Genomic DNA, 72,089 nt, shown 5'->3' on the forward strand with positions numbered 1-72,089 from the left:
TTAATCTTTAATATGTTTAAATAAAATTGATTTCATATTGTCCAGATAAAGCGCATTTGTTTAACCGAATTGTGTTTTGACATCACCAATGGATATATTTCTTGCAGACGTCTCCATCGCCCTTTGTTGTGTTGTCGTTGAGACCTTTAATTAGAAAACAATGAGAAATAAAATTAATTTTTAATCCCCCCACTCCCCGGCCCCGTCCCTCACTGATCTCGAAAAAGAGTCGCACGGGAAAGTTTCGATGAGACCTTTCATTAGAATACTATGAAGAGTAGAACATGGATCCCCCCCCCCCAAAGTTTAACTTGGCACCGCTAAAAGCATGCGTATGCAAAATCTGAAACCAATTGGTTGTCGTATGTAACAGTTATGCACGTTTTACTTTCAAAAACAGCATCTCAGGAAATAATTCGTGGGGGGCCCCCCTTTTAGACAACGAAATTTCATGGCCGTCTGGCACACCTTCAGGATATAGGCTCAATACAGTGGCAAAAGCAGGTCTGTAATTATCGGAAAAATATAAGATGGACATCGGATTTCCTGTTTTTTAAGCGCGCTCATTGCGAGATAACTTCGAATGCCGTCTGTCGGTTCTTTTACAACTCATTAAAACTAGCATTAAAACGTCACTCATTAACCATGCTTACCCAATTAGGTGCATTCAAACTTCAATATTCATTAATCCAATTAACCCCTAGGCCTGATTGTAATTTCCCGGCGCAACAACTGTTGTCGTTAGTAGTCATCTACGTTAGTATGCAGGATACTTATGCGCCGACCTTGTCCTGCTAGTTTAATTGTTTTGCTTCCTCGTAGTGTACATCTATATTAGTTTCCATTTCTTTGTTATTCTTCCTTAATTTTGGTAGTCATTTTAAACCTGTTTTAATTGAACATTTTAGTCCGCCAGATGGAAAAGAGATCGTTGGGAATATGTTTTAAAATCAACAATTTCAGTAAAAAAATACTAAAGTTAGCAGACTATTGGATTTAAAACAGAAGCTATTAATGGCATTAGGTACGGGATTCGTGACAAACATGTAACGAATTTTGTGAAATCGAAAGTTAAGGTGAAGATAAAATGAACATTTAAATGTAACACTTCCTTTTAGAAAAAAAGGCTCTTTTGCCTTGGACGATTCTGAAGCAAATCAGTCCCTAGAGAGCGAATGAGGAAAAACTAAAACTACATATGCGATCAGCAACTTTTTTGTTGTTTCATTTCCATGTAAATTTATGTCGGTAACACGATAGTTTAACTTAGTAGTGTTTGTACCTACCACCATTGTTTCGTACCTAAGCAATTCCTATGCTCTATGTTTCTATCGTAACTGCATAAGGTGTAAGTACCTAGTTACAAAACCACTAAAGCAAAACGGCCACAAAATGTCAATTGAAAACATTAGGTACCTTCCTAGTGCACTTACCGTGACTAAATTTACAACGTTACCTACATTCATTAGGATGAAGTCGTCAGCTCTTCGTGACCTAATTGCGAACTAATCTGATAGGTAGATGTAAGGGTTCCTTTAAAACGAGCCAAAGAATAAAACCTACTTGAATTAGTGGAATTAGTACCTAACTATGTATCACACAAGACAATAAATCGCTGAGTCTCTATAACTTAATGGGTATAGTGCAAAATGGAAATTATTATCGATCCATTCGATGTGTGCTTAGAAAGCCAAACATGATTGAGAGAGAATAACGCAATTTGCCTTAGTAATTGTATTATTAAACCCAAATCGACGTGTAATCCCATGGAGATGTTAAGTAGGTATAGATATTAACATGAAATGCTTGATTTTCACTAATGTAGCAATGCATATAAAAACGAAAAGTGTACCTCATACGTGGATAAAGTGACTGCGAAGGGTTGTAGATAGTTCTCCTGCATGCCAAAACGAGCACATTACACAAACAATGCTAAATTAATCTATGAAAAAAATCTTTTCTTTTAGGAACGTACCTAGGTATCACGTTTTATAATTCCTGAATGTCCCAAGACTGTTGCGGGAAGTTCCAAAGACGTAACTGGTACAAAAACAGGATGAAAATGCTTACTCGTATGGTAGATAATAATTCTAATTTTAAAGTAGTGTTACCTTCTTGCAAAAAAAAATGAAAACAATAAACTATTTCGGTTTATTAAACCGGTGAGGAGAAAATTGAGAAATTGATTGAATGTATTTCGTTAGTTATGTAAGTATATCCTGACATCTCTCTAGAAAGCTGTCCCTGCCTCTTTATTTTGCGATTACAACGTAACAACAAAGTGATAAGAGCTAATTCGTTATTGAATAAGCAAGCGAGTTCCGCTCAAAACTAGACGTCATTGCATAAGTTAGGGGTGAAAACTTTGTACACGAACTGTACCTAATTCTACGTCAATTTCAATTTAGGGACAAAGCTCAGCGCTGATATCGAACCTGAAAACTTAATACTGACCTTTGACCTACGAGTAATTTTGATTTAAGGAAATTTAGCAGAGTAAGGAAACAAAGAAGTGTTGAATTGATTTAGTACACTGTACTAAGTTTAACACAATATGCCGGCAGCCACACCGTTAAATCAATTGGTAACTGTTCAGGCTGGAGTAAATCAAACTGCATCAATCAAACGTTATTGCTTTTGGGAGACTAGGAAAGCCGCTTAAGTAAACGACTAACCAATTCCCTTAAACAAACAAATTGACTGATACATGCGGATGTCTTATTTGGAATAACTTGTAACTTGCGTGAGAATTTTTGTTTAAAAAAGTTCTGAAGTTTTCATCTCCAAGAATGTTTGTGTATTCCGATTAAATATTAATAGTCCAGTGTTTGGTGACATTAACAACTGACGTGATCGACAACAGTAGGTAAGTACTAGGATTTCAATAAAAAATAAATGTGCTATATATTAAAAATAGAGCGAGCTACGCTGTTTGGGAGTTGTTGCGAGGAGTGAGTATTAAATTTTGCATATGAACACAAGCAACACCGCGGTCGATGTTTTAGTGCAAAATTCCACCTTTTTGCGTACTACTTTTGCAGAGACATACATATATAAATAAATTAAACAAATATAGCAAACGAGCTCCTGGGTATGGCTATAGCATGTGCAAACCCAATTTTAAACCTGATGTTAGTTTTGCTTTTATTTAAAGTGTATATGTATGAAATTTCATTTGAATGCCTCCATAAATAAGCTGCGCATGCGCAAAACCAAATTTTGAAACTGGCGTTAAATTTACTTTTATTCCAAGTGGCTATGTATCAAATTTTATTTAAATCCCTCCATCAATAAGAAAGTTGGCACTGCGCATGCGCAAAACGAAATTTTTAAACTGGGCTAAAATTTGGTTTTATTCCAAGTGCCTATGTATCAAATTTTATTTAATTGCCTCCACAAATAAGGAAGTTGGCACTGCGCATGCGCAAAACCAAATTTTGAAACTGGCGTTAAAATTAATACTTTTATTCCAAGTGGCTATGTATCAAATTTCATTTAAATACCTTCATAAATAAGAAAGTTTGCAATTCGGTCTGTAAATGGTCGAGATGCGCAAAGGGCACTGTGAATGCTGATCGATTAGGTTCAACTTTTGGAATTGTGTTTTATATGGCTAAAGCTATGCGCATATTGAATTTCATGCAATTCGGTTCATAACTAATGGAGATGTCAAAAGGGCCTACTTTATTTTTTGGGCTACATTGCCTATTCACGAACTCCGATCTACAAATTTGATAAAGAATCCACCTGCAAAATTTCATCGTAATCGTAATTCGTTTATGAGTTATCGTGCTAACGGACGGACGGACGGACAGACACAACAAAATTATAAACTCGCTAGGAGCTCGTTAATAAAAGAAAAATCGGAAACGTTGGGACTTTAGTCACTAGTCGAAATGGATGTACATTTCACTCGAAGTAGTAGTCGTAAGTCGAAGTACTCTAAGTAGTCGTTGAAGTATTCGAAGTACCTTTCGAAGTAGTCGAAGTGTAGTTCGAAAATGAAAATCAATGGTGATCGCGCATGCGCACATCACATGACTTTTGTCCGCGCCGGTGCAATAGAACTGCGAGAACAGAGTTGAACTACTTCTCAAATACGTCGAAGTACTCGACGTACTTTTCGAAGTACTAGGAGTACTTCGAAGAAGTCGAAGTAGGTGTACATATTTTGCTGGGTTACCAGTTTGACGTACATAGATCGTCACTTGCTTCACTGGGACGATACCATTCATTTTTTACATGTAGTATAACGACAATTTACGATATCTGTCTGTGCGTCCGTGAACGCGATAACCGCCAAACTCTTGGGCCGATTCGGTTCAATCTTTGTACAGGTGACCTATAATACCACATGTAACAAGTCTATTGAAAATTGATCAAATCCAATGACCCCGTCAGAGAGAGCACAGAGGTGCTCTGTCGTTTTTTAGAGCCGATTTAGTGGTTTATTCTTCCTGCAGCCCATTCTTTTTAGCGCATTTCCACAAAAATAAAAAAAAATGCGCTATTGTGGCCACTTTGTCCGTCCGTGCGTCCGTCCGTCCGTCCGTCCGCTAACTTTGCGACGCTACTAGTTTTTTATCTTAAGAGCTATTGTTCTACTTTTTTCGCTATTTGTTATTTCGTTATGGTGTCGAGTCTTGTACCAAGGAAGGAATTTTTTCTGTACCGCTTACAAAAAAAGTTATTGTAAAAAAAACAAAAAACCGTTTTTTTTACATGTTCCATAATTTTACACTTTTGCCGTTTATTAACGATCCTAGAGATCGTTTATAATTTTGCATTGCTATCTGTCGCCTGCCGGTTGGTCTGTCCGTCTGTTTCTTTGTCTGTCTGTCCATCTATCTGTCCGTGTGAACGATAACTTTGTTTAGAAATGTTCGATCGCTTTTACATCTCCGTTAGTTATTAACTGAATTGCATGAAATTCAATATGGGCATAGCTTTAACCATATAATACGCAATGCCAAAAGTTGAATCGAATCGATTCAAAATTCACAGTGCCCTTTTCGCATCTCGACCATTTATAAACCGAATTGCACACTTTTTTACTTATAAAAGTATTTGAATGAAATTTGATACATAGGCACTTGGAATAAAGGAAAATCAAACGCCAATTTCAAAATTTGGTTTTGCGCATGGGCAGTGCCAACTTTTTTATTTATGGAAGAATTTAAACGAAATTTGATACATAGGCACTTGGGATAAAGGAAAATCAAACGCAAATTTCAAAATTTGGTTTTGCGCATGCGCAGTGCCAACTTTTTTATTTATGGAAGAATTTAAACGAAATTTGATACATAGGCACTTGGGATAAAGGGAAATCAAACGCCAATTTCAAAATTTGGTTTTGCGCATGCGCAGTGCCAACTTTTTTATTTATGGAAGAATTTAAACGAAATTTGATACAGAAGCACTTCGAATAAAGGAAAATCAAACGCCAATTTCAAAAATGGTTTTGCGCATGCGCAGTGCCAACTTTTTTATTTATGGAAGAATTTAAACGAAATTTGATACATAGGCACTTGAGATAAAGGAAAATCAAACGCCAATTTCAAAATTTGGTTTTGCGCATGCGCAGTGCCAACTTTTTTATTTATGGAAGAATTTAAAACGAAATTTGATACATAGGCACTTGGGATAAAGGAAAATCAAACGCCAATTTCAAAATTTGGTTTTGCGCATGCGCAGTGCCAACTTTTTTTTATTTATGGAAGAATTTAAACGAAATTTGATACATAGGCACTTGGGATAAAGGAAAATCAAACGCCAATTTCAAAATTTGGTTTTGCGCATGCGCAGTCCCAACTTTTTTATTTATGGAAGAATTTAAACGAAATTTGATACATAGGCACTTGGGATAAAGGAAAATCAAACGCCAATTTCAAAATTTGGTTTTGCGCATGCGCAGTGCCACCTTTTTTATTTATGGAAGAATTTAAACGAAATTTGATACATAGGCACTTGGGATAAAGGAAAATCAAACGCCAATTTCAAAATTTTATTTTGCGCATGCGCCGTGCCAACTTTTTTATCTATGGAACTATTTAAGTGAAATTTGATACTTAGGCGCTTGGAACAAAGGAAAATCTAACATTAGTTTTAAAATTTAGGTTTAGGTCCGATCCTAAAATTCTTTTCGGTGCATTTGATACTATACTGTATCTAGGGGATTTGCTTCGCTTTACTCATTAGCGCAACTTGACCAGAGACATGGAGAGAGGAGATAACGCATGAACCTGCGCGAAGTTACAAAACAAGGGGGCTGCCATTTTGACACCCATTGAAGCGCGAAATTTGAACAGGACTATAAAGGTTTACTGACGCAACCCAGAGACATCTAACGCAATCTTCATACACTACACTCTATTCGGCAGCAGCTCCGTAGGAAGAAACTAATATCTCAATCCAAATGAACAAAAGAAAATGCCAGTGACTTTGACGTTACAAAATAAACACTTAAACCTCGAAAAAAGCTCTCCTAAACACGAACACACGCTAAAATAACATTAAACACAACATGACACAACGGGTGTAAAAATGGCAGCGCCCATGAGGTCGCACCCTTTCTTGGATGCGCACTCGTCGATCACCGATCTCCTCTCTCCATGTCTCTGAACTTGACCGACTGTCCGTTACATTCTTACTTTTATATCTGAAAGACGGTGTAGTACGAGGCTGTGTTACATTTTTTTCCCATTTTGCCACGTTCATATACAGGTGAATTCACGAAAAGTGAGTCCTTATCTTTATCGGTATGGTTTTCTTATTGTTGACTTAAGACGGTACTGTATAACTAAAACAGTTTATTAACTTCACAAAACTAGGACGATGCAAACTTCAAAAGCTCTGCAAAAACATCAAACAACGGTGACCTAACAGAATTTCCCTAAAAAAGTAGAAATTTCTATTAGCGTCTCTGAAGCTGAACGTAACGGAGCAATGTGTTTAAACGTTGCAAGTACTTTAAAGACCAATTATACACGTGTTTCTTATAGTATTTTTTTTATTATACTGCAATTTAATTTTAAAATAAGGGAAATACAATGAAATCATATTAACGTTATATCCGAATATAATGTCTAATTAAGTGGGCTGTGTGTTCGTAGTTCCATGATTGCCATGGACATGTCACTTGACGTTTGCTTATAAAAATCACTCTTTTGGTGCATTCATTCACAACCTAAAACAATGCTGCGATTAAAATGTGGAACAGATTGGGCAGCATACCCTAAATTACGCGCGTTTGTGAAAACTTCAAACAGAAGATAGATAAGATAGCCAAAGAAATGTTCTACATTTACAGAAAGCGACTTAGGAAGATTTTTTATTTCAGCCCCAGATGACATATTCAAAAGTCATATTTGAAGTATCGTTACTTAGCAACTTTAAAGCACGTGTATTTTAAAGTCCTTATTTCGCACGCATTTGAGTGTTTAAAACGGAGATTGTCATGCAAGTATAATAAAAAATATAAATTATTGTCTTCAACCGGAGGGTAAATATACACTAAAACTCCCTCATATAAATTGAAAAATAATTGTAAGTAAATATTTTAAGTAAAAGGCGACTTGTTTCGGCTAAAAAACAATCATCAGATCCTAAAATATTAATTGGTACAAAATTGCTTTAACCTAAGACGATGAAACGTACATACAAAGAATCGACCGCAAACGATAAAAAGTCGATAAAAAAACCAGAGGAGGTAAAGATCAATTGCCCAAAAGGGGATAAGATTTATCTGTTGTCAATTGTAAATGCTTAATTTAATTGACAGGTGGATGTGATTTCCTAGTATTAATGTCTGATAAGCATTTGTTTAGTAAAATTATTCGACCTCTATTATTTTGGTCTTTTAACGTAAATTGAAATTTTCTGTTGTCAACTGTGTATGATTGGTTGTTATAATTTTGATTTTCGGAAGAAGGCTTTCGACTGAAATAGGATTTAGCGTCGCTTTTTGCTTCAGTCAACGCAAAACCACGTTTCTTTGAAAATTTAACTTTAATCCAAGTTCTAGGCCCAAGTGCGATCAATTTAAAATTCGCTGTCTTGTTTAAAGATTTAAGTCAGTTTTTTTTGCTACGTGTAGCATCGAACTACGATCCGTTGAGGAATTTATTTCGCTTCGTGCCGTTTCCATCGTGGATTTTATGTATTGAAGCGACGGCCAACTAGTTTGAAATCAGGGCAGTATTATGTTTTTTTGAAGTTTGAAGATAGAGGAAGTTCCGTTTGCGTAGCCGGAAGCCGAACGCGGCTAATCATTATTCTACGTTTCACGTTTGTTTGTGCTGGAGGAGTGTCGTAAAGTTTCGATCATCTAATAAGGTGCTTCAAAGAAAAGAGGTTGTCGGCGTCCCATGAGTGTGTTTTCAACGTGTGTTCAAAGTGTAATTGTTGAATTGAAATTTGTAATTTTGTGTTTTGTGTACGGATTTCTGTTATTTGGATTACAGTTCTCGGACATGTAATGTAAATAATTAAATTTTAATTTTAGTCTTTGTATAATACTTGTTTGTTTTTGTATCATTTTCTTTGCGTGTGTGTGTTACGATTAAATCGCACTTTTGTAATTTTCACTTAATATCCGTGTGTTTCGATCTAACGACTTCATTTCTAATTCACCTGTGTTTGGATTGGATGCTTGCCCAACGTCCATTTAAATTATTCAAAATGTTGCAGTTCAGTTTGGAGTTTAAGGCATTTGGTTTGACCAACCTATCTGATAGAAGTTAACAGGTTAACTGAGAGCAGAGTCGAATCTCTCCTCTGTGCTGGAGAGAAGACTTGTCCCGTGTTAAATAACAAAAGTAAAGAGCTAGGTAGGGTTTTGTTTAAGTGTTTTGTGTACGGTCTTTCTGACCTACGGACCAGTGTACACAGCATTTTTTTGTGGCGCCCAACGCGGGGCACACAGCATTATTATTTGGCGCTCAACGTGGGACACGCAGCAATATATCTTTCATTTTTAGCACACACTGATAATAATTTGTTCCCAAATTTAACTTCATTCACAAGCTAAAACCTTTAGCAACCATCTTTTTACCTCGAAACAAAGTTATTGAGGAAATCGCAAGGTAACTTTTGCACTTAGTAGACAAGCCTGGTAGATACAAAATTTGGACATAGTTTAGGTCTGAGGTAATAAATATATGGTGTAGGTAACTGTTCATTTAAAAAAAGAGCTGGAGACATTCACTCGGATAGGTCAAAACATTAAATTTCAGAATAGTTTTAGACTTACGTAGGTAAGCGCTTTGTACGAAAAAAAGCATGCAAGTCGGCTTTAAGAAGCCACAGGTATATAAAAGAAATAAATGTCTTGCTGCACGGCAAGTTGTGTATGTCTCTCTCTTTTTTTGCAATGCAGTTTTATCTAAAATAACCTATCTGAGAAGGTGTAACTCATTCAAATTGTTTTATATCTGTAAATTGATATATTTACTGCCTTTTGCTGTATTTAAATTTCAGCGATTCTTTTTTGTACTCTTAACCAATTAAATTTCATTTCAACGTTTCCTTTTCGAACAAGTGCCATGTAATAATAATAACATGAAAGCAGAATTTCAATTAAGCTACAGGTCTGAAATCGGGAATGCGTCCGAGTATCCTGCATACTGCGACCATGTGCGTCGTCCTTTATGAAGAAAGCAGAGACGTCAGAAGAAGAAGCGATGTGAAAATTTAGATGTTATATTTTGAGAATATGACGGAAAAGCTAGTCGTATATATAGAACAGAATCAATTTCGACTTCAATCATACGTCTTAAAAGCGCTGCGGAGAATATTGATTTTATTTCAACGTAGTTCAAATGAAATTTTAGGACGTTAAGATGAGCAGTTCTTTACTCTCAATTCTAAAAAGCCCATTCTCGCCTCGTTCTTTAGAGACGAACGGCATTTTTGTGCGTATCGTTATTTTTATTAATTGTGGCTCGCATTGTTCCAATCTCCTTTAGATTGGACACTAAATCCTAAAAAAAATCCTTAAAAATAATTTACATTGATACAATTAAATCATGTTTGAAGAGATGTGCTTTCATTATTGTGCATTCTTTTAAACTTTTATCATACCTACCAGTCTTGTAAAACCGTTCACTTGTGATATGTACTCGTACATTACCTACATGTGTGACGAAAGACTAGCGACCCGTTTACATTTTTCGCTTTTTGTATAAGTACATCAGGATTTCACGCAAACCGTTACCTAAAAGTATTCAGATTCCATTAATAATTTAAATCTGAAAACTTGCATACCAGCATAGTTTTTCATGATCTATCGAAAGAAAATATTATCATGATTGACTGCGTAGTGTGTAGCCGGAGGTCGGATGTTCGAACCTGTGCGTAGGTAAGAATTTTTCATCTATGGCTAAAATGGGAATTACCTTAGATGAGTTTCGAGGCTACTCCAAATTAGGTTTTTTTGCAGTTTTCCTAATTCGTAATGTAAATACCGGAGTAGTATGGAACAACTGAAGACCTTCTGCATGGGCACGTCTAAAAAGCATTATGCGGGACACTCTGCAATTGGGCGAAAGCCTGTTGAGGGCTCAGAACAAGAGGGGGACAATATATAAATAAATAAATAAACAAACAAATTGATTAATAAATCAATAAATAAATAAATAAATAATCGTTTCATTTCTGGTTTTACCGGATATGGATAGCAATTACACCCTATATTTTATTAAATTTTCGAAATCTACGTCGTTTGACACCCCATTTCTCTATACCCAACATCTAAGGTTTTCAAGTTATTCATTTTTCAAAATTGTTACACTTATGAAAGATAAAAGATTTTCTAAAGTTATGGCCGTTATGCTTAATTCCCTTAGGAGGGCCTTGAAATAAACGTGTAAACATATCTAAAACAAACATTTTTCCCTTTTTTAGCGCATTTCCACAAAAATAAAAAAAATGCGCTATTGTGGCCACTTTGTCCGTCCGGCTGTCCGTCCGTCCGTCCGTCCGTCCGTCCGCTCGTTTTGCGACGCTACTAGTTCTTTATCTTAAGAGCTATTGTTCTACATTTTTCGCTATTTGGTTCGTTATGGTGTCGAGTCTTGTACCAAGGAAGGAATTTTTTCTGTACCGCTTACAAAAAAAGTTATTGTAAAAAAAACAAAAAACCGTTTTTTACATGTTCCATAATTTTACACTTTTGCCGTTTATTAACGATCCTAGAGATCGTTTATAATTTTGCATTGCTATCTGTCGTCTGCCTGTTGGTCTGTCCGTCTGTTCCTTTGTCTGTCTGTCCATCTATCTGTCCGTGTGAACGATAACTTTGTTTAGAAATGTTCGATCGCTTTTACATCTCCGTTAGTTATGAACTGAATTGCATGAAATTCAATATGGACATAGCTTTAGCCATATAATACGCAATGCCAAAAGTTGAATCGAATCGATTCAAAATTCACAGTGCCCTTTTCGCATCTCGACCATTTATAAACCGAATTGCAAACTTTTTTACTTATAAAAGTATTTGAATGAAATTTGATACATAGGCACTTGGAATAAAGGAAAATCAACCGCCAATTTCAAAATTTGGTTTTGCGCATGCGCAGTGCCAACTTTTTTATTTATGGAAGAATTTAAACGAAATTTGATACATACGCACATGGAATAAAGGAAAATCAAACGCCAATTTCAAAATTTGGTTTTGCGCATGCGTAGTGCCAACTTTTTTTATTTATGGAAGGATTTAAACGAAATTTGATACATAGGCACTTGGGATAAAGGAAAATCAAACGCCAATTTCAAAATTTGGTTTTGCGCATGCGCAGTGCCAACTGTTTTATTTATGGAAGAATTTAAATGAAATTTGATACATAGGCACTTGGAATAAAGGAAAATCTAGCGCCAGTTTCAAAATTTTATTTTGCGCATGCGCAGTGCCAACTTTTTTATCTATGGAAGCATTTAAGTGAAATTTGATACTTAGGCGCTTGGAACAAAGGAAAATCTAACATTAGTTTCAAAATTTAGGTTTGCGCATGCGCAGTTCCAACTTTCTTATTTAGAAAAGCATTGAAATGAAATTCTTCTCATAAACTGAAATTGAAGTAGCACGTCAAAAATGGATTGCCCATGTGCAACGCTATCTTTCATATTTGTGGCCGGATTTTTACGATTTTAATAGAAGTTGCATCTTACAAATAGGAAATGAATGCAAGTGGAAATGCGCTTTATGTAAATCGTTTACGATTACTTTTTAACTTGTTCTATCTTATATGGGTAGTAAGATATGATAACATCCCAAAATGTCAACCTTGTCGTATTCAGTCTGTATCTCAGAGGCAAACGGAGCTAGATTGATTCTGTTTGTGCGTTTAAAAGTTTGACAAAAAAGTAGCACAAGGCCTAAAAACCGCAAGTCATCTTTATAAACAGTTGAGGTACACTGCAGTCTCAACCAAAATGGGACACACGGTACGGTACGGCCGCCTGTCAATGTGACAGTCGTACTTAGGTGTCAATCCAAGGTGAATTCAAGTATTTTAGAAATACTTGACAAATGCTTGACATCTGTTGTCAATGATATATAGATTTTATGTCTTACTAACATATCATAGCACATTTTATATCTGTGATACGCGGGCATAAAGTACCACTTTATGCCCTAGGGCATTAAGTATCACCATAGTAACTCATTTATACTTAATGACAAAACAAACAAATATTTGCAGGTCATTGACAATTAGAAACGTCAATTATTAATTGTCAATACCTATACTAAATCACAAGATTGGCCTTATTTCGAATAGTTTCTGGAACTTCTTCCTCATTCACGATTAAATGAATTATTTAAAATTACGTTTAACGTTTGAATGGTTTTAATCACATTAACAAATTCGAACCACCCATACTTGATCAAACATAATGAATTATTTTGTAAACGAAGATTTACTTCGAGGAAGAAAACGATTTGTAAGACATAAAATTTTGTATGTACCACGGGCACAAACTGATGTTTATATTCTCGGGCGACTAAAAAGCTCTCGGGCCTATCGGCCCTCGAGCTTTTTAACTCGTTGCCCTCGAGAATATAAACATCACCATTATGCCCTTAATACATAAATAACTATTATCGTTTATTGAATTCCATGAAATTTTCATTTTTAAGGGTTGTTGCAGTCGTACATAAAGCTTTGTATATATTGCGTCCATAAATAGGCTTTATGGGAACACGCCTTGTTTATTTGTGCCTCGCTCGCAAGCTCGCTCGGCTAAATAAACGGCTCGTCCATAAAGACCCAGTTTATGTACTAGCTATTAGTTATTATACGCGATTGCGAATTGCGCGAAATGTATTTTTCATTTTTCACCATGTTTATAATGTTCTTAATAATATAAATACGAACTTCAATCGAATACGACTCCATGGCTAAATTTGTCCGACATTCAACTAAAAAAATGACCATATAGCTGTCAATTAGAAACAACGCGTCCAATATCGTAGGCCCCTCTAATTAACTGTGTCTCTATTGGCAAACCCGTTGTATGTGTGTTGTGTGGGGCTCGCGTTTCGCGCACCCGCTGGTATAATAAATATAAGTAAATTATAAGTTTGCAAGTGTTTGTTAAAGAGGAACCGGATATTACATTTCTATTTTGAAGTCGACGATTGATCAAAATTTCAATACATAACCATATTGTGATGCAGATGGTCGAAAGCGGAAGGGATCAATTTTTTTTATTTACAGATAGGAAACCAAGTCAGTTAGATTTTACTGAGCATAGTGAATCCAGGTAAATGATTAAAGAGAACCAGCTTATAACGGGTGTTGAGTTGGCGCTGCGTTTTCCCAAACCCGCCGCATAAACGGCCAACCAGCTCAGGGTTAAACACAAAATAAAAGTTTGAGAAACTTGCACAGCTGTAGTTCGTTCTGGGTGGTTCTGTGTAAAATGACACTTGGAAAAAGTTGAGCGCCACTCAATTTCAAACTTAACTCTTTTCGCATGAAATTGAGAAGATATGAGGGGATTAACAAGAGTCAGTTCAGATACCAAAATAAATGCTGGTTTTTAGATCTCGTAAAATAAACACCGTCTTCCCAATGGGATCGCGTACACAAAAAATATTCAAATGTTCCAAAATTACAAGTTACATTTCACATACAAATCTTAATAACTTGAATTGACAATTTGAATCTTCCACTTTAACAACGCTTTAATCAAGAATGATCGATCCTATTGACGATGTTACTTCAGAACAAGTCTCCACAAAGAAATTAAATTCGGGCAGCAATTTGCACGTGTGTATCAAATACAAGCAAACATAAAAAGCAGCGCTTACCTTGCTGTAAATTGATTTCATCTAGAGATATGAGCTTAGATCCTGGACTTTTCCATAAATCTGCAAACAAAAGAAAACTCCCAAGCCGCAGAGCTCGGAATACCATGAAATGTTTGAAGGGTCTCGCTGACTTGTAGAGTGTGCTCTACGGTACGTACGATCATTAAACGATCACCCCGCTTCAGAAGGAAAAGGGTATACTATCATCACAACCGCGTACCAACTTCGACCATAATTCAATAGAGTTCGCATAAATAATAAATACGTACTGAACATATACGAGATGGCGCGTCATTTTTACATTATATTACTACAGCTTCCATTGTAAGGTTGTTCTATGCACAAATACTAAAATGTCCACAATCATCAGAAACGTACGAGGCGCAGTTTGCAGTTAGCATCACCCGCCCTCTTGAACGCAGCACACTCATGAACGTGAGTATTTAATTTCTCATTTTTGTTGAGGTTGAATAAAGTTTATTAAACATTTTATATTGCGGTATGAGTGTGAGTCGTCCACTATGACCCACACAGAAACACACAATACTGAAACTTCACCCAGAACTTACAAGGCAATCAGTTTTCTTTCAGGGTGTCAATCACGGCATTCTTCTCTCTATTCTGGAAAGCATTGGATTGTCATGTCAAGCAGTGAAATTGTTTGATAGTTACTTAACTGGACGGTGTCAGTCTGTAAAAATTAAAGCTACTCAATCAGATTTTTCATCAACTTCAAAAGGTGTGCCACAGGGGTCTATTTTGGGCCCACTGCTGTTTATTATATATACTCACAAGTTTGACAAATGTATTAAGCATTGCAAATTGAAGAAGTTTGCCGATGATACACAAATGTTGTATTCATTTCGCGTAGAGGAGTATTTCACTGCTACTCGTAAAATAAATGAAGACCTTCACTCCATTGAATCAGTTTCACACATGCACCCATTATTCATAAACCCATCAAAATCTTCAATCATAGTTTTTGGGAATGAAGACAAAAAGACAAAATCAATTCAATAAAAGACAAACTCAACTTCACTTTGCACGAGACGACCATACCTCTCCAATCTGAAGTAAAAAACTTAGGCCTCTCTATTGATAACTCTTTCAGATATAGTACACAAATTAACACTTACATAAAGAGAAGCATTATGAATTTGAAATTGTTATTCCCGCACAGAAAAACCTTACCAATTCATATAAAAGCTATGCTTTGTAACTCCCTTGTACTGTCCCACTTTAACTATTGTTTCGAAATTTATTGGTCGTCTATAACGCAAGACGTGGCAAAGCGTATCCAACGGGTACAAAATAGCTGCATGTGTATGATATTCGGCATACGCAAGTTTGAGCACATCTCCCATAAGTTGAGTGATCTGAACTGGCTAGACATGAATAACAGGAGAAAACTACTATTTGCAACACTATGCCATAAGGTGCTTTCATATAAGAAACCACCGTATCTTTATAACAAAATCCGCTTTCGAACGGACGTTCACAATTTAAATTTAAGATTTTGTGGTTTAATTTCTCCTCCTAAACACTCCACTGCTTTATTTGAAAGAACCTTTCAGTATCTATCAAATTTATAAAATTTACAATAACATACCACCTGAGTTTAAAACGTTATCAGTGTCCTTGTTTAAAAGAAAAATGTTCCTATATTTGTTAAAACCTAATTATAATTAATTGTGCAAAATACGATAGTAATAGTAATCGTCAGAACTAATCTTAACTTCGGCCGACATCCCAGAATTTAATCCTAGGCAACAAATTAGCACAACTCTGTTATTGACTTCACGGTCCCAATGGAAGACCGAGGTAGCTGACTACCAATTTGAATTGGCACCGTGTGATTTCTCCGCATCTTTGGAAACTTGTATTGTTCTCTTCATGGTATATTTTATATACAAGATGTGGAGAAATAAAGGCTATTATTATTATTATTATTATTATTATTATTAAATGAAAACAACGTAAAGATCTAGGGTCCTATCATCATTATCATCTAGGAAGTCTAAGTGAGTGGTATATTAGTCAGCGTACGACTCGCCATAGCATCTTTCATGTGTGTAACTGTGTAAGTATGTGTTTTTGAAGATATAGCCTTTCGAAACGCAAGTATCTTTTATGCTAACCCTATACCGCTCTATCTTGCATTGCACTGAACGTTAACAATAACGTGAAGTAAAAAGTTCCTAATCGACTAACTACTAAGAATGACCTGATCAATTCTATGCAGGGCACTTTCCACATGGAATATTTCCTTTTGACTTGGTCTTCTACCTTACGAAGCTGGTGGAAGTGAACAACACTGAAAATACATAATTAAAGTAATGATCGTCGTTATCGTTGTTATATCTACTGCTATCCATTAATTAAAAATTCTTGTAATGTCAATATTATTATAATTATTTACATTCATTAACCCTTTGTTGTTTTGTAGCATCTCAATTGGCTGGCTTCATCTTTTTTTCCATTCCCTAATTTCTATTTGCATTTCAAGGATGCAAAAATGTTAGGAAACGTGACACTTTCTCAACCACCAATTATAATAATAAGGCACAAATGTGGAATTTGTCATATACTCGTAATTAAATAAACCTGTCGAGGGCCTAGAAACAAGAGGGAGAAATAAAATATAAATAAAAATAAAATTTAACTGAAACGTTTCGGATTTTGAGGGTAGATCCATTAAATAATAAATATCTTTATTCAATGGTAGAACCTTTTCTGTTTGTTTTGTTAGGTAAGTAGGGATGTAGTAGAACAATTGTACAACTAATAAGTTTTGTATCCTCAAACTAACCAAAATTAAACCTATTACAAAACTGAAAAAAACCTTCCGATGATAAACGTTCGACATTCTTTACAAGATGTTCGGCAGCAGTTTGAAATACATACAAGAACGGATGATTAGTATAAGAAAATGTGAATGTGACAATACAAAAACCGCGAGCTATCTATCTCAATTTTTTTCTCCGCATCCGATTATGAAAAAAAAGCGTGCCAGAAAGCGTCAGTCATATATCTTCTGCAATATAATGCCGTTTCATAAACAACATAGTTTCCTATTTGGTTCAGGAACGCAGATCAAATAAATCTTTGTTTTACAGTGTTAGGGAGTACAAGCCCGAGTAGCTAGGTTTGTATTTCTTACAAATGATGTTTCCTATTCCTTAATTTGTTTCCTTTCTGAGAGGATGTTTTTTATTCAATCTTTTTTTTTCGTTGATCGTTTATTATTCCACCTATTACTGAACTCTTTTTAATCTTTCGTAACGATTATAAAATCCATGTAGGTATAGTTATTAATGATACAAGTTCGTTTATGGTCATAATGAAACGCGTGTAACGTTAAATTCACGAGGCGTAGCCGAGTGATTTTAGTTACACAAGTTTCATTATAATAACGTTCATATAGAACGTTTATCATTCGAAATGTAATCTACGACGGCTCAAATAGATTTCATTCACATTTTTGTGTTATCTAAACCTTTTCGTAAATTATAATGCAAAATAATCAAGTGTCCATACGAGTGGATGTCATGGTAATCACGTTTGTCAAATTTGGCAATGTCGATCATGGCAAAAGATACGCCACCCAAAAGAAACGAATCGGTTGAGGAAAGAAAATTTATGGGTCTGGTCAAGCTGGTGCCGTGTTCTCTGGACAGTTCCAGAATTGTTCTTTTTACTTCAAAGAATAGCAGATAATGCGACATCAACACATCTTTTTATTTAGTTGTTGAAAATAACCACTATTACTAAAATCTGTCTTATGAGAGTTGGCAGTTGTGGACTGGTCTGGGCAAGCCTGTCATCAACTCTCGATCGACTAAGTTATTATTGAAATTTATTATTTGAATATAGTAGGTATATTATTTGTTGTACTCAGTTATTCAAGTTGGTATAGATTCATTATTCCATATTTATAGGAATAAATAATAAATAACGCCCGTTGCTATGCATAATTGCAGGGGTTGTCATGGTGGAGTGCATTATTTGTGATTTAATGTAGGTATCTTGATTTAGGGTTATTATGACTGAATAATGATCAAGTACCTATGACATAAAATGTGTTTTTTCCCTACTAGCGTCTGATGACATGATTCTTAACCTTTTTCCCACTTGTAAAGTAGGCTTTCTCGGCAGTTGTTCAAAGTGGTTAATAATGTGGACATTATTAACTAGTAGTCAATAATGAGAACTGTCACGCTGTCACTTTTGGAAAACACAACCCGAAATTTCGCTCAATAAACGTTTAGACAAGTTCTCTAAAATGAATAATTGCCACCGTCCGCCATTTCCAGAGAAATTACATACCTAAAATTATCATATTTTGAAAAATTCGAACGAAATCACACTTTGAAAATATCTCAATGACGGAACAAAATACGGCCTGTTTGGCTTGTACTTCCACGTACTTGATTGACATGTTAAATTAATAAACGAAAAATTCTGTTCAGCCGTTCACATTCTTATCAATATAATATGTTAATTTAGAGGACTTCAAGTACTACTATAGTAGTGAAAAAAATAGTATATATACCACGGTAGAGAAGTCTATTATTGCCTTCGCACCTTACACCCCTCGGCGCAAGCGCCTCGAGATGTAATCTAGGTGCTCAGGCAATAATACTGGACTTCTCTACCTTGATATAACGGGCGATCAAAAATGAGTTGCTGTCGAGTCGCCTTTGGAAGTTCAAGTTAAGTACGATTTCCCATGTAAACAAAAGTTCCAAAGGTGACTCGACAGCATCTCATTTTTGATCGCACAGTATAATCTACTATTACGTTTTTGTAAATGCCAGTACAAAAAAAATTTAATATTGCCCCTTGATGTTATACAACTCACTGCGCGTGGCCTACTTATTTATATTTACTAAAAAATCAAGTTTTGCATCAGAATGTACCTACCTTATAAATTAGGGATTTTCTGAGCATGATGCCATCACTGTATACAGTACTCCATATTTATTCAATTTTAACGAATCATACCTACTGCTCTTTTTGATAATGACAAAATTTTAATATGGTTTATCTCGTGGTTGATTGTTAATATTTTTTCCTTAAGAGAGTTTGTTTTTTTTGGTCGTGTTGGCAGCACGACACATATTGCGCTTATGCTTATGAAATATAAATTATGTCAAAAATATCCGGAAACGCCTGAAACGCTAACTAATTCAAACAGAAACTATTAAACACTGAAACTACCCACACGTTCACCTTTGTTGTAATTAACTCGGCTTGATGTGCCTAATTCACAGTGCGGCAGAACATACAAAACACTATGGTAAAGTAATTATTATTTATTCGGCAATGAGAAATTGTGTATTATTTAAACGCAAGTTAATTCAAGCAGTAACTGTTGTCTGATACAACTTTGTAAGAGTTTTTAGGTATTTGTTACTCGATAGTACCTACCTAAACGTTGATTAACAAAACAACGCACTTATCTGACAGCTGACCTGTAGAAATTAGTAAGTTAGTTTATAACAATTTCATTAACAACAATATTTAATGCGTAGGCTTTGTTACATGGTTAATATTATATTTTAAAATCTCATCGAGATCAATTTAAAAACTAATTAGGTATTTATTTTTATTACTGTTTATAAATGATTAACAAATAAAATATTGTACAGTATACGCCAGGTAATATAGTTTTTCCTATTTCGATTTTTAAATGTTCTTATTAACGCACTGTTTTCCGCTCAAAACAGTGCGTTAATGAGACCTATTAACGCACCGTTTTTAAGTTGGTATTAAAGAGGAAAACCTAAATTCACTACCCTATTTGACATTCGATTGTATTTATTTACAAATTAGGGTTATGTTTTGATATACAGAAAGACAAGATTTCCTTTCTATTTGATTAAAAGCGAGACATGTAAGGCTGATAAAGTGTTAATCAAATTACAAGAAGAACAATACCACTTAAGTACTTTCTCCCAAAACTCAAAAGGGAATTAAATATTACGGTATGTAGCGTAAGAACCGAGATATCAACAATATGGGGCTTTGAGGTAAATTTTTACATTAATGATTAATGCCTCATTTTGTAGCACGCTCAACATCTACGTGCAATCTGTGACCAATGATTACTAGTACGAATAGTGTAACTATCTTCAGGGACGGACCTAGACAAAAAAATTGGGGGGGCCAACTCCAACTGTAGAAATTTCCAACTCAAACGGGTAGTATCTATTACCTAAGTATATAAGTAATCTTATCATATATAGCACCTGCACCTCTGTAAATAGGTGCAATGTTAAGTCATGTCAGCAGTATGCACTGGGAAGTGTTCTGTGTTATTTAAGCTCTTATCAGATTGCGGATTCAACTCGGGATTCCTTTAAAAAATGTACATTCCTGTTCACTAATTCTTATTCTAAATAGATACAAGCATATTATTAGCTTAAAGCAGTTCTGTCAATAGTTTGGCACCTGGTTTTTATTAAAACCTTTTCGTTGTCATTCCTCATTCCTTCAATAGTCGATTTATTACATTTACGATTTACCTACTTTCAAGGCATTCGCCAACTGGTAATGAATATTACCATGAATATTACCAACTTTTGCCAAAATTGCCAACTAGTTAGAAGTATTGGAGGGGCAGCCTGCCCCCCCATAGGTCCGTCGCTGCCTATCTTCCAAAAAAGACCTACAGGTTATAAAGGAGATTTCGAATGGGGAAAGGATGACAACGAGGATACCTTCGGAACACATTAAACAATATTTTAAAGAAGCAGCTTATTGCTTTTAGCACTTGTTCTGCGTTATTAATATCGTGAGCCTGATTTGTGTAGTATCGTTATGCTCCTAAGAGGAAGTGACAATCCGAAGCCGACCCCGTCCTATTGTCCTAATGAGTGACACCTCTCACGTAACAACAACCCACTAAGGACCGATCCGTTAGTGACCGTTAATGGCAAATCGCGAAAAGAAACCTTTATTTTTCTTTTTATGTCAGTCACCAATATAAGTAGAAGCAGTGTCATATGGGCGAAATCTGTTAGCTGTTAGCTTTGTCGTTAATCGACAGTGACACGACTGAATTTCACATAACTTATATAAAAGGACGAAGGACTGTATTTTGCCTTTATGAATTGTTCCACAGTTACTGTACTAATTTCTGAAGTTTATTAATTAAAACAAAATTGATGAGACTGTATTTAAATAAGAGAAATATTTGGGACGTCGTACTGCCAACTTAATACAACCTGATCTATATCAAAATTCCCTAGTTACAAAAAGTTACTATAACATCATTTTGATAAAAATTTCTCGAAAATATCTTCTCAATAGAAAAAATAGTATAAGAAACTTGTTTCATAAGACGCCCCATCGCACTCGTTCATTAGAAAACTCGCCTCTCGTTTTCTAAACTTAAACTCGTGCGTTAAACGCGCCACTTATGAAACTTGTTTCTTAATGTACTATTTTACTGGCTCTAGAAGATGACAGGCTAGCCTAACGGCTTGCCAGTCTACTTCTCTTATCGCCAGTAAAAACTCATTTATTTGGCTAATAATGGAGTTTACTATTACTACAGATATACGTAAATATCTGTGCTATTACTAAAACTCTCTTGTATAGTCTGCGCCGCAATGGTTTTGCGCATGCGCAGTGCCAACTTTCTCATTTATTTATTTATGAACATAACAGGTTACCCCAATAACAATGTTCATGTATTATTGTAACATCTAGTGCCACCATTGTAACCCTTAAGGGTTGCTTCTCTCGGTATTGGTAGCAAAAGGTGTTATTGAGTAGGGATTTCAATAATGAACGCTTGGGAATGCTAGGGAGTACCTAGGCTATATTGAAGTAACTTCCAGAACGTTTACAGGGGTATTAAAACATCAACATAAAGAAATTTTCAAGGTAGAAAGAGTAAACGCAGGGACCTATTCCAAATTACAATACCAATGAAAACTAATAAACTTTGGGACTTACCATGTCGGGTCTGTTCAACAACCCAATCACTACTGACTAATTTTTTTCTAGCTCACGAGGTGCCTCAACCTTTTTACCGCCTGATAAGCAATTTCCTATATCGACACCTCTTGACTAATTCTACTTGTGCCACATTCAATTTTGCATTTTTCCCTTGTTACGAAATTTATTTTTATAAATGTCTTTATAGGCTCTGCGTTATATTATTAATAAAAAAAACTATTCGAAAATATAAAGAATATAAAAAATATATGTTAAGAGTATTAAAATAAAAAAAACAAAAGAAATAAACAAGAAAAAAAATGCTGTGAACAATTTTTTAAAGTCCTTGGATATTGTCACACGATCTTTCAAACTGTCTTAGGGACAAAAATGGGAAAATGTTTTTTTTCGCATTTGACTGCAATTATCTCGTTAACTATTGCTTCGAGGGAAAAAATGAAGAGAAGTGATATTTTTTATGAATGTTTCCCTTTTTTTCCGGTGAGGTATTCAAGTGAATTTGTTTAGAATCGAATTGTCTATGTAGACATTTAGTATGGAACGTTCATCCTTAATTGTTATTGTTTTTTATGGAGAAATATGAAAAAAACGCATTTCCGAAAATTAACAATCTGTTATTACTGAGTAAAATTCATCCGATCTTTTTGAAAATCCGTATTTGGTCCTTTCTTTTGATACACAAAACAATACGACAAACCCGATCACCGTAGGTATCATTATAGCAATTGATTAACTAAACAAACAAATTGGGTAACTCCCATAGCGTTCCAAATTTTTGTACAGATGGTGGAACCCCAAAGCAACCTTTTCCGAAAGTTGTCCCGATGATTTTTGCAAATTAACGGACAGATTTCGACGTATTTTTTTATTGTACATTTTCCGAGAGGTTTCTGTTCGCCTATTATGGAGTTACATTTCTTGTTATATTTCGGAAATTATTCCATTTGTTAACTAGCAAAAATCGGATTTTGAAAAAAAAATTTTACAGTCCGTGGATTTGCAAGAATCATCGGGACAATTGTTGGAAACGGTTTACTTAGGGTTCCACTAGCGGAAAGAATTGGGGGAGAATCTGGAAGTCACCCACTTTTGGAAGACAAAGCATGGATTAATTTGTATTTTTAATTAATCAATGACTATGATACCTACGGTGATCGGGTGCGTATTGTTCTGTTATCAAGCTACGGATAATATGAAAGAGAGGACGAATTTTGCTTAGTTACAGATTGTTAATTTTGGGGATTACTTTTTAGCGCATTTTTGAAAATTCTCTTCTCTTCATTTTCCCTCAGAGCAATAGATAACGAGATAATTGAAGTCAAATGCAAAAAAGACGAAGTTTTCCCATTCTTTCTTCGTTTTTTACGTTTTATAATAATTATACAGGGTCCTATAACACTGCGTCGGGCTTTCCAAGTTCATACCTGGTAAAAAGATAGCAAACAATCTTTTGTGCAAATGTCAACTATAGAAGGTTGTGCATCTACAGAAATTATTTTTGAATCTACAGAGTGTCTCATGTTTACGGTGGGGCTCACTTTGATAAATTGTGGCAACCTTGATTTTAAAGTTAAGAAATAGAAACAATCAATTTTAATCTGAATAAAAGGCACCACTTTGGTAATGAGAAAGTTGAATTTAATGATACAGAGTGTTTACAAAAAAAAATTGTAAAACTTCTAGATTTCAAAGTGCTATAACTATTTTTATTCAAATGGAACTACCACTATTTTGTTTCTCTATTCGACGGTCTGTTGTGCGCTCTTCAATCTTAGAAGGGATATCCTGTGCCTAACCCCGTAGTTTTTAAGTTATTCAATATTTTTCACTAAGCAGTTACACATTAATGAATTACATGTTTATAAACCGGAGTAAACCGTGATAGTAAAAAAACAAAGAATGCCAAATAGTAAACAAGTGCCATAAATTAATTGTTTGCTACACTGCAAGTGTACTCATTATTTCCTAGTAAAATAAGATTTTTTAAAAGGACTAGTTCGAAATTCGCCTTTTTAATTAATCTTATTTTACTACGAAATAGGGAGCACATTAATTGCAGCAAATAATTTACTTGTGACACTTGCTTACTGGAATTCTTTTGGTTTCTATTATCACGATCACGGCTTACCTTACACGATCCTGTTTATAAACATGTAATTCATTATTGTTTTGTGAAAAATATTCAATAATCTAAAAACTAGGGGGTTTAGGCACAGGACACCCCTTATAAAAATTGAATAGCACACAAAACCCTATCGAATAGAGAAATAAAATAGTGGTAGGAAAACATTGAAGCGTACCATAAAATTGCTCACAACCTTTGAATTTTAGATTCAGTCACAAAATGAAAGGTACCCACATTTACTTTCAAACGCTGTGAAAACGAAACTTCGTACAGAAAAACTCATAAAACATAAATTGTAGAGAATTTTCTACAAAAAAGTCCGACAGCTTATATGTATCTTTAACCATTAATATATGATAAGCGTTCAAGGATATTATTGATACCAACGAGGACACTAAGTACAACTTTAAATGGTTGGTAAGGCTGAACGATTAAAGATGCCGTCGCGGACTTTTTTATAGTAAATTTACTTGTCTACAATTTTTGTTCTATGAAATTTTCTTTGTCTAATTTGGTATTTGCAGCGTTTTCAATTATGTACGCGCGCCTATTATCCACATAAGTAGGTATACGGCAACAAATCAATGAGTGCAAGTGGGATAGTTCAGTCTGTCTTTGTCCTGCACATAAAACGCTCCGTAAGAAGGAAGAATAGTGACTGCCTTCGGAAAGCGCGCATATAAATCCAAAGGTACTTTTCACGTTCATTTCGTGGCTCCATCTATCGCTCAAGGTATTTTTAGAGACCCACGCGAAAGTGTACAGGCGTAGACTTCTTCCTAATTTTATATTCAAAGATTAGGCCCGGTTGCATAAAAGTGCGGTTGAACCGCCGGTTAGTGAAACTCCGGTTTGGGGTCAACCGTCGGTTGGAATGAAACGCGTTGCATAAACGCTATTTCTTCTGTCGGTTGAGGAACCAACGCTTGGTTTTAGATTTCTACGGTTGACTACACTGACGATTCGGTACTAGCCAATCCGCTTTTAGTATATGGAAAGCGCGGCAGCCGTGTTGGTAGTGTGCGCATGACAAATGCGTAATGGAGTATTTGACAAGGCGTAAATAGTATATTACATACCGCGGGACTGAAGTAGCATTTTTAATCCCGAAGGTAAAGTTTATGGCCCGACCGAAGGGAGGGCCATAATTTACCTGAGGGATTAAGACCACTACTTCAGTCGCAAGGTATATACGATATTTTTCGTACTTCCGAAACTGAAACACTTCAATATGTATGGAGTTAGAGAACGCGTTCTTTCAAAAAAACGCTGCTTAACAAGTTACCATAGGAACGTTGCGTTGGTACGACAAACCCTATGCTATGGTAACAAAAATAATTTGAAAACTGTCATTGCTAGTGTCATAATTTTGGTCGTGGGTGACGAAAGTGTATTTCATTTTGATAAAAAGCAGCCAAAGTAGGTAAAGAATTGATACCACCGAAATCCAAAAAACTATATGAGCAGCAGTACGATGCGTTTAAGAAGTATTGCCGCATACAAATTGTGGAACAACCTACTGAAATTGCCTTGTTAATAATTTCATCCTTCCGGGATTTTCGTCCAAATTTAATCCCGGCGGGACAAAAAGTGACACTTCAGTACTTGTCATAATGGAGTGAAGTTGTCACTTTAGTCTCGGAAGTACGAAAACTAATAAACGTTGCCCTCTTTCATGTAGTCTCCTTAAATTAAAAGGGACAACTTCTTATCCTCCCCCCTCCAATAAATATGATCGCTTGCATTCATGATTGAGTGTTATATTGTAACAAATTACTGCGGTACCTTTAATTCTTTGGATTGTGGGTTGCAGAGGTTTTGGTTTCTGATGGTATCCAAATTGAAAAGAAAATTAAGAAGAAAACCTTAACCCTACAAATAACCTATAATGTTCACAACTCCGCTGAATTAGCTACGCATTTTTGTTTTCTAAAGATATCACGGTAGCTTTTCTTAAACGAAATCCCCGCCGGAATTCTTCGTCGTTCCATCTTTCATAGTGATCCACCCTCTTTCGAAAATTTCTAGGTGCTGGGGTGCCCTCGTATGCTCTTCGTACTCGGATGAAGGGTCTTATGCCGACAGGAATCTGTCTCTCCGTCCTCTGTCTTTTTGCTCGGAATCACTTTCGGTCCACAAAAATCTCGCTTTTCCATCTTTATTTCTAGCCATTCTGAACAGCTCTTAACACGGAACGCACAAGAAATGAGCGGTATATTTTTGACGTTTGTATTAATTTGTATGTACTAACCTCACTTTTACACAATTCTCATATATGTAGTGTTTACCACAGCCGTCTATAATTACAAGCCATGCTGAGAAGTTTGGCAACGTTGTTCGAAAGTCAATCGGTGGGCCGATTCAAGTTTTAATGGCGTCTTGTTTCTCTTGAAAAATGGTATTTTTCCTCTCTACTGTGTTTCGCCTTGGTGGTTTTAATACAGAAGAAAGATACTTAGGCAGCTTACAATTGTACATATATTTTATTTATTTACAAAAATGGATAATAACATTTTTATTTGACTTTAAAATTCGGAACGCTGTAAATTGCTAAATGCATTATAATGAGTTTTCCATCGAGATCTCCGAAATTGGTGAACTTCTGTCGAAAGAGGTCGAGGTGAAGCACACGCTTGAGCACTTAATTTCGGTAAAAGGACAGTAAATCGCTCTGCATCAGCGAGGTTTTATTAACGATCAGGTGTGATTCGGAATGGCAGACTTTAAGCCAGTCGCTACTCCAGTGGGTCTAGGTACGAAGCTTTTAAAGAGGGGAGCCCCGTAGACTTCAAATTCCCGTACCGTGAACTCCTGGGACTAAGTCGGAAGGTTCCTTCAGAAAATCGACTTGACATGTCCGTGCTAGAATACCTGAAATACAAACTAATTGTGTTTTTTCACGATAAACACTTACCGTACTTACGTACCACGTAGTGTGTAGGTCATATTTGAGCTTGTACAGGTACGTTGAACAAATACAAGTGCTTGTAAAGGGTCCAGTAAGGAGTAATCTGCTTTAGAGGTTATGACAAAAAATCGATATATTTCGATTAGCAACTTACCTGAATAATAATTTCTGTTGATTCCATACGGAGTAACACAAATTGTCGCAATCACGCTCACTTAAAACAAGTAAATAGGAATATTACACCCAAAACACATATAAAATACACCTGACATCTGCCAAATTGAATTAGGAAATCGGCCTACCATGCAGTGTTGCCATAATTCTCAGCACGGCTTGTAATTATAGACGGTTGTGTGTTTACGATGAGCAAAACGATGATGGAAAATCACAAGCACTGTTGAGACCACATTACAAGAACTAACAAAAGCGCAAATATGAGCAGAAAAGAAGGTTTTCAAGTTATTTTTGTTCTTGCGAACGGATCGACTGGGCCGTCAACCGTCGGTTGAAGCGGCTCGACCAGTGGATTTCCGCCGGTCGAAATTTCGCCGGTTCAACCGCCGGTTGAACCCGCGGTTAACCTTTATGCAACGCAAAATCTCGCTCAACTGTTGGTTGAAGTCCAACCTGCGGTCAAACGAGTTTTATGCAACCAGCCCGTTGTATAAAGTGTAGTTGAAATTGAACCGGCGGTTGAGTGAAAAATTCTGTTGCATGACCGACGATTTAGCTCTAACTGACAGTTGAACTGTCAGTTGGCTCAAACGGCACTCGAAGTACGGATTAGCGAATTCAACCGTCAGTTTATGTTTGTTTGTGAAGTTATATAAATCGTTTAAGGTAAGATTCAAGCATTAAACTTCAAATAATAGTACAGAAACGATATTTATAGATGTCCAAAAAAAGAATTGCGTTTACGGATATAGATGTACGGACGCTTATAGATATAGTTTTCAAGTATAAGCATAAGATAGAATGCAAGAAGACTGACGTTATAACTTGGAGGGAGAAGGTAAATTAGAATATGTAGTAATTGTATATGCAGTAAGTATCTAACTGTTGCCCATGTTTAGAATGCAATTTGGTCTAAAATTGCAAATGAATTTAATTGTGCCGTGATGGATCAAAAAACTGCAGAGCAGTTACGTACGAAGTACGATAATTTAAAGAAAGAGGCCAGGAAGTATTTTGCTCAACAACGGCAGCAAATGGTACTGGTGGCGGTCCTGCCCAAGTTATGATAAGAGATTTTCTAAAAGAAATTTTTGAAAAAATAAAAGCCATCATTAATTTGTCTATCGAAGGAGTTGCGCCATGTAGAGGTGACAGTGATGCTTGTAAGAGTGATTTACATATTTTCTTATTACTAATGAGCTTTTGGTAGGCCTTATAGAGACCTCTGAGGCATCTTCATCGGTTGCCCAACAAAAAGATATCGCCGATGTTATTTTCCTTAATTTGCCGGACGCCTGCAATATCGAAATGCAACATCTGGAACCTTATGAAGAAAGAATAGATATTTCCGATTCCGCAGTGAATGAACATGAAATTTCAGTAACAACTGGTTACAAACATACGATTCTAACAGTTCAACAGTTTTTATTAATAACAAAATAATTTTAGATTGGAGTAACTATAAGCCAAGTATATTGAGAAAAAGAAAACACAAATTGTTACAACAAACAGCAAAAGGGACACCAACGAAATATGGTGAGTCATTAGAGGTAAAAATGGTGTTGTATTAACATGCTCCCTGTGGCATAGAGACGAAGGGTTAGCAACAACTGGTTCATTGCTGAAACTGCATGGTTTCTGTAATTTAAGTCAAATCAAATAAGTAATCCAAAATTACTAAAAAGTGTGTTACCTGTTACTTCTATGTACTAATTGGTCTTGGATAAGTGTAAGCAAAAAAGAGGTTGTTGCTTTACATAATCGAAACCTCATTCTAAATTCCTCTTCTGTCCATTTCGTAAAGTTATCAGGGCGGCTTCGAAAAGTACGTGGATGTCTCACTCGACGATTTAATTCCACTATTAACTCTTCATCCTCATCTGAAGTATTACTGCTACTATGTAGAAGATCTTCACCATCAAAAGAACTACCCTCATCCGACGAATGTGCCATTAGTGCACAGATAGGTAAAAAGTTCGAAGGCGTATAATAGTTATTTACCTAACAAGTTCGGTAAGTTAATTTTCCCGCATGAGCACTTTGTTTGCAGCACGACCGTAGGGAGTGCTGCATTTAGTGCGAATGCGGGAAAATTCTTTCCGAAAGAGTTAGGTACAATATTTTTTGTAACGAATTGCGTAAAAAAAGGTCAAAATTAATAAAGTTTTGTAAATTAGCTTTTTTTTAATCATGAGTTGGTAACACAATCATATGTTTGGTTGGTAACATAATTTTGTAACTACCCACTTTTAATTGCACTGGTCACATTTAAACTTCCACATCTTTGGTTAATACATATTTTCCCTTTGCAATGAGTGCTACTACTGCAGGTCACGGCATTGCATCGTTTGCACTGAATATCCTTGGAAGTCTTCAATGTTAACAAATATGCTTTGAAAAGAGTGCTCTTATTGGTCGCGTAAGTGTACTGATCGTATTTAATATTCCCAGAAGACATGTGTGAACAAATGTGTTCTGAAATTTGATTTATCTTGAGTTGCGTAAATACACTCGTTACATTTAAAATTCTAAAATTCTTGGAAGCTTTGTGTGTATTAATATGTGCTTTCTTAAACTGCATATGCGAATAGTTGTAGAATATCACTGGTCACATTTTTAGACGTTTTAACAATAAATTTTACTTTTTCTTGAGTTCCAATTCTGAAAAATAATTTGATTGCGTTATAAGTTCTTGTTTATATATTTACGTAAAACCATTGAATAAAAACACTATAAGAAGCCTAACCCCGTGGAAATAAAGCGCGACAGAGATTGAACTGAGAATATAATGGAAACACTGTCAATAGTGTCGATTCTTGAACTGAGAAGAATGAGAATTTGCTTTCCTCCTATTTACCGCAAACAGAGTTCGGGGATCACAACCAATGCGGGTGCAAGGGGATTTGTCGCGCTTTCTTCCATAAGCGTTAGGCTTCTTATAGTGTTTTTATTCAATGGTAAAACTTAGTGTACGTCTGTTTCCGATTAATCGCACTAAATACCCTTACCCTCAACGAACGGTTTAATTGATTTTACAGCAGATGACAGTTAACCATGACATGACGTTCGTTGACTTCAATAAGTACTACCAACCGAAGAACGCGCATAACCCCTTCTCTCCAGCGGAAACTAAAAAACACCGCGATGCGGGAAAGTCGTTTTCCCGTGCATCGAGGATGCTTGGAAACATTATCTTTCCATTCAATGAGTAGAAAAAGGAAATAAAATAACGTATAAAGTAAAATGTCACAATCAAATCTTAACGACAATTTACTGAGGCTACGAAAGTTTAAGAAACGGTTACTTCCCATTGGTTGTAGCTACCCGCCACACTGGTACCAACATTCAAAAATTCATTTCGACAACCGGTTACACAACGAATAGCAAATAAACTTTTATACAACCCATTACAACTTAACCGCCGCTTGAAATTCAACCTACGGTTGGTGAATTGGCGGTTGAGATAGCCTTTTTATACAACCGGCCCTAAGTCTAGTTATAAGAAAGTCTCTGCATGTGACCAATGAATGGTTCGCTAGCTCTCCCACTATAGTTTGTGTTCGGTAACTATAGATGTGTTTGTGATTGTATCTATGGAAACCTAAACAATGGTCGATCAATAAGAAAAATATTGTCACAAATGTCACAAGAAGCGAAAAATTTGCGTTCGGTTGCAATAACGGTACTTCTCGGTAACATAATTGAGACGGACGATTTGGAAGGCGACAGTGATGATGGGATTTCAGAAGAAATTAATACAATTGTGTATGAACAAGATATAAGGCACAGACCAGGAAAAAATACCAGCAATCCAAGTCGATATTTAAAAATGGAGAAGTTGGAGGTATTAAAAAGGATAAAGCAGAAAATGCAAAACATACAACGCTTTTATCCGGAATTGTACTTTCAAAATGCTAGCATAATCGACCTTTGGGCTTTAAGTGCCATGGAAAAGCTAAAAACGGAAGTGATAAACTTTGATGGCAAATGTAATGGATTCCTTTGTATGTAATTTCAATGTTTTGTAACGGACGATTTAAATTTCTGCTTAAATATAGCATAGAGCTTAGTTAATGGTCAAAGACTATTCAAAAATGGTTTACAGAGTCTATTGTCCGTTGTAACCGGCTGGTTACTTTTCAACTCTCTTCCGTAAACTATTTTTTTCACTACTAGCGTCTGATGACATGATTATTAACCTTTTTTCCACTTGTAAAGTAGGCTTTCTCGGCATTTGTTCAAAGTGGTTAATAATTTTTTATTATTAACTAGTAGTCAATAATGAGAACTGCAGTCACGCTGTCACTTTTAGAAAACACAACCCGAAATTTCACTCAATGAACGTTTAGACAAGTTCTCTAAAACGAACCATTCGCAATTTCCAGAGAAATTACATACCTAAAATTATCACATTTTGAAAAAATTCGAACGAAATTACTCTTTGAAAAATCTCAATGACAGAACAAAATACGGCCCGTTTGACTTGTACTTCCACGTACTTGATTGACATGTTAAATTAAGAAACAAACAATTCTGTCCAACCGTTAACTCTCTTATCAATATAATATGTTAATTTAGAGGACTTCAAGTGCTAGTAGTGAAAAAAATAGTATATATACCACGGTAGAGAAGTCTATTATTGCCTTTGCACCTTACACCCCTCGGCGCAAGCGCCTCGAGATGTAATCTTGGTGCTCAGGCAATAATAGTGGACTTCTCTACCTTGATATATAATGTACTATTATTTGGGGGAGGTTCTTCTTATATAAAATAATTGTTGGGCGCCGGCTAGCTTCAGTCGATAATCCTCTTCTGGCCTCGAGGAAATGGGAAAGGATAAATAAATAAAAAGTCAATAATCTTTATTAAAACCTATTTTGTTCTTTTTCTCTTAGAAAATCGCCTTTTAACTGTAAATAACACATATTAAGAGAAATGGAGGGTGAGGCGACACACTCCTGTAAAATTGGGATTAGCACTCATTCATCCACAAAAAGGCACTGCACAGAAAGGAAAATCTGTATTTACTACGTGAATTAAAATCAAAGTATTTACTCTAAAACCGCTGAGTACAGAAAGAAACTTAATTATCATACAATTATATCGAAAATCAAATCAAACTGCTGTAAATGCGTGTAGTAACGCCTCCAGGATCGAGTCGTTAAAATGAACACAAACATGCAAGAATGCAACACTAGTAGGTAATTAAATCGCCTTTACAATGACACCACTTTAGACTAATCCCAGGTAGTGCACGGCCGTCATAATGACGTCATTTTGACGTATAGAAATGTCCAAGAATACGTCATTTGGAAAGTGAAAATGACGTCAATATGACCCTAAAAAACGTACATATGTCACATGCAAAATGACGTCCTTTTTAGACGTCATTAGAACGTCATGTACTGACGATCTAATGACGTCCGTTATGCTATAAAAATACAAATACAAGAGCTACACTACTAAATAATAAAGAATAATTAAGCGTCAACTTCTTCATAACTATGAATAATGGGAAATGATACTTTAACTCCTTCTTCTATTGGAAATACTAAACACTTGGCAACTAATTCAGTTGCACAACATACATGAAGACTAGGAGATAAATGTGAGATAACGTAAATATCTAAAGTATTAGAATCCAACGGATATTTATAAAGTGAATCATATGCTTGGAAATACTTCCCTACAATAAATGTTTCATTCTTGATTACGATTATATTTTCCACTTGTAAAAGTTTTCTTTCATTTGTAAGCACATATGAATTTGCACTTGAATAAGAATAAGTACAAATGATAAAATTTCCTTGATTGTATTTACTGAATTGCATACAAGTCACAGTTCTGAATACTTCAGGCAATGGCCCTAAATCATGTTCCACATAATGGCAATTCATTTTTTCTGGAATGCTTGCAATATTTCTTAACTGTTGTATCTCATATAGTCTTCTACATGCTTGTTGCAGTGTATTAGTAGGAGATCGAATGAGACGTTTTATTTGACCAAGAAAATTCTCAAAGGGGAAGCATGAAAATGTGTCTAAAGGTCCATACTTCATTACATCGTCCGCTAAGTGCAAAAGTGAGTGAATATTATACACTAAAAATTGCTTGCCATATAACTTTTCCGCATGTTTTACAAAGACTAATAGAAGTTCATTTGCATAAGCACATCCGAATTTTGATATTAATTTTCTTGAAGCCAAAATAGAAATAGCCACGTGAAATATAAGAAAATGTTCATAAATGGCAGTGTTAATCCTTTTTTTAAGAACAAATGCACCCAAATATAACAAAAAAGTGCGGAATTCCGTAGCTTTCCATCGTTGGACTTCCCCGAGAACCCTCGGTTTTCTGTTGAATTCAAATGGAATATGGGATTTTAAGGAAAGAATACATTTTGAAATGGTTTGTACTTGATGATTAGATAATCTAGTGGCTAAATTACCTTTCATCCAAAAGCACAATAGTTTTCGTGTTACTCCCAAGCAACAACAATGCATGTAGTCTAAAGGAAATAATGTGACCATCCCTATTTCTAGCTTTACCAAAGGTGAAATTCCAATATGATGATCTTCATCTAACTGTGAAATAAAATTAGAATCGGTTCTTTTTTGAGCAGAAAAATTTCTAAAAACCACACGACCTTCCACATACTCTCCAGTATCAGTGCATTTTTCGCAACTTGAATAGCCGCTATGTGTTTTTATTGATTTGACAAAAGCACGTGCTGGGGCATCACAAACGAAGCTGTGCACAACCACATCATACTTTTTACCATTATGTACAAGACCTTCCTTTAATAATAAATTTAGTTCAATAACAAAATCATCTAAAAATAGTTCTATCGGTTGTGGTTTAGATGTACCAGAAAAAATTGCCACAGCAAATGGTTTACTTTTAATATTTTTTATTAAACCCAGAATTGGCCAAAATTGTTGACTAGAACTATTAAATATAGGTAAACCGTCAATATTGAAACTGATTTCTATTTGAGTGTGAACAATTTGCTGAAAGCTTGAAAGCACACACTTGACAGATTTTGCGATACCCATGTAATAAAATTCACCTCTCCCTAGTGGTTTAGTATGAAGACGACGCGGCGTTTTTAATAATGCTTTAGCAGTTAAAGGTAATTCAGGATGATACGAGTGCAGTATGTGAAGCAAACTAGTAACAGAAGCGTGAGAGCTATTATATGCAACACACCACTGCCTTAACTTAGAAATTAAAGATAATTCAACACTGAGTTGTGAAGTACTTGTGTTGTTAAAAGTAATTACATTTAAAGGAACAGGAAATTCATTGCAAGTTGTGTTCACATCTGATGTGTTTATTTCTGAAGAATTATTACTCACATTTATCTCCAAGTGCTCACATCTGGGTTCAGGTAAACCCAAAGTATTGTTTATATATTGCAATGTAATAGGTTCATTTGTATTATTGACCAAAGATGTAGTACCATTAAGTGTTTCCCTTACAGTTTTTGCAATTCGGCGAAAAAGTTGGCGCTTACCTACAAATGCTTTAACTTTGTATTTTCTCCTTTCTGACATTTTCTTTTTTCAAGCGTTCCTGTGCATGCTTGAGCCAAGTTTTGATAGTGTCTTCTATTGCCTTGTCTGTAGCATTTGAAATGCTCTTCTTAACAGCATCTAAATCATCGATAAATTAGTGTTAAATCCTACCTTTACATGAAGATCTTACCAACGATTAAGCTCTTCACCAATAATGTGGAGAACGCTTGTTTTGTGGACCGCTGACCGTAAAAATTAAATTGTGACGCAACCGAATCAGATTTTTTAATATTCTGTTAGTTTTAGATGTGATAGTATCACCACCAAGAGTAGTCAAATACGAACCCTAAAATCCTAATCATAAAAACTGAACTATTTCAACTGACAACTTACCAAAGCAGTATACTTTTCTCCATTATTAATTAAATAAGAATTAAACTCAAGTAATTCCTGTTGAGTTTGAAGTGGTAGGGAGAATGGAATCTCTGGCATACCAAACGATGAGATGTTATTGGTATTTTTATTGTCTTGTTTTGCGATCCAAGACAAAATTTCGTCGTTTTGCTCTTTAACACGAGCCACTAAGGCAATAAGTTTATCTACAACTAAAACGTCCATTAGGAAAATAAATTTTGCAAATTCCACATTCAAACCTGTAACGGTCAATTGCTCTCGAGACTGCTCCGCTGCATTTTGATGATGTAAAGTGCCTTTTGACGTTTGAGGACTTTGGAAATTGTCGGTTTGATTAGTTGGTCGTTGCACCAATCTTGTCGATACCAAGTGTGAATGCCTTGGCGATTTCAATACGGCAGCTTCTATGATATTAAGATTAAATTACAGAAATGTATTAAAAAACGATACCTTTCCGAGATGTGACAGTAGATCGCTTAATTGGTGGTGGTCTAGGTAAAGACTCTTCTTCCTCCTCGCTGTCTTCTTCTGAAGAACCAAACAACTTTCGGCTAGCTTTCTTACGCTTTTGACGACCAGTGTTTGCTGCCTCATCACACTCACTCTCTAAACTAGAAGTAAATTCCGCTTCCTTTAATTTTTGTCTTGCTTTTAAAATGTCATCTAAAATATCAAAGTTAATGCATGAAAAGCAGAAAACCAAGTTGATCACCAACCTGTCTGGTAAAATATTCTATCTACACTCCACAATGTCCATGAGCTTTGGACGTTTTCGCCGCAACGTAGAGCTTTATCGAATTTCTCCTGCTCTTTATATGGAGGCCAATAAGCTTGTTTCTTTAGTGGCGTCAACCAAGATTTATGGACGGCGCCAATTCGCCCATTTTCGTCTCCAAATTCAACTATAACGTACGCCATAACTTACAATTAAAACCAAAACCTTGAACGGGTACAAAACTAAATATTGTATATAATAGAATAAAAATGACCGTACCTTTTTATTTATTACGAACACAACAAACAAACTCGAACACAACTCCGATCACGATGTGAAAGCCACAACACGGTGAAGGCTAAAAAACACCGCAACGCGCAGCCGCACGGCGTTCTAAGCATTGTTGTCTTACAAATATACAGCGTTGCCAGTAGAGTAATTTTGGCTTAAGTTTTAAGGATATTTACATCCGTACAAAATGATCTAATAATTCGCAGGGATATTTAGTAATTTAAACTCGTACTTTCAATGCCATAATTGCGCACGTGCCAGTCAAATATCTGAAGCTAAATAGGTTATAGGTGACTTTTAAATGACATCATCTGTACGTCATTTTATGACGTCATATATGCGTCAACATATTGTCGTCAATTTAACGTTCTGATTACGGCATGTGACGTCTTCGAAAAAAAAGGACGAAAAAATGTCGTCATATTGACGCCGTCTGCTAATCCTGGGAACATGAATTAAAATTTTAAGAAATACAGAAGACGCTGTCTAAAACTAGCATGACCTGAAAGCAACCATCCGGTAGGCCAATGCCGGTTCTCCAGCTTGCTGTATCCACTCATAACTCCATACCAAGGTCAAATGGGACTTGATCATCACAGAAGCAATTCACCGTTTGACGCGATTTTGTACAGGATTATCAAGGAAATACCTGCGCTTGCTCGTAGGCATACCTTCTGGACACTATTAATTAAATAAGCACAAAACACGTCCCTGTAGAGGTTGCAATACAGACGAGAAAATAGCTCACAACATTCTTTCCAAGTGTCCCACGCTCGTCCAAATGAGAGTCTATGTCGGGGAATCATGGCGTGGGGTGCTTTTAGTGACACTGGAGACAGACGACTGAAAACATGGAGGCGCCCCGCTCCAAATCGAGAATTCGGACCTCGATTATTTTCAAATATTTATTGATAAGAGACTTTTTTACTGACAATTTCTATAAACTAAATTGCTAAATTACTCGTATTATAAGAAGGCAATACTTAATTACCTATATTAGTAGAATATTAAGACAAACTCTGACAGCCACTCTCAAAATTGAGAGATTTACTTAAAAAAAAGACTGCTCAAAAAATGGGGTTAGTTGAATGATGGATCATGGTCAAAGTCATGTATGCGTCTGACTTCGATAGAGGTAAATTACGGTACAACTTAAATATTATTTTTTAAAATATCACTCGGTAGCTGCTGATTGCAGATCGTTTAATTTTTGTTTTAATGGTAATAAAATGGTATTACTCTCTACATACTAATACTCAATATTCTATTCTATAACTGTAATTTACCTCTAATGTACACGAAAATATAAATGTCATCTAAACTATTACGGATCACAACGATGTGTGCGTGAAGAAATTCCCTCATAAGCTGAGCGTACAAGTATCATTCAATTCAAACAAAGTTAAGTATTTTTAGTTACATACTAAGGTATGTATTTTATCCCGCAGACCAACAATTTCATAAAGTTGTCCCTGCACCACAATAAAACAAAATAAACCCTGATTTACACTTTTAAAGCACAAATAATTTAAGTCAAGGCAGTTCCGATTTACAACTTCTGTATATATGCACTCGAATTTAAAAAGTAATTCAAAATAAAAGTTCCCTTAACTGTAAGAAATATCAAAAATTTTTTAAAGCATTATTTTTAAACAGCGAACGTTTTACATTTGCAACAAAACAGTTGCTCGTACACTATCACACTTCTTATGAAAAACGATCGGATGATCAATGGCAAAGCAAAGCTCGCTCTTTTTAGATATTAACAAATCAGTCGACTTCTAGAGGATACTACATCGAATCTGCTTAAAACGGCCGTGGCCCGGTATTCCAAGTTTCGGCGACTTGTGCTTCCCTCTACTCGCTTTGTCCTTACGAATCTCTCGAACTAATGTATAAAAGGCATCATCTACACCCATTCTAGTCTTCGCCGAAGTTTCCACAAACGGTATGCCGTACTGTTTAGCGACCTAGAAAATAAAACAAAATCAATTCAAAGTAAATTCCACAAGATTTATCACCAATCAATAAGTGCCTAGTGGAAACCAAAGCCCGAGTTTTGATGTGACAAGTCTTGCACAACATAGATTTGAAGTATAGTGTGAAGGTTAAATTTTGGAACAAACGTAGATCAGACAAGGTGAAAAAAACGATTGTGTTGCTTTTGTGTTGGCAGTTCAGGTGTTTTGCATTGAAAAGTAAAACAAGTGCAAATGTGCCACTGCACATATTTACAGTACATTCATTCACTTGGCATAAATAAGTAGTTAATTAACATTGTGTAGAGTATTCATTTATAAGTTATAGCTTCAGAATAAAAAACTTTTTTTCCCAAAAACAGTTTCAGCGCTAAATTTGTTACTACTCTGACATTAATCAAAAGTTCTATATAAAAATGGAAATGTTATATTAAAATACAATTTCGGGTAATACAAAGCTCGTGAGTAAAATGACATTGCTTGACTCGGAAATTGAAATACTCGCCCCAAAGGGGCCTCGTACTTCAATATTTCCTCGTCAGTAATATGCCATTTTCTTAACTTTTATGTAAATAACTACTACATAGTTTTTAATAGTTATTTACATAAAAGTCAGGAAAATTACACATTACTGGCGAGGAAAGATTGAAGTACAAGGCTCCTTTGGGGCCGCGTACTTTAATTTCCGAGTCAAGTAATGCCATTTTACTGACGAGTTTTGTATCAAAGTTTACCCAAAATCGTATTAAAATAATCAAATTTCAATTTTCATACGGAACTTTTGATTTATGCCAATCTGTCAATGATGACAGGAGTCATTATAGACATTTAGCGTGACAAGTGCGGCAGGAAAAGTGACAGGTGCGGCCGGTAATTTGACAGGCGGCAGGAAAGTACACTGAGAAAAAAGTCTGGTTATAGTTAAGAAAGGGATTTATTTGGCTGAAATTTATTTATCATAAACCTTCCATATTTTTCAGAAACGTGCTATTTTAGAAACTAAGAAATCCAATTGTTATTATTAAACTAAATATTCATTTGTAAGTGTTTAACAAATCTTATTAATAGTGATGGTAATTAACTACCAGAAAAACAATATCTTAATATTTAACTTTGTTCGATATCATTAAGCATCGGCGCTAACTTATCTCACTTCCCTTGGGAGCGCATATAATAAAATTGTATAACAGTTGGACTGTCGACTGTGCTGTTCTGTGTGGCGTCTTTTTTGTTATATTTATATAGTTCGTGCACCTTCAATTCAAAATTCCTATACGGTGTTGTTGTGTGTGTAATTGCTGTGTTACTAACACCTACGAGTATTAAAACCACTGAAAACCGTGTAATGGTAAGTGCGAAATCGTTCCCTTTTACCTTAATTTAATGTTGTGCAATTTATTATCAGGTAGTGTGAAGCACCTAATTATAACAATGGCAGATAGAGATACAGAAATGGACCTGGATGAAACATTACAAATCATCGGTATTGGAGAATTTACAGCCCTCTTTCAAGGTAATAATGATTCATTTATTTATTGCAAATTTAAGTAGGTATGTACGTGTTCATATTACAAGTGCTGTGCTTGGCTGCCTACAATATTTATTGGCGTCATTCATCATTGGCGAGATACATAGAAGTATATTTATTTAAAAGAAACGTTTCTTAATAGTTAACATCTTAACTGTAACCCTAGTTCTGATTTATTACTACCTAACGCAGTTATTTTTGTCTTAATAATCATTCTTGTTATTAAACGAAATTTTTTAATCATGAAAAATTAACTAAAGTTTCTGTATCTACTTAATCGCTTGATTTATTATACAGTATCTATAGATTTTTAGATTAATCAATTTTTTTTCTGTTTTCGAACATCATACCTAACTTAATATTTCCTATTAGGTACATAGTTATTTACCTATCTATTGTACTGTTGCAGATTATAAACATTATGTCATGCTATCCTTGATGGGTTCGCTGCTTCCATATAAATCCAGGCATGTATTTGGTAGTAAGCAGTGGAAACCAAAAATAGCAGACTGTAAGGAGGGAATTGTTTTAAAAGTAGAGGTGGGTTTACCTATTATATTCTCCATAATTTCAATTCAATAATGTGGTATTGTGTTTTTATTTTTTAAGCTGCTAAATAGCAATTGCACTTTATTACTATACTGTTTTTTTAGCTGGCAGGAGATGTGGAGACAGCAGTTGCCACGAAAATTGAGAAGTTGCAATCTGTGGAGGTTCCATTTTTTAATTCATTACACAAGTATCATAGAACGTGTTGGACCTCTTTCTGCTTTATCATCAATTAGATATGAAGCATTCCACAAAATAGGAAAAACAAATTGTCACATTGTTGCCTCAAGAATAAACATACTGAAGACGTTATCAATAAGGTACCAGCTTCGCCTTTGTTACCGACTTCAATTTAAAGTAGGGCTACATAATAATTTCCAGTTTGGAAAAACTATACCCTTAGGAGAGAATCATAATTATTTTTTAAAGAAGTGTGATGAGGAGCCTTTCTTTGAGGTTGAGTGGTTTAAATTGAATGGAATTAAATTTAGAGTTGTGCCATAATAGTTCCTGACCATGAAGAAAATGAACTTCCAACATTCGGTATTGTTAAATCAATTATTTGTACTCAAAAGGAAAAGGTGTTCTTTTTCTGTCTAGTTATAAGTGATGTACTGTTGCACACAGATAGCTGTGCTTATATATTAAATACTGTTTCCCACAAATTCAAATACTATGATATAACTCATATTAAAAAGTTGCGTTCATTTCAAATACATTTAGTCCCTGGTGGAAAGACTGTCGTAAATATGTTTAAAATATAGCTTTAGATTCTAACATAACATCGAACTGTATTTGTACTATGTCCTGTGTGTTGCATATGTAGTAAATTAATGCATAGATTTTCATTTGCGTTTGGCTTAGTTATACATTTTACTGTTGAGTTGATCCTTTATTGAAAACGTAGAAACTTTTTCTTTGAGAAAATGTATACTTTATGTTTGATTTTTTGTTTTTCTAATACATGTTTTAAAGTTGTTTTGTATTATATATCTAACCAATCCTGAAGTTAAATTTTGACCTAAACGGTATAGATTTTCTGAGTGGCACAGTGCTGCTAATAATAAAAAGGAAGCCTTTCCAACTGAACAGTGTTAACATTTCTGTGTAATGTATTTTATCTGTGTCAGAATACACGTGCATCCTGTATAGTATAGCAAAGAATACTACTCTTTGCTGTATAGTAAATTTTCGGGATTACGTAGGTAAATAAAATTCATATTTTTGTTGGTAATATTTGTTAATTGTTATGCAATGCCTTAGTTTTGTTGGATTAACTTAAGTTTCCTAACAACCAATAATCAGATATCTTTCTTAACGATTAAAATACTATATTATAATAATAAACTTTTTGTTAGTTGTGATAAAATTAGTGTGTTAAATATAAATAAATGGGTGGTAGTAACAAACAAATCGAAAGTGTTTATTTACTGAAATTCTTCAGTATAAAGAAACAATTCTTAATATTAAAGTTAAACATATTTACAAATACACTTATAAATAGTTGCTGTGAAATTCGCACAGTAAATATTAATAAATGGATGGCAGTGATATTAGCAAATCTTATGGTATGTATTAACTAAAACTCTTTATAATGAATAAACAATTCTTAATATTAAAGTTGACCATATTTACCACTAAACCTGTTGATAGTATTTATTAAATTCATATATTAATAATAAATAAATGGGAAGTAGAAGTACATAAATCTCTTGGTAATAATAAAAAAACTGTTCTTAATATTAAGTTACACATATTTGTAAACTTGTAGCAAAGTTATTATTTAACAATAAAATAATATTTGACAGCTGATATTTAAACATGAATTTTGTTAACAGTAAATAAATTTTATTTGTTATAAATAAACCTTTCTCTCAGTGTAGCGAATTACTACATAACTGCAATTTTACAATTGAGAGAGAAATAAGCACAATAATTAACATTTAACAATGCACACAGCTAATTAAAAAAATGAGTTCAGTAGTTTGGGAATAAATTAAGTTTACATAATTTACTACTGTCGCATGAAAAATATTCCCACATATTTTTGTAAAACGGTTTATTCTTAATTTGTGTGCGTTAAAATGTAAATTTCGTTTTATGATAGATATACAAATTATTCGAATTAAAATGAAACGGTTATGTGCCATAAATGTTGTGGATAGTTGTATACTGTACCTACTTGTCATAAAATTTAACATTCTTTAAACACAGCCTGTGAGTGAGAGACAATGGGGGGGTATTATTTTAACAATCTTTAATATTGCATCTTTATCGCCATTTAGAGTCGATCACGAGCCATTCCCATACAATATTGATCCATCAGCAGCATTTACTTTTGGTGTGCAAACTACCTATCACGTATTTGCCGCAGACACACGCATTCAGCATGTACTTCTATGGAGAGTTTCCACAGAAGTTACTCTCAGATAAATATAAAGGTACGACAAAATACCAACCCAGGTTACTCCACGTACAATAATGTAATTGCAACTATTAGTCGTTTTTTAATTGGAATTTTGGCAGTCCGAGATGAATTGGTGCAAAAGGGATAAATACCCGTTGTTATTTAAACGTGCCGACATACATTTGCATAGGAAATAATTACATAGTGTAACTGTAAAAAGGTCGACATACGCAATTGCTTTACTATTTATTAAAACTTTTTTGTCCGGCAACTAATTTTAAAACGACGTCGTCGTATAAATGCTCCCGTTTTGTAATGCACGTAACGTGCCTCTAGCTCAATTTAAAATTCGCCGCAATAGCTCGTACATGTTTTAAATATTAATTAAGGCATTTTTAATCGGGTACAAGTTTTAGTGCAAATTGTGGTTTACGTATTAAGTACGGCCATAAAAGGGCCATGATATAGAAAGTGGACAAAGTGGGAAGGTTTAGCCAAGAGACGCCCGACCGCAGAACACACAAGTGCAAACTAATTGCAATTGTAATCATTATCTTGCAACACCAGACGTAATTTACGTGTGTCATGTGCTTGTCTAAGTTTGTTAGGAATGAGTGTTCCTGTCTACTGAGTCTTGATGTTGGCGATGTGCCAAAAACGTGAAAATATGGAAGCGCATATGAGTTTTCTGGAGCTTTGTAAAAAAACGTAGGAACAAATCGTTGCCTGGTGATGATACGGATAAGTAAAGCGCAATCAAAAAATTAATTCGAAACTTCGATATCCTTTAAGTTGTCCCCTGTATTGATCATGTTAAGAAGTCTGGGAAATTAATAATAATTAATTTGTTGTCGTCTTCAACAAAATTGTTGCTCATTAACAACAACAAAAAATTATGATGTGGAGGAACGGCGCATTATTAGTGAGCCCGACTCCCTCCTTAAAATTGAGCATTACAACAGGATTACAAATGTCACTGGAGCATTTATTGCTAACTGATGTTTGCTGTAATATAACAGCAACTATTTCGCGAGGAACAATGTCATATTAACAATTAAGTAATATAGTATTATACAAGACGATAAAGGGATATTTTAACCCTTGAGTGAAAGATGTTAATTCACGAGATGGTTGGTTTCCCTTTATCGTCGTGTATAATACAAGACTTTATTTTATAGCAGAAGCCATATAAACCATTGTAAAGCTTCTGACAATTCTGAATTTAATTTAGAGACGTCAAAAATAGTAAACTTAGGTCCTGGCGTCGTGATCGTTTCTGTAGAAACAAAATTGTCATATGTTCTGAACGTCATTTTATAACGTGCATTTAAAATAAGAATGACAGATGTCATTAGAATGCACAATCATTTGTTTCACTATATCTACCCTTAGAGTTAAAGTGATCACTTTATCTATCCTTACGGTTAAAGAACGGCTTAGCCTACTCATTCAAATATATTAAAATGTCATTTTAATATGTTATAAAATAAAAATTCTTTCATTTTTTTCTCAAGAACCGTAACAGAGAGAAGGTTTTGCGGTGTTACCTAGATTTTTTTGCGTATGGCCTTTCTGATTTTATAAAAATTACAAATGTTTTGAAAATTTACACTCCAAAATGGTAAAAATATATCGACGAAACTTTAGAGGAGGCTGAGCGTAATATTGACTATTAGCTACTAAAATACAATATAAGCCAAGGATGTAAATCCGAGCACATCGAGTTCGTCATTTAAATAACTCTGGTTATGTCGAAGTGGAAAGTTCAAAACAGCATAAGACACTAGCAATTTTAAAATGAAAATCATATGGGTTCAAGAGTTAATCTGTGGTTCAAGTAAAAAACGAATCTTTCAATGTATATAGTTATGTGATACAATAGAAACATGTATATTTCAAGTAAACTACAGTGCAGACAATATACAAATGGTAGTCACCGCATATTTTTGGCAGAAAGTAGCTGAATAATTAAAACAAAATTAACCGTGTTGGAAAAATTAATATTTTTAAATGTTCACAAGGGCAGACGACCTGAAATATGTCCGAAATTTCCGTCCAAAAAAACGGCACGGGATTGAGCACGATGATTTGCAAAATTACGCCAAAATATCAATTTGCGGTTTTCATAATAAATCAGCCAGTGACAAACATATCCGATGAATAACGTTTCATAAACTCATCAATGAAAACGAATTGTAAGATTATAAAGAAATACAAGGGCACGACGTTATTTAATATTTATTAAGAAATCTCACTTTTTACAATAAACTCTAAATCTAAGGTTAGATCTCATTAGCAATGGCATCAGTTCCAACAAACACCTTAAAATTTTAATTATTAAGGTTAATCGCATTTTAATTGCCCAAAACGCAAAAGCGCTCCCGCGAAAATAAATTTAAAATATCCGTTTACATCTAATTTAATAACAAAAGGAAGATTGTATCAAGAGCGTATCTGATGAAGTCAATAACAATATGAAAAGAGCATGGTCCTTGTCCTCTTTTAAATGCACATGATTAATATGTGTAGTTCCTAAAAATCTCTTAAATACGTCCGGTTGTTTCGCAAGTGACCACAAATTCTATGAATCCACTTTTGTACAAATGCATTAGAATTTTGGGGCCATTATTGGAATACATTATGCCAATGGGTTGATTACATACACGATATAAATTGCAATTGCAAGTTCTGCTTTACCTGGGAAAATACTTCAATTACGTTAATTAATGGAATTCATTGAAGTGCAGAGGAGAATAACGATAATTAGAATTCATGTCACAAAAAATGTATCCGATGATGCAGGGGAGTCGAGTTGATAGCAATTTTCTAAAATACGCGGTGGTCTCGTGTCTTAGGACTTGAATAATAACGAATTTAAACAAAATACTGCGATACTATCCAGAGAAGGTGAACTCCATAACGCATTCAAAATTGTGGGAAAATGCACTAAATCTCTTTTTATCTAGCGCGATTACAGTATTGCAGATTTTGATTGATCGTAAAGTGAGGTGAGGTATTTTGCCCACGAAATGATAAAACTTCGCTTTATTTACAACAGGTGTTAAATTCGGTTTGAATAAGTAGACTAACCCGCTCTTTAACCGTGGTCCGTGAGGGTAGATCACATTAACCGCAAGGGAAGATAAAATAAAACAGATAATTGTGCATTCTAATGACATCTGTAATTCTTATTTCAAATGGGATGTGCAGCACGATATAAACTGAACATATGACAATGCGAGTTGTCGCGTGCTGAATATATGTATGGTCTAAAGGGCGTCGATTTCATTATACAGGGTGGCAAAGTTTCAATTTGTTCTCATATTTTTCGTTTTCTCTCTTATGTTGTGTGATAATTGTTTCAAATTTGATACGTCAGTTACTTTTTAGAATCTCTACAATAAAGTAACAAGATAGTTGGTCGCAGTATACAAGGTGTTACATTTTCTTTGCCACCCTGTATAACGAAAACGAGCCGTTTAGACCATGTGCACCGAGATGTACACATTGGAATTTTTAGCGTATCACAACGAAGTTGAGGTAACTTTTATGTGCTCGATTTTCCGTCGTCTAATTGATAGCTGGTATGGTCTATATTAAGTCCGTTATTCATCATTTACAGTTGTGTTATGCGGCAACACTCACGAGAGGGTTTTGGAATATATTCACTCCCTGAAATATCTGCATAACGTCAATTAAGACCGAGATTAACGATGTATACATGTTAGGATCAAATACAGGCTTAAAAAATGCGGCAAGAACGCGTTTTGGTTACCAGCGAGGTTACCAGCATATTGACAATCGCTTTTCGTAACCCACAATGCGTTCTGGATCTTTCGCAACGCCAGAATGGGTGCTGACATGGGTCATATTGCCAGAACGCGTCGAGCACACAGAGAAAAGACCCAATAATCGATTTGAATTTGACCAATTTCCAATAGGCTTGTTACCTATATGTAGTATTTAGGTTGTGGTCACTACTGTGAAAAATTTGAACCGAATAGGCTGAACTGTTTGGAAATTATCGGGTACATAGACGGAAAGACTCAACTCCCCTATAAAGCTTCCATCGCCTTGCCCTGCCGCTTACTAAATACCAGTACGCATTCTGGCACTAATTTAACAAAGAGTTTGTGGACCTATGTTTATATGAACTTTTAATTTTATTTTTCACACATATAAACAGTTTTAATAAATAATAATAATAATAGTATTTTATTAAATTCCGCTTGATAATAACAATAATAACATAACAGTCTCAACGATCCTCGTTTGCGAAATTTAAGTAGGGCAAAGGTCAGATACTAACGGACATCCAAGAATGTACGCCAGCCCTGCTCTTCCACTTAACCCTTACACATACATAATATATAAAATAATAATTAAAGACGTGAATTATAATTTATAAGTAAAAATAAGTTTTTAATGTGTATGCATCAGACGGTTGTAGTACATTTAAACTTTATTAATAAAAATTGAAAACAAAATAATGATCCATGAAAATGAACAAAGGAAAGTCAAAAAAGAGAGAAAGCATACGAAGACACAAGTTACTAATGTTGAGATGTGAGGAAGAATTTGTAAACGGATTTTTGAAATTGGCTAATGGTCCGCACAGTGATGGAAATCTGTATGCTTTAGTGTTAACCCAAAGTTAGATGTATACCTAAACAATAAACAACAAGGGCCCTAGTATTGAACCTTGCGGAACTCCACAAGTCAACTCCACCACATCAGAGTAACATCTCGAGTAACGTTATTTAATGTGACTCTATGAGTCCTGTCCGTTAAACATTTTTCAATAAGACACAAGATACGTCACTTAGACCAACGTACCTTGAAATACTAAGCAGTATTTGGTGGTTATTAAAAGCCTTAAGAGAAGTCCAGAAGAACAAGCGAAGAAAGATTGTCGGCGTCAAAAACCCTAAAGATGTCCTCGGTTAAATTTAATAATGAAGTTGTACCCTTCCTAAAGTCGGATCGTGTTAACGGTAAAAATATTGAAAACTGTAAGGGGTTGCTTGATTTGAAACATTAAACATCTCTGAAAATCAAACGGTAAAAATAGAACAAAATGTGCTACGAAATGATTTCAAATATTACAACGTAAAACTCAGTCCAAAAATTTGAAAATTAAGATAAGAAAGAATTTGGAGAGAAGTCTAAAAAATATTGATAACTTTAAAATCATAAATGCGTCTTCCGTCTTTCACTTGTCACGCATTGAGCTAAAATGATTGAAAAGAAAAATCCTCGGAAAAATCCGATACAACTGAATAGATACCAAACGATCCTTGAGATCTTTTTCTGGGCTGTAACTTTTTCACCCGATACTGAACGTAGCTGAAAAATAATAGCGACCTTTCTTATATCCTTCAGAACAAAGTTTAACATGCACACGTACAAACAGAAAGACAAACAGCAATACAAAATTATAAAAGATCTCGAGGATGGTTAATGTCAAATAATATCATTCATCTACCCGCACACAATTTTTCGAAACTTTATTCCGAAATCGATGTCGTGCGTTTTGCGCACAAAAAAACACAAATTGGGCGAAGCCCCAAACATCGGGTTTGATGTCTCATTCTCAACTTGAAAAAGTATGCAAGTGAATATCCTCAACTTTAAAGGTTTCACACCTACGTCAATTTTTCACCCCCAGCGAGACTAGTCGATAGTTGTTAGCTACTTAGCATGTGTTTCACATTATTTCCAATGTCACAGTCAACCCGTCTCGTGTAGTAATAAATTAAATGAATCGATTATTAAATAACAAAGCGCAGGGATTAAAAAGATCTGAATTGGCGGTGACTTTAGAAAAAAATTAATTGGGTAGCTTTAGTCCCTGAAAAATTCTGGCGCCTCTGCGACGACAGATAAGAAATTTAGGATAACGTCCTCCGAATTGTTACACTTCCTCATAATCGATAGCTTTTAATACTGTGCGACACATAATTACTGGTCGTATCAGTATAGACAGGCCATTCACAAGATTGTAACAAATATTTATATGACTAATTATAATCACTCACTTGCAGATATACGTTGGAACACCATGTTTATAAAGACAACAATGTTAATTAGAGTGTAAAAAAATACAAAGAGTAAATAAAAATATTCTAATATCCGCACAAAAACACCCACTATGATATCGATTGAACATTAATTATATTTAACACGAAGCGCTCGTCACTTAAACTTCCTGCTCCAAGTTCCAACCAACTATTTATATTAGGGTTATTGATTGTTGTTATCACAGATCCATCACGATTTAAAAACAGAACTTCGTCGAACTAAATATACCAGCTACGATCGTATGCGAATACGAAATGGTGATGGAAACGCTCCGGCTTCAACAGCCGAGACCGACGATGACGTCACCCTATGAGTTAGCCTGGAGCCTCGGAGTCTACGCTCGGAAATTACAGTGAGTCGTCTGGTCCGGAATTGTGCATTATTGGGTCTACGGCAGCGTCAAATAGGGGTTGCGTTCGTACAATCTCACAATTTACCCCAACCGAAATGTGCACTATTGCACCACTGATCGATTTTTCGAACCTCGAAGAAACCACCAAAGCGGAGAACGTTAAATTATGCGTGTACATGTTAATTAAACACGAAGTATTATTCCCCGCATGAAAGAATAAATTAAATGCTTTCCAAATCACGGAATATGCAATTTGTTGTTATACGTATATTTGCACCATTCATCACACATTGTGAAGAAAGCGTGCAAATTGCAATTTTCCCTCTTAAAACGTATAAAAATAAAATTACCGCACCTCGTTTTTTTCTATCAAATTTTAGATGTCATCACGCATTAGGCAATTTTAAGAGGTCTAAATTACCAATTTAAATCGTGTTGTTACACTTAAAGGCGAATAACCCACATTTTATGTAATTGTCCCGAAAGAATGACTAATTACGTAATACTCAATTTACAGTAAGAAAACATTGCCATTCTCACTGACGGAGATGATTTTATTGATCTGTTTACTTAGTATCTAAATCTAAATAATGGACCGCGAGCATAAAATTTGATTGCAAGCTGAATGAGTATACGACTTTGGCTGGAATGCCATTTTCAGTGATGCGATCGCTTCATTAGCTGCAGAATAAATTGGATTAGGGATAAACTCGGCTAGGAAGTGGTGCGTAGAAACAGTAAGGAAGACAACATTGTGTTCCGACATTATCGGAAAATTCCGTCATGATGCACATCCAAATTAACGGAATAATTGCATTAATCGAAATGCATTTAATGGATCGCGGCCAGAATAGATAGCTTGGAGGAATAAGCAACTACTCGAACGTGACGCGCTTATTTCAAAATTGCATTTTAGCATCGTCGCAATTTTTGTTGCCAAAACGCGGAAAATTTATTGCTCTGTTCAGTTCACATAATATGTAAGTTGTTTTAATGTTGGTCTGGGGAACATGTAAGGAACAGAATTTCGATCTCCACAAAATCGCCGCATTAATGAGTGAGGAAACGAACCATGGTGATACCCGAAGGATGGACGGCCAAAACGCTAGAAATAGTTCCATTTTGCTATGAATGAAATTGCTGAACTAGTACCACTTTTTTCCCCAATTTTTTTCTCCAAAATACCTACAGACAAAAACTTATATTTGATTCTTGCCCCTAATAGACCATGGGAAATAAAAAAAGTTTTCCCGAAAGTTATAGTTTCTACAAACAGTTGGGATCCAGTGCCGTTCCGTAGAACGCCCCGGCCTGGTCATGCAATCATAATACCCGGCCCAAAAAATTGAAAATACGCCGTCACGGCCACCGACCCGGGCCCGTAGATCGTAGAAAGAAAACTGAGGTTGAGTTAGCATTAATTAGCGTTTAGAAAGCAGGTAAAGTGGGTAAAGCTAAAGATAGGATGGCTTGCAGCCTTGCACTTGCGTTGTGCAGTGAGAACAATGGTAGATTTGTCGGTGACTCCAAAAAACATTTTACCTCAGTCAGACTGAATAAACAGACTATAAAGTGCCTCGTTTATTATTTTTTTGCGCGATCGGTCATTTCTGATTATTTACCATGTGTGTTTCCATGACAGTAAGTGGAATTTACCAGTTGCTATGATTACGACGACGCCAAAATTACTTACCGATCTGAAAACAGAACAGCAAAAATACTTACCGACGCTTTTTTAAAAACAATCAGTTCAATGTTAACAGTCTTACATTACATTTAATCTTTAATTTAATCTTCGACATACCATTCGGGCACCGGCAAATACCTGGCTCATAAAGTCATAAAGGAAGTGCAAAGCTAGCAAACTACATCAGACACATGCACAATTTTATGAAATTATTAATTTCAATTTTGACAAATAAACTGGTTACCTAGTGATGTACACCATACCACTTCGATCATTTCGATTTATTCTGCTCGTTAATTTCTTAGTGCATATTTATATTGGTTGCATAATTTTAATTTCGATCGCGCAAAAAATGTTATAAGCACGTCGAACGTTAAGGGTTACCGTTCTCAGACAATAATTGTCTTCGAACGGTAAAAATCCCTTACCGTTCTCCATACTTAATATACTATTTCGTATGTGTTTCCCGGCCCTGCATTGTCCCGGCCCGGTCAACCACTGTCCTTTCATGACCTCGACGGGACGGTACTGTTGGGATCGAAATGCCGTTTTCAGCATGTGTTCAGAAAAATACGAAGAAAAATACAATACTGGTTGAGCCATTTTTTGAAAATTGTGTAAGGGGTGCAAACAGTGTATTTATTATTGTTCATTATTTGTAAAATTATACACATGAACATATATGAAAAACTGAAATCTGGAAAACTGTAAAAGAGTAGAACCTTTAAATTGCCCAGGATGCTCAGCGGGCTACGGGGGGTGCAGTGGCGTGAAAAATTGACTGTGCCGATAAATTGCTCGGAAATCGCTACTCGGGGCAATTGACATTTTTACTGAAAAGTCACTCCCGCCTTCTCCGATAGTCACCCTTGGGCATCCCCAAGGAATTTCGAGAGTATATCTGGCCTCGCGACCGCGAAAATCACCGAGTAACGATATCCAAGGAATTTCCCGGCACTGTTGATTTTTCACACCATACCGCACCCCCGGCACTCAGTAGCCGCCCCTGTTCATTTTTCAGTTCCGGTCCCTCGTCCGGTCAATTTCGAGGGAAAATATGGAATCTGCGCCCCGAAAACCTTCGTTTTACTATTTCTAAGCGGATTTTCTGGTTTTCATAATATTATAATTGTCATGCAATAATAATAGTTATTTATGTATCAAGGGCATTAAGGCGATATTTATGCCGAGGGCGACAGAGCCCGAGGGCCTCTGGCCCGAGGGATTGTAAGTCGCCCGAGGGTTAAATATCGAGTAATGCCTGAGGTGCATACAACATTTTATTTTTCATTGTTCCAAATAATGCATTTCCAATATACAAATGTAATGATTATTGTTAGTGCTTCATACGAATCAAGTAGCATCTTTTTTTATTACATAACTCCGTCAATATATTTGACAGGCAGTTTGAGGGCATAATGAGAGGGCATAATGGATTGTCATCTCATTATGCCCTCGGGCGTCATAGACTGCTTTATATATCTCATATGACAGATATAATTGACATATAATAGGCAAATGAAAAATAAATGCATTTTTGCTTTTGCACCCCTTATACCCCAGGGCGCGGCTGTCTTGGTTCTGTAATTTCAAAATCGTTTAATAGTTCTGAAACTTCCGAAGTACAGTTAAAAATAAAAAATGCAAATTTACTAAAAAAGTGTTCTTTATATTTTTCCACTTTATTTTCTCGCTTGCAGGAAAAGGAAGATTTGTAAAGGACAATCTTGAAAATTGTAAAAGATTACCAAATTTTGCCACTAGAATTGTAAATGTATGTGTAAATTTTAACTCTATAAGAACATACATTTTACACAAAAACCGTGCTTGATATGTTCCAAGTAAAAAACGAGCCCCTTAATATTTTAAAAAAAGGGCATGGTATTCGTTTATTTGTTTAGTTTTCCTGAATGTTGTTTTGTACTCCTTTCCCTTTTTAATTCCAAATTAATTACGATTTTACCTGAAAGGAAGCAATAAAAAAGAAACATAAGACGCGAGAAAAAAGCGAATTATTATAATTTTCATTTTAGTTGTTTAAAACTTGCGGCAATACCCTATCGCGATGTTCCTCGTAAAGTGCTATGGTCACGCACCTCGCTATCTCTTGGCGCGTTCTAGAACCCTTTGTTATCTACTGTTACATTTGTGGATTGAAGCAGAAGAAAAGAAGCGAAAGTTTCGCAATGAGTTGATCAGAGATTTCTTGCATAGAGAAAATATGTACCGAAAAATGTATTGCTCCCGGATTCCCTCATGAAGATCTCTAGAAGAACTTGACGAAAACCAAAGAAAAACTTCCAATCAACAGAAGGAGGACTACGAAATTTAGGGAAAGTTGGGAGGAAGTTAGAAACCTATTGTGGGAATTTGAGAATGGGGAGTTAAAGAAAAGTTAAACATGCGAGGAACCTGAGGAGAAGAGACATTGGTAGCGATTTATAATAAAATTGAGGACAGCTGGAGAACGGCCCATAACATAATTCACCAACTCTTTAGGGTTCTAAGTTATAGGGACTTGAAGGAAATTTGGGGAACTTAAAGGAAAGTTGAGGGAAGAGTTATCGTATTCACAGACAGACATAATCGACTCCCTAGTAAGCTTGCATCGCTTTGCTTTCTCGCTTAATAAACGTAGAGGTTTGAGGAAAACTTGAGAGCAAATTGAAATAATTTTAATAGAAACCTGAAAGAATCTGAAGAACAACATGATACCTACTTGGCGGAAATTTAGGGGGTATGAAAGGACTTGAAAAGAATTTGATAAAAATTTGAAATTAGTTTCAGAAGAACATGACACTTGAGGGATAAATGAGATGAACAATGAATTTGGGGCAAATGTGATGGGAACTTGAGAGGAATTTGATAGAAGATTAAGAGAAGCATGACGATGGAGGGAAGTTTAGTTTTAGTTTTAGGGGAGAATAAAGAGAATTTGAACAAAAGGTGAAGTTGAAGAAAACATGCGAGAAAGCTTGCAGTGCACTTAGAGGAACCTGAAAACAACAACGAATTGAGAGCAAAGGTGACGGGAATTTAAGAGGAATTTGATATTTGAAGGGACCTAAGAACACACTTGACCAGACATTAAAATGAATTTGAGAAAAAAGATTTTTTTCTACAACTGTCAAAAAAACCTGTCATTTTCCGACGGATTTCGAAACGCGAAGTACTAGATTTTTAATCGGTTAATTAATAAGTAAGGTTGCTCTTGACAACGTGCCGCGAAATCGTCAACAGTGAAAAAAAGTATTTCGCGCACGGGACAAAGTTGAACTTAAACAGCAATTTAATTAACAATCGGTTCAGTTGTAGAAAAAATATTGTATATAACGCTAGCGCGAAGTTATTTCGCGCATTTGACTGATATTTTAACTCGGCTTCGCCTCGTCAAAATACCTTCAGTCTCAATGCGCGAAATTGAACTTCGCGCTCTTGTTATATAAATAACTATTTTCACTACTAGCGCCTGATGACATGATTATTAACCTTTTTTCCACTTGTAAAGTAGGCTTTCTCAGCATTTGTTCAAAGTGGTTAATAATTTTTTATTATTAACTAGTAGTCAATAATGAGAACTGTCACGCTGTCACTTTCGGAAAACACAACCCGAAATTTCGCTCAATGAAGGTTTAGACAAGTTCTCTAAAACGAATAATTGCAACCATTCGCAATTTCCAGAGAAATTACATACCTAAAATTATCACATTTTGAAAAAATTCGAACGAAATTACTCTTTGAAAATATCTCAATGACAGAACAAAATACGGCCTGTTTGACTTGTACTTCTACGTACTTGATTGACATGTTAAATTAAGAAACAAAAAATTCTGTCCAACCGTTCACTTTCTTATCAATATAATGTTAATTTAGAGAACTTCAAGTGCTAGTAGGGAAAAAAATAGTATATATACCACGGTAGAGAAGTCTATTATTGCCTTCGCACCTTACACCCCTCGGCGCAAGCGCCTCGAGATGTAATCTTGGTGCTCAGGTAATAATACTGTACTTCTCTACCTTGATATATAATGTACTATTTTCGGAGAAGCATGAGCGGAATTTAAAAAGAGGGAAATAAGAGAAAATCTTTAGAACCATAGGAAGACGAGATTATGGGAGTAACCTAGAAATAATTTTATGAGAGTTTGAAAGGAATTTAAGGAGCTCGAGATGAACCAGCGTTAAGAAAAGATTGAACACGGAATTAATGGATAGAAGAGAACTTCAGGTGAATTTGAGCGAAACTTTAGAGGTAAGAAGAGAAACATGAAGGGAATTTGAAACATCAGAAGGACTTCAGGGGAAGTTGATTAGGGTGAATTTCAGTGAGAGGTACTGGAAAGGAGAAGAAAAAAAGAGCTTTATTCATCTGCATAACCTTAGAAAAGGCTCCTGTGTCAAGGAAGAAAATCTGGAGGAAAATCAACATGCGCGGAATATCAAGCAAGGACGTCCGTCTGGTGACAGATATGTATGAATGAGCACACACGGAAGTCATTGGAATTATCTACAGGTTCCCCGTAACTGTGAACGTGCAACAGGACTCCGCTCAGTTGGTGAAGAAGGCAACGTAGCAGGGTCGTAGGTTACAGCAGACGGAAAATCCCATAAAGACATGGAGGCCCTACGCGTATAGCAATCACAAAAGGACGTCAACCCTCCTATATGGCAGTGGGATATAACCCGTAAAGATGGCTCAAGAAAGATGATGGATAGACCGAAGACACGACAGATCGGACTGGAGAAAGAAAGAACCCATATGATATAGGGAAGTTGAAGATAAAGAAGAAGAAAAAGAAATGAAATTTAAAAAAAAACTTTGTAATATTTTTTCCTTATTTATGTTAATGTTAAATGCAAGATGCGCGATGTTATTTTCTTCTCAATCGCGAATAGATGATAGTGTAATAATAAAATATAATACATCATTTTTTCAGAGCCTACAATAAAAATTAAAAAATTATCGTACGCAATAATTTTTTTTTACTTTCCTCACTACAGAAGAAAGTTACATTTTCTTCACCCTTTTCAGAGACGAAAGTAGTTGTTTCTCAAGTAGTTTTACAAAAAAATTTATTCAAATGCAATTTTTAAATAGCTCTATAGGACGCGTCTCCAAATGAAATACTGTACCATCAGAAGTTATACTAGATTATGCTGTGCATATAGACACTGAAATATACTTATCCATTGTATCGCATTACCTTACGACAGTATTTTAATCTGTGCCATTACTAAATTTGCGATTTGTTTACTATACCTAGCTGAATAATCTTATCCTTCTTACAAGGATAGTGCATTATAACGCGACATTATTTCTCGACAGATAAAATTAGTAAATAAATTACAAGTGAGTAGGTAGTGTCCGAATTGAGTCGAAACAGACCATGACGAGCGTCGTTCCGGCTGAGGAGTAAGTTACTGGGCGTTTCGGTTCATAAACGTTGACTTCTGATTCTCAGGGCCGACTAAAACGTGTCAAAAATGTTTATGTACCTACCTAACCACAAATTCGTCAAATAATATTCCCTTTCACTCGACAAGTTAATGTAAAATTGTGGTAATAGGGGTGTAAGTGAAGAACTATGAGTATGACACATTCAGGGTTGGGCTGGCCTATCTCTCAAAATACAGCACATATTTGTGTGAATTCCGCCCGTTTGCCAGAGATTCTCAAATCTTAACACAGAGGCGTTGTAAAGCTGCAGTTTTCATAAAGACAAGAAGGATTTTGTTAACAAAACATGTACGCAACACATGCCCGTTTTTTTCCAACAAATCTCAAAAATACTGCGTTCTAACCTTACTTATTTGGGTAAAAAAAATGACCCCCAACTTTATGACGGAAATACTGGGTGCGCCATCTAGACCTTTTAGATTTTGACAGATGAGCAAGATTCTGAAAAGTCATTCAATGCCATTGTAATCATGAATCAATTCCGACCGAAACAACGCGCTGAATTTGTAGCGCTGTACATTGTAAATACCCGTTCAACCAAAGAACACTTAATATACTCTTTGATTCAACTCTGAAAACTGTGCGTGCTTAACGTAAGAAATATGGGAGACATTGGGCGCCTTTCGGCAAGACAATTCGTAATTTAACGAAACATTTCTTTGAATACGGGTTTGTAGCTACTCACCAGCGTCCTATTCGACGCGACGCTCGAATGAAACTGTAATAGCGGTTAACGAGAGTTTTTCCGAAAATCCAAGTTTTTCATATCGCCGTCGTTCTCAGGAACTGAACGTGAGTGAAAACACTCGCAACTTTTATTTTCAACAAGACGGCGCACCTTGCCAGTGCCACATCGTAGTCGCTACTATATAAATAATTTCAATGCTACTATGAAGTTTTTGCCAGGGTTTTTGCAGAGTAAGTCGAGGAGTAAGTTTCCGTGGCGCGTAGTGTCAAGAAAAGTCTGATTTCGACTGGCCTCCTCGTTCTACGTTAGAATTTTTTCTGTGGGGCTACTTGAGGAGTAAGGTGTATGAGTATGCTAGCAAGACCATTGAAGAACTAAAAGGTAATATAATAGCAGAAATTGCTGCTATTACGCCCGAAATGCTGTCAAACACTATGCAAAATTCCCGAAAAAGAGCCGCTTTTTGTGTATCTAATGGAGGCGGTTATTTGATCGATATAGTATTTTGAGTTTATTATTATTATTATTTAAACCAAATTTGGTACACATATTCTTAGACGTAAAAGGCAGAGCTGAAAGCTGAATCGCTTGGGGAGAATTGCGCAGGCACAAGTGTGTCAAAACCTTATTTCCGGCTAAACGGCTGAACTTACTGCAACCAAATTTCGTACATATATTTTTAGGCCTAAAAGGGCAGAATCGCGCACGCGCAGGTGGTACCTGTGCTAACCTCAGCAAATTTTTCATACATACTTTGGGGAGATGTTACTTTCAATTCGAAAATATAAGTAATCCTGCTAACAATAAAGTCCTCCTAGGGCCGATTATAAAATTACCGTAAAATAAAATCAAACCTGGAGCCTACTGCTGCAAAGTTGTCAGTAAGATACGTTAGAGACGTTTTTACATAGTGGTTGGTATTCAAAACTTCGATTGATCGGAACCTCGGAAAGATGGTGTTCGCGGGGTTAATAATAATAATAATAGAGGTTTATTAAATAGAATATAAAACAAAAAAGAGAGCTTCCAAACTAAAATAATCACTAAAATATACAATATTCTATTTAAAAGGGACATAATATCGGCAAGCCGGTTTGAAATCTCGCCCTAAGAAGTCGAAAAAGTGTAAAGTAATTAATACATATACTATAATTATACATTGTTCTTAAAAATAAATAAATATTTGATAGAGCACGCCCGAGTTGCGTAGTCCAAGTGACCATTGTATTAGAGGCATACTCACTGACTGACGTGCGAGGGTTGAATTTTTATTACAATGTGGATTGCCTAAGCACGAACTCTTAAAACTTGGCGTGGCAAACACTTATTCCGTTGAAAGTAAGGGATTAGGCGGTTGTAGTAGAAGTCCCTTCCATTTTCTTGACAGTACTATTGCTTGTACCAAAGAATCAAAAGTAATGCTATTAACATTTGCTTTATTTATTTATTTTTTGCCTTTTTTTTGTTTACGACTTAATTCTTTTTGTATATCCTCCAATGTCTTGTTTTTAGTTTCAGGCATAAATATTACACTTATCCCCAATCCAATGATGCAAGAGACGGCAAAGCTCCAAAAAGGAACGTAAAGGCCGTAGTTATCTTTGGTAAATTGGAAATATTGGGATACGATGGTCGAAAAAGAGTAAAACATTACATCGCCGATAGTGCAGGCGTAGGGCTTCAAATTCGTGGGATACAGTTCGGCCGCCATAAAATTGGGCATGGTTTGTAAACCTAAACTGTAGCAGAATGTGAATACGATCAAAATGAGCGCTGGTACGAATGAAACGTGAGAGGTGTCAGTTTTGATCACGTCTCGAATAAAGAAGAATGCCCCTCCCGCCAGTAAAACACATATCGTTCCAATTGTAGATACTATCAATAAAGGTTTTCTGCCGAGTTTATCTACTGCTAGTGAACTTAGTACAGAAAACACTATTTGTACTGTATACAAAACGATTGTTCCCAATAGAGGCGAAATGGAATCGGCACTTTCCTGAAAAATAGTTTGTGCGGAAATATTAAAAGCGATAACACCACAAAACTGCTGGGTTAGGCGTAGTCCAAATAAGGTCAGCAACTTTGATCGGTTATTTTTCTCAAATATCGAGATGAAGCCAGTTTTACTTAACATTTCTTCTTCTATAACGTCTACAATCACGTCCAAGCTGCGATCGGCTGCATCCGCTCCTTTTAATGCAATAAGCTCTTGGCGTGCTTTTTCACGTTTGCCTTTCATCAGTAAGTAATTCGGCGATTCGGGCATCCAAAAAAACGCTACGAATTGGAGAACAGGTATTATGAGGCAAATCAACGAGGAAATTTTGATAGTCATATACGTTCCAATCACATTGATTACCATGGCTCCAACGTAAAGAAAAACGGTTATTAAGGAACATAAAAACCCTCGTATTTCTTTATCGGAGATTTCACTTAAATACATTGGCAGAGTTGCGAATGCCAAACCTTGCGTGAGACCTGTTATTATTCTACCAATTAAAAGTATTGGTAAAGTCGTTGCAAAGGCGATTACTGCCCATGCCGTAAAGAATGGCACACTGGACCAAAACAAAATCGTCTTTCTTCCAATTTTTCGCCCAACGATGCTCAGCAAAATACTGCCACATAATCCTCCCAACAGGTAAGTGGTTCCCAACCAAGACGATTCACTTGCTGTCATTTTGATAGGGGAATGTTCACTTAGAAGGATGGGCAAATATGGAGACGTCCATCCTAAGTTCAATCCGCTACAGAAAGCCACCAATAAACCTAGCGAGCATTAGGGAAATGAGATAAACGCAGTGTAATGAGCACTTACCAGTAGCGGCGGCGCTGTACTGAAGAGGCCTCTTCTCTAAGAGGCGGTTGGTAGCTTTCATTCTAGTAGCGCAAAATGACCCGTTAACTACTTGCTTAAATAGTTTCGTCAATGTGGAATTTGACCAAAAGCCGCGGTTATTAATTGGATGTTATCATATTATGCGTTAGAATTTTTTTAAATATAATTATTAAATATTCAAAGAACAATAGCTAATTATCTAGTAGCCAGACGAATTACGCAACTAATACAATCCGCTAATTAGGCAAAGTTCCCCATTCAAATCACTTCACTTTCTACGAAAATAACTTGTTAACTGCATGAGCTGTGCTTTATCTCAAAAGAAGGGGTCGTAAAAAAGTTGAAGTTTGACATCGGTCCCATATTTTTCCGATATCGGGGATTTTTAATTAAAAACAGTTTAATGTGTTTGAACGTATCTAAGGTATAAGCGTGCGATATGGGAATTCCAGTTATTCCATACTCGAAATGGACGTTTAGATAAATAGAAAACGCACTATGAATTTGGATATCGTTCACTTTTGCATCTTCGCACGCTACGTTTTGTAAGTAGCATATTAATCTTTATCATTGCCGTACTTTCATTTTCGTATTTAGATCTTTTATTTTTGTATCTTCGCAATCGACGTTTTGTAAGTACCGAAATTTTGAGCTTTGCCATAAAGTTAATTTTGCAGCCGTACCGTATTTAAATCATCAACCTTTTGTCCTTTGCATCTTTTGCCTTTTGTGTTTCAACCGTATTAAATTTGGATAGTTTCTGAAAATTTATTTTGCATTCAGACCTTTAAATTTTATTTTGGATTTACCGCACCGTAACTGCAGCTTTTGCTTTTTCACCGCTTCTGTCGATTTGTGTTTTGCTCTTTCATACCCGCTATAGAGTAATTGTCTTTTAATTTTTCCGAAGTGACCCCCGCCATTTGTTGAACCCGCCGATCCCTAGACCTGCCGCTTCTATGGTTGAGTTTCAACCCGAGGTTTTCGAGACTGACCCGCAAGACCGCTGCTACTGCCGACCTCGACCGCGAGACCGTTCCCTTGGTGGCGCCCGAGTCCGTTCGTCCGTGCAGTAGTTCTGCCGACATATTAATTACTATAATTTGTAGCTTACCTAATTAATCTGGGTCTATCAAGTGGATATTTCCCTGATGAATTAAAACTAAACAAAGTTATACCAATTCCTAAAAAAACACATCATGCAAATGTAGATGATTTGAGACCAGTTTCAATAATACCGGCGATTTCCAAGGTAATTGAAGTCGCAATTAATAATCGGTTGCAACAGTACCTTGAAAAACACAACATAATCAATGAACAACAATTCGGCTTTAGAGCAAATAGATCTACAAGTGACGCAGTTATATCGTTTATAAATTTTGTGTTAGAAGGTATGGAGCAAAGATGTCATGTGGCTGCAACATGATGTGACTTATCAAAAGCATTCGACTGTGTTAATCACAAGATATTGTTATCAAAATTGGAGCACTATGGAATTCGTCTTTTACAGTCTTACCTAGAAAACCGAAATCAAGTAGTCGAATACAATGGGCAAACATCACAGAATAGGACAGTTTTACATGGAGTGCCACAAGGGAGTCACCTAGGACCCACGTTATTTACCATTTACATTAATGATCTGTTTTTCAATCTACATCACTGCCATACTGTGTTGTATGCAGATGACACTACCATGATTGTCAAAAGCAACGGCATGCCGGATCTTCTGCAAAAACAAGCGATTACAATTAGTGCTACAAAAGAATGGTTTAATTCAAACATGTTCAGTTTAAATGAGGGCAAAAATCAAAACATTGTATTTACGTTATGAAAAATACAACTATTGACAATAACAAAAGAGCTTGTGTTAAATTTCTTGGTGTGTATATCGACTCTAACTTGCAGTGGAATGAACATGTAACGAATCTGTACTCTAGATTATGCTCGGTAGTGTATGTGATAAAAAAACTAGCTCCAGTATTAGACATAATATCTTTAAGATCTTTGTATTTTGGTCTCTTCCATTCAGTCATGTCTTACTGCATAATAATATGGGGCAATTGTTCTTCAGCAAACAGAATCTTTATTCTTCAAAAAAAGTTTTAAGAATCTTAAATCAAGTAAATCCATTGGAGCACTGCAAACCTTTGTTTGTTAAAAGTAATATACTAACAATGTCTAGCTGTTACATTCTCGAAACTTTACTCTTTGCACGCAGAAATGTTGATAGGTGGATTACACAATAGTCAAATTCATAAGTATGGAACCAGAAGTAATAACAACGTAATACTTCCACAGAGACGACTTGTAAAATCTCATAAAAGTTATGGCCTTGTTGCTGTTAAATTTTACAATAAGATGCCAGAAGACATAAGAGCTCTCCCTTATATTACATTTTAAAAAAAAGGTTAAAAAAATGTTAATGAAACATGCTTTTTATTCTGTCCAAGAATTTGAAAAGTTAGATCTAAAACTGTCTTAGTTAGCCTTTGTTTGTATATATTTTTTTGTATTGACGTGATAAAAAAGACTGTATCTTTCATTATTGAATAAACATTATTATTATTATGGTCGGTGTTTCTTGTGAGAGCTCAGGTCTAGCCTGGTTAACTAATCGCACGGATTAAAATCAAGTAACGATTAGTGTCTGTGTCTGTGTCTGGTGAAGTTATGTAGGGTTCTAAAAAAAAATAAAAAATAAAATAAATATTCACACACTCACATTGGAAATCTAGGGATAGTATGTAATTCATACTTACCAACATAGCTATTGATGGCCACAATAGTCAACGCTATCAGGAAAGAAGAAAACAAAACAAAAATATCATTATAATAATTCCTGTAATTTTATTAAATAGAGTTTATTGTGTAAGTGTTTCTTTGGCTTTGCGTTTGGGTTGTATACGAGTGGGTTGTGATAACGTGGTGTGTTTATGTGAAAAAGGAGTTTTGTGTTTTTTAACTGTGCTAGGACGTGTAACTTTATTCAGTGGACCTGTCTTTGTGGTACATGTTGCCTTACTTGTATTTATGGTGTTTCTTTGTTCTTGAAGTTGTATTTCTGTTGTTGCATGGGTTATTGGTGGAGACATTACAGTATTTTGTGAGCCTGTAGTGCTGTTAAGGTTGTTGCATTTGGGTTGAGTACGAGTGGGTTGTGTTTGTGATAACGTGGTGTATTTCTGAGAAGAAAGAGTATTGTGTTTTTTAGCTGTGCTAGGCCGTGTGGGTGAGGGCGTCTTTGTAGTGCGTGTCGCGTTACTTGTATTTATTGCGTTTGTTTGTTCAGGAAGTTGTGTTTGTGTGGTTGGTTGAGTTAAGTTTGGAAATATTACAGTATGTTGTGTGTCATGTTGTGAGTCTAAAGTGCTGTTTAGGCTTTTGCGTTTGGGTTGAATACTAATGGGTTGTGATAATGTGGTTTGCTTCAGAGGTGAATCTCTGATTGTAGTATATGCTGTATCATTTGTTGTACTTGTTTGTTCGGTAAGTTGTATTTGTGTGTTTGTTTGGGTTAGAGGTGGAGATATTACAGTATGTTGTGTACCGTGTTGTGAGCGAGTACTGCTGTTTACATGTATACGTTGTGGATCATTTCTGTATGTAGTATCTTGTGTTATGTTTAGAAATTTACGAACAATATGGCATGTGTTGATAATGACTGCTTTTTGTAAATGTTTGTATGTGTTTTTGTCCAAACCTAATAGTTGTAAATTGTGGTGTATTGTCTTTGGTATAACTCCAGTAGCACTAAGAATAATGGGAACTATAACAGTAGATTTCATTCTCCACTGCGTCTTAAGCTCGATAGCTATATCGGTGTATTTGCGGTGTTTTTCTGCATGTGTTTTAGTTAAGTTGTTAGTGTTGGGGATGGCAATGTCTATAATACAAATGGATTTTTGTGTTTTATCTATAAGTGTAATGTCTGGTCTATTATTGTGGATAGTTTTGTCTGTGAGTAGTGTCCTGTCCCCATATAATTTGTGTGTGTTGTTTTCGAGTATGATCTGTGGCGTGTATTTGTAGTATGGTGTCGTATCTGTTATGAGATTGTGTTTAAGTGCTAATTTTTGATGTATGATTTTAGCTACCTGATCATGTCGATGTTTGTATTCAGTTTGTGCAAGTCGTGTGCATGCCGATATTATATGTTGGATTGTTTCTGATGTTTGTGAACAGAGTCGGCAAGAATCATTTGTCACTGTTTTATCTTTATGTATGTGTTTTTTATAGTTGCGTGTGTTAATGACCTGGTCTTGTATTGCTAACATGAAACCCTCAGTCTCCGGGAAGACATCACATTCAGACAACCAACTGTGCGTTGCTATAGAGTCAACACAATCCTGACCAACCTCTTGTGGAAATCGTCCATGTAAAGGCTTTTGGTTCCATGTCTGTATGTTATTTGTGATGTATGTAAGTTTGGATGTGGGTGGGAGTACATTAGTTTCGTGTAGGTTAAGTGGTGTGTTAGATTTGTCTGCATATGTTACTGTTTTGTGTAAGACTGAAGTATCTGATTTGTTATAAAAGTATTGTCGTAAATTGTGTATTTGTGTTTGGTGTAATAGTTTTATATCTGTAAGTCCTCTACCTCCTTCCGAACGAGGAAGGTAAAGTCGTATACTGGAGGAGTGAGGGAGATGTATATGGTGTTTTGTTAATAGTGTACGTGTGTTTCTCTGTATTTGTTCTAAATCTGTATTTGTCCAACGTATAATCCCGAAAGAGTATGTAAGCACTGGTATGGCATAAGTGTTAATAGCTTTGATTGTATTTCTACCGTGTAATTTTGTTTTAAGTATACTGCGTACTCTTTGTAAGTATTGTGTGATAAGTGTTTGTTTTATACTCGTATGTTTAATATGTGTATTTTGCTGAAAACCAAGATACTTATAAGTTTCATTCTCGTCCATGGAATTTATTAAATTACCCTGTTCTAGCTCATAATCTAAAAGTTGTCTTTTTCCAGCTGTGATGTGTTGTGTTTTACATTTATCAATTCCAAAGTCCATTTGTATGTCACGTGAGAATGTTTCGGTAATGTGTAGAAGGTGATTAAGTTTTATGCTTGTGGAAGAGTATAATTTAAGATCGTCCATGTAAAACAGGTGTGTAATGTTGTGATGTATTTCGTGGTTGTGCTTAATATTGTACCCAAAGTTAGTAGTGTTTAACAAATATGAAAGTGGATTAAGAGCAAGACAAAACCAAAGCGGACTTAAAGAATCGCCTTGAAAAATGCCTCTTTTTATTTGTATTGGGTCAGTAATAAGTTTTGTGTCGTTTAGTGTAAGTGTTAACGTATTATTATTATGGTCGGTGTTTCTTGTGAGAACTCAGGTCTAGCCTGGTTAACTAATCGCACGGATTAAAATCAAGTAACGATTAGTGTCTGTGTCTGTGTCTGGTGAAGTTATGTAGGGTCCTTAAAAAAAAAATAATAATAATAATAATAATATCACACACGTACATTGGACATCTAGGGATAATGTAATTCGTACTTACCAACATACCTATTGATGGGCACAATAGCCAACGCTATCAGGAAAGAGGAAAACAAAACAAAAAAAAATCATTATAATAATTCCTGTAATTTTATTATTATTATTATTATTATTATCATTATTATGGTCGGTGTTTCTTGTGAGAACTCAGGTCTAGCCTGGTTAACTAATCGCACGGATTAAAATCAAGTAACGATTAGTGTCTGTGTCTGTGTCTGGTGAAGTTATGTAGGGTCCTAAAAAAAATAAAATAAAATAAAAATTCACACACTCACATTGGAAAGCTAGAGATAGTATGTAATTCATACTTACCAACATAGCTATTGAAGAGCACAATAGCCAGCGCTATCAGGAAAGAGGAAAACAAAACAAAACAAAACAAAAATCATTATAATAATTCCTGTAATTTTATTAAATGGAGTTTATTGTGTAAGTGTTTCTTTGGCTTTGCGTTTGGGTTGAATACGAGTGGGTTGTGATAACGTGGTGTGCTTCGGTGAAGAAGGAGTTATGTGTTTTTTAATTGTGCTAGGGCGTGTAACTTTATTGGTTGGACCTGTCTTTGTAGTGCATGTTGCGTTACTTGTATTTATGGTGTTTCTTTGTTCTTGAGGTTGTATCTGTGTTGTTGCTTGGGTTATTGGTGGAGACATTACAGTATTTTGTGAGCCTGTAGTGCTTTTAAGGTTGTTGCGTTTCGGTTGAATACGAGTGGGTTGTTTCTGAGAAAGAGGAGTATTGTGTTTTTTAACTGTGCTAAGACGTGTAATTTTATTGGGTGGACCTGTTTTTGTAGTGCATGTTGCGATACTTGTATTTATTGTGTTTCCTTGTTCTTGAGGTTGTATTTGTGTGGTTGCTTGGGTTATTGGTCGTGTATTTTGTGAGCCTGTAGTGCTGTTAAGGTTGTTGCGTTTGGGTTGAGTACGAGTGGGTTGTGATAACGTGGTGTGTTTCTGAGAAGAAAGAGTATTATTATTATTATTATTATTATGTCGGTGTTTCTTGTGAGAACTCAGGTCTAGCCTGGTTAACTAATCGCACGGATTAAAATCAAGTAACGATTAGTGTCTGTGTCTGTGTCTGGTGAAGTTATGTAGGGTCTTATTATTATTATTATTATTGTATATTTATTTTACATCAAACTGCAATTATAATTCCGCTAATATTTATTTAATTTCAAAAGCTCACTTACGTGCGCGAACTACCCCAAGTTTGTCGCACAACGAATACCATTGAATAACATTATTCATCATTATGCGTAGTATTTAAAGTATTGAACGTAGGTTGAAATGTGTAAACACATTCCACACTAGCTTTTCACACGCATTTTGGGTATGGCAAGCGCTGCTTCTTGATTGTGAAGAGGAAACTGATTGACGAATGCCGTGCCAAGTTGAGTGTTAAATAGCTACCCCGCCAATACGTCCTGGGACCAAAGTGCACCGGTGCCACAAAGAACGGCCCAAATTGTCCTAAAGCAAAGCTCAAAAGTGATCAATGTGTTAAAAAAAACAGGTTTTTCGAATTCCAATTTGACCATATCCACGTACAACTTTTATTTTAAACGACCTCGAACAATAAATTAGAGTAGTTGGGTAAAAATAGTTGGCAGATTTATTAGACCAAGCAGAGGCCTACCTTAAGTGACAGACCACCACACGCACGGAGACTAGGTGCCCTTGGGAGCCATAGCGCGTGAAAATTACACGCGCGTTTATAGGAAAGCGCACAAATTGATTTTTTTAACTATATTGAATGAAATATCCTTAATTACAGGTTTCTTTACCTATAAACGTAACCAGGAATGAAAAACTAAAATCATCGCACCTCTGCTTCAGACCACTTGATAGCGAAAAAGACAAAAATCTTAATTTCAAAATATCTCCATGTTGTAAACAAAAATCGAATTCTGAAGACAAGCGTTTTTGTACCTGTCAGTGCCTGAGGATCCACAAAGCTTGTATTTTTATATCATTTTGAGTTTATTTCCAAAATTATATACGCTTTGTCGAACCTCGGTGGCTGTTTCACTAGAGGACCCGCTCCCCTCGAGAACTCTTGCTAGAGTATGTTGGCCTTTAGGTAGCGTATGAAGCGCGTCGTCTGGTGAACGCACCCATTTGACAACGGCAATAAATAACATGTATAAAATGTACTATTCAGACCTGCGGTTACTTTTCAAATATTGCTACGTATTTTAATCTTGAAAATCCTATCCTGCAATGTTTACTAGCCATTGTATACCTAGATCTTCCGCAACTTTCCTAGCAAATTGCCGACGGCGATATATTGGATCTTCAAGAACTTGTGAGGCTGGGAGTCAAGCAAGTTCGCTAGAGGCGACATAGAAGCCAGTAGGTATCACTAAAAAGGTAAATTTTGGGTATGGAACAGTAGATTCAGGCAGTTGAAAAGGATCAAGTAATGTAAATTTGAATGTAACACGTGTTGGATCATCAGGAATAAATAAAAAAGAACAAACGACCATGGAAGCTAATGGTGTAAAAATAAATTTTAAACAATGGCACAATATCGAAATTCATGCACATAAATAGCTAAATATACTATTGTTTTGGTAACTAACGGATTATGAGTAACTAACGTATTATAACGTACATAATTATACTGAAAATTGTAATTATCAATGATACGAAAACGGTTTTAAAAAACAGTTTAGACCGCCCATCATCTGTAGGTTTAAAAAATAAAAGAACAATAGCTAATTATTGATCAGCTGTTAGAAAGGGACAGATGATGTACCCAATTACTATCAGTAATTAGGCAAAAGTTTCCCATGTACAAAGTACATTGCCCACCAGATTCCTATTCGAACCAATATATATTTTTGTTTATTCGAAATTCGATTGTTATACTTGGACAAAAACAAAGTTTACCCCTTAAATTAATAATTCTAAGTAGATCGCGATAGTTGATAATTTTTTCCTAAATACTCCATGTTGTTGTGTAACGACTTCTAGCAATTTTTTTTTACTTTTGTGTTTGTGTTTATTATGAATACTATTATAATAATTAATTTATTGCCTACAGTCAAGCACCGTTGCTCCCGGTTAATACTTAATTTTAATGGGTAACCACTTCAAAACTTGGTTCGTTAATAAGTGGGTGACTATTTGAAAAAATCCGGTTCGTTATTTTTCGTTTCCGTATGCCTAATACACATATCCAAAATTTGAACAAAATCCGCCGAGCCGTTAATACCTCGGAAAACTGCCAACGTACGCACATACACTCAAAACGGGAAAATTTTTATTCCTTAAAAGTTGTTTAAAATTATCTAAAAAGTCGAGTCGAAAGTTCGAGCTAGGAAGCTAAAAATAAATAAAATCAATAGATAAACATAAACAAAAATAAAACAAGTATAAATTATGCACAACGTTTGTGCAGATAAAGCGCATTTTTTTAACCGAAAGCTTTTGTTTTGACATCACCAATGGATATATTTCTTGCAGATGTCTCAATCGCCCTTTGTGAGTACCCTCTTCTGACAATCCGTTCTTGAGGAATAAGGAAATATACTCGATCACGATAAGAGGTCGAGGAGGGGCGCTATGGTTGGTAGAGATTATATTCCTTTCCTTTCATTAGAGTACCATGAAGAACAAAACTAGTTCCACCCCCCTCCCCCTCCACCCCGTACTTTGATAAGAGGACAGAAAGAAGGGCAGTAGTTGCTAGAAAATGGTTCCTTTCGTTGAGACCTTTAATTAGAATACAATGAGTGATAAAATTAATTTTTAATCAGAGGTGTTTCCAAGTAGTCACCCACTCAAATACTGACCGCGCCCGACGTTGCTTAATTTCGGTGATTTGACAAAAACCGATGTTTTTGCAATTACAGTTTTAAGGAAAACAATTGCAAAATCATTTCTTAAAAGAGAGCACACGAAAGACAAAAACAATAGAAGGAATCCAAAACAAAGCAATTTGAATTTGTAACTATGTACGAATATTTCAATGTTTAGCAATAAAACGGCACATACAGCAAATTAATATGATTTTTGGCAGTGTATATTAGGCATAAAAGATGTAAGACTGTCAAAAAAATGTTTTTTTTGTAATAATTTGCTTTGAGCTAGGAAGATGTTTGTCAAAAATTGGGTAACTGGTTTATTAAATCTGTGACATACGATGAACATGCTTATCTGCATGTTTTTCATTAAACAGACTTGCTGTTGTGAACGCAGATTCGCCATTTTAAAAAAAAAAGTCGAAACAATTTGCCATTAAGCCATTATTGTTTTCGAATTACCACAAAGTTAAATACACTCACAGACTTGCTTCCTTGCTTACCTATGCACTTATTCACTTGTATCAGACGCAATTTTTTTAACACAAGCAACCAATTATTTCAACGCTTACTTGATAAAAATTTATATTAATTATATAATATTATATTAAACACGTCTAAAGCTGTGTGTGTAGAAGTAAATTTCTATTTGTAGCTTAGATCACGAGCGATCAAAAATGAGTTGCTGTAGAGTCGCCTTTGGAAGTTCAATTTCACACGTAAACAAAAATTCCAAAGGCGACTCGACAGCACCTTATTTTTGATCGCATAGTACTTGGTTCGATAAAAAGCGAAGCGGTGCTTCAGAAGTAAATATAATAAAGGGAAGGTATTAGGTTTTAACAAAATGCATCGTGCGGAAATCATTTTTTATTTACTACTTAATTCTTTTTGTATATCCTCCAATGTTTTGTTTTTAGTTTCAGGCATAAATTTTACAATTATTACCAATCCAATGATGGAACAGACGGCAAAGGTCCAGAAAGGAACGAAGAGGCCGTAGTTATCTTTGGTAAATTGGAAGTATTGGGATACAATGGCCGAGAATGAGTAAAACATTACATCGCCGATTGTGCAGGCGTATGGCTTCAAGTTCGTAGGATACAGCTCGGCCGCCATAAAATTGGGCATGGTTTGTAAACCTAAACTGTAGCAGAATGTGAATAGGATCAAAATAAGCGCCGGTGCGAATGAAACGTGTGAGGTGTCAGCTTTGATCACGTCTCGAATAAAAAAGAATGCCCCTCCTGCAAGTAAAACACATATCGTTCCAATTGCAGATACTATCAATAAAGGCCTTCTGCCGAGTTTATCTACTGATAGTGAACTTAGTACAGAAAACACTATTTGTACTGTATACAAAATGACTGTTCCCAATAGAGGCGAAATGGAATCGGCACTTTCCTGAAAAATAGTTTGTGCGAATATATTAAAAGCTATCACACCACAAAACTGCTGGGCTACGCGTAGTCCTAACAAGGTTACCAACTTTGATCGGTTATTTTTCTCAAATATCGAGATGAAGCCAGTTTTATTTAACCTGTTTTCTTCTATAACTTCTACGATCACGTCCAAGCTGCGATCTGCTTCATCCGATCCTTTTAATGCAATAAGCGCTTGCCGTGCTTCTTCACGTTTACCTTTCATCAGTAAGTAATTCGGCGATTCTGGCATCCAAAAAAAGGTTACGAATTGGAGAACAGGTATTATTAGACAAATCAACGAGGAAATTTTGATAGTCATATACGTTCCAATCACATTGATTACCATCGCTCCCAAAAAAAGAAAAACGGATATTAAGGAACATAAAAACCCTCGTATTTCTTTATCGGAGATTTCACTTAAATACATGGGCAGAGTTGCGAATACTAAACCTTGGGCCAGGCCTATTATTATTCTACCAATTAAAAGTATTGGTAGAGTACTTGCAAAAGCTATTACCGTCCACGCTGTACAGAATGGCACACTAGACCATAATAAAATCGTCTTTCTTCCAATTTTCCGCCCAACGATGCTGAGCAAAATACTGCCACATAATCCTGACAACAGGTAAGAGGTTACCACCCAATACGATTGATCTGCGGTCATTGTGATAGGGGAGGCCTCACTTAGAAGGGTGGGCAAATATGGAGACGTCCATCCTAAGTTCAATCCGCTACTGAAAGCCGCCAATAAACCTAGCGAGCATTTGCGGAGTGACATAAACGCAGTGCAATGAGCACTTACCAGTAGTAGCGGCGCTGTATTGAAGAAGCCTCTTCTCTAAGATGCAAATTGTACCTTTCATTCTAGTAGCAAATAGAGAGATTGGTAAGTGAACTGCTTGCTTAAATAGTTTTATTAATATGGAATTAGGGAAAAAGCGCGGTCATTAATTGAGTATTATCATACTACACATGATTATAATTTATAATTATTGCAAAACTTGCCGCAAAGGTTTCAAAAAACAGCTTAGACCGCACATCATTTGCAGGTTTAAAGAATAAAAGAACAATAGCTAATTATTTATCAGTCGTTACTATAAGGACAGATGAAGTAACCAATTACTAGCAGCAATTAAACAAAAGTTTCCCATGTACAAAGGACATCGCTCACCAGATCCCTATTCGAACTACTTCACCTTATACAAAAATAACTGCAACACTTACGTCTCCACTAGAGATAAAATTCCACATTTGAGTCTTCAAAAATGTGTGACAGTGGCTGCATCGAGAAAATTTCAACAGTTGATGCCGGTTCCTCTAGGTCAGCGGTTCTCAAAATGAGTGCCACAAGTA

At 35.6% G+C, this 72,089-nt stretch overlaps 4 protein-coding genes and 1 long non-coding RNA gene across 8 annotated transcripts; 2 read left to right on the top strand and 3 right to left on the bottom strand.

Moving 5' to 3' along the window:
• Positions 1–27,937: 27,937 nt before the first annotated feature.
• On the top strand, positions 27,938–28,485 carry LOC116181954. Its single transcript, XR_004147385.1, has 3 exons — positions 27,938–28,152; positions 28,205–28,324; positions 28,386–28,485. It is a non-coding gene; the product is annotated as an uncharacterized LOC116181954 (long non-coding RNA).
• Positions 28,486–32,934: 4,449 nt separating this feature from the next.
• LOC116181958 lies at positions 32,935–36,496 on the bottom strand. 3 transcript variants are annotated; one of them, XM_031502410.1, is made up of 7 exons: positions 36,412–36,496; positions 36,134–36,357; positions 35,868–36,080; positions 35,657–35,818; positions 35,397–35,608; positions 35,194–35,349; positions 35,004–35,141 (listed from the first exon to the last, which is right to left on the bottom strand). In XM_031502410.1, the coding sequence occupies exons 2-6, from the start codon at positions 36,333–36,335 to the stop codon at positions 35,209–35,211; spliced, it is 930 nt and encodes a 309-aa protein (XP_031358270.1). In that variant the 5' UTR covers positions 36,336–36,357; positions 36,412–36,496; the 3' UTR covers positions 35,004–35,141; positions 35,194–35,208. The 3 variants fall into 3 exon arrangements, with proteins under 3 accessions (XP_031358268.1, XP_031358270.1, XP_031358269.1); XM_031502409.1 differs by having other exon boundaries at positions 35,657–35,821; XM_031502408.1 differs by lacking the exons at positions 35,397–35,608; positions 35,657–35,818; positions 35,868–36,080; positions 36,134–36,357; positions 36,412–36,496 and having other exon boundaries at positions 32,935–35,141; positions 35,194–35,285.
• A 2,894-nt stretch (positions 36,497–39,390) lies between these two features.
• Positions 39,391–41,456, top strand: LOC116181960. Of its 2 annotated transcripts, none has more exons than XM_031502411.1 (4): positions 39,391–39,750; positions 39,808–39,915; positions 40,340–40,470; positions 40,584–41,456. In XM_031502411.1, exons 2-4 carry the CDS (start codon positions 39,834–39,836, stop codon positions 40,713–40,715), a joined length of 345 nt encoding a protein of 114 aa, XP_031358271.1. In that variant the 5' UTR covers positions 39,391–39,750; positions 39,808–39,833; the 3' UTR covers positions 40,716–41,456. The 2 variants fall into 2 exon arrangements, with proteins under 2 accessions (XP_031358271.1, XP_031358272.1); XM_031502412.1 differs by having other exon boundaries at positions 39,812–39,915.
• Positions 41,457–58,262: 16,806 nt separating this feature from the next.
• Positions 58,263–60,139, bottom strand: LOC116181957 (facilitated trehalose transporter Tret1-like). Its single transcript, XM_031502407.1, has 2 exons — positions 59,971–60,139; positions 58,263–59,921 (listed from the first exon to the last, which is right to left on the bottom strand). Exons 1-2 carry the CDS (start codon positions 60,029–60,031, stop codon positions 58,597–58,599), a joined length of 1,386 nt encoding a protein of 461 aa, XP_031358267.1. The 5' UTR covers positions 60,032–60,139; the 3' UTR covers positions 58,263–58,596.
• Positions 60,140–70,182: 10,043 nt separating this feature from the next.
• Positions 70,183–71,599, bottom strand: LOC116181956 (facilitated trehalose transporter Tret1-like). Its single transcript, XM_031502406.1, has 2 exons — positions 71,539–71,599; positions 70,183–71,489 (listed from the first exon to the last, which is right to left on the bottom strand). The coding sequence occupies exons 1-2, from the start codon at positions 71,597–71,599 to the stop codon at positions 70,183–70,185; spliced, it is 1,368 nt and encodes a 455-aa protein (XP_031358266.1).
• Positions 71,600–72,089: the final 490 nt, after the last annotated feature.

This window comes from Photinus pyralis, unplaced genomic scaffold, assembly GCF_008802855.1.
Source record: "Photinus pyralis isolate 1611_PpyrPB1 unplaced genomic scaffold, Ppyr1.3 Ppyr1.4_unclustered_Scaffold3067, whole genome shotgun sequence".
Classification (NCBI taxonomy): domain Eukaryota; kingdom Metazoa; phylum Arthropoda; class Insecta; order Coleoptera; family Lampyridae; genus Photinus; species Photinus pyralis.

Coding starts and splice junctions, on each gene's coding strand:
- LOC116181958 (XM_031502408.1), bottom strand. CDS start 35,042: ATGTCAGAAAGGAGAAAATACAAAGTTAAAGCATTTGTAGGTAAGCGC.
- LOC116181960 (XM_031502411.1), top strand. CDS start 39,834: ATGGCAGATAGAGATACAGAAATGGACCTGGATGAAACATTACAAATC. Junction 39,916..40,339: donor ATTTACAGCCCTCTTTCAAG/GTAATAATGATT, acceptor GTACTGTTGCAG/ATTATAAACATTATGTCATG. Junction 40,471..40,583: donor GAATTGTTTTAAAAGTAGAG/GTGGGTTTACCT, acceptor CTGTTTTTTTAG/CTGGCAGGAGATGTGGAGAC.
- LOC116181957 (XM_031502407.1), bottom strand. CDS start 60,031: ATGAAAGCTACCAACCGCCTCTTAGAGAAGAGGCCTCTTCAGTACAGC. Junction 59,922..59,970: donor GTACAGCGCCGCCGCTACTG/GTAAGTGCTCAT, acceptor AATGCTCGCTAG/GTTTATTGGTGGCTTTCTGT.
- LOC116181956 (XM_031502406.1), bottom strand. CDS start 71,599: ATGAAAGGTACAATTTGCATCTTAGAGAAGAGGCTTCTTCAATACAGC. Junction 71,490..71,538: donor ATACAGCGCCGCTACTACTG/GTAAGTGCTCAT, acceptor AATGCTCGCTAG/GTTTATTGGCGGCTTTCAGT.